Here is a 71,489-nt window from a genome sequence, read left to right as displayed (position 1 = left end):
CAGTTTAATAAAGTAATAAAGTAAAGTTTTTAATAAAGTAAGAAACACAAATGATGAGTGAAACAAAACAAAAAAATCTGTTGAAGCAGATGATTCAAGAGATGTAGGTGCAGAAATGACCTTAAAGACAAATGAAAAGAGTGGGCCGATGAAAACCACACATGCACACAGTTTTGAAACAAACAAGCGTACGCACACATGCACACATATAGACACACTCAGAGGAAAACGCTCCTGTTCATCGATACAAATATTGTCAATCCCGTACACACACACACGCACGCACGCACGCACGCGCGCACGCGCGCGCGCGCGCGCGCGTACTGTCACTGTCAGTGATGGGGCTCAGCTGCTTCACTCACTCAGTCAATTACCTTTGTTTTATGATGGACAGACTTTTCTCCGAGTAAACAATGTAATCTCTCTCCAATCAAATATCGCTGCGGGCCTCGTCGAGAGAAGATACCTCCACACTACTGAGAACTGCTTTGTCCATCCATGATTATTCGCTTTTTGTTTACAACGAATAGAGTTTTTCTCGTCACGTCTACTGCAAACAACATGAAAAAGATTATTTTTCAGCTTTTTCGCCCACTTTTGCGCTGTCATTTTTAACCCTCTAATGCCTACAGGTCCACATAGCTGCAATTCTTTTTCTACCACAGAATATCTAGCTCGGTGAAGCTGCAATATTAAGTACTCTTTGTGAATGTGCCTGTTTGTATTGCGTCTCTCCCGCGTCACATCAGAATGATAAGTTCATCATCCCCCTGCAAAATAACAGTGTAATGGGGGTATGAAATTACGCACAAGGTCCCTGCAATTGAATCCCCCTCTGGTAATAATTCCTTTCCACCACAACGTAGCAGCTATTACGTGCCTGCTGCCGTACATACAGGGTTTGTGTGGCGTTAAAGGACTCCAAATGTTGCAGACAGTTTTTCTCTTATCTCCAGGCAGCAGTCACGTCCCTCTGACTTGTGTGTGGTTTGTTGTTTTCATATTTCTGCAACAAGTTCCCACTTAACCAAACGTTCGCTGGGGAAGAGAGGTCACCAGATGCAAGAGGAGGAGGAGGAGGAGGAGGAGGAGGAGGAGGAGGAGGAGGAGGAGGAGGAGGAGGGAGGGTGAAGATAACATGTAATGACAAGGAAGGAAAGGAAAGTTTGGAGGAAATAAAAGAGAGGATGGAAATGGAAGGGGGAAATGAGAGAAAATTAGAAAATAGCTTGTAAAGAAGAGCAAAGGAAATGAAGGAAAACAAGAAAAGGTGAGGAAAAGAAACACTAAGGATAGGACAGAAAAGGAGAGTAGAAAGAAAAGGAAAGGAAACGGGGAGATGAGAAGTATAGAGGAAACAAGATTTAAGGTGTTTAATACGAGATTGGGACCATTTATAACAGTGCAAAATATGTCGACAGAGCTAACAGTGTTTATCTGAGGGGGAACCACATGTATGAAGAGAACTGGATACAGCCTTGGAGGCAGCGCCCCATTCATTCCTATAAAGTTGATCATTGGCGCATGAAACAGAAAAAGTTGAATGTCCGAGTTTATAATTCAGATTAAAATATTCAGATCTTCCGCATTATGGGCCCCTTTGAGCAAAAGCACCAGTCCTCAGTCCAGCCTTGTTCACTGGCTGAAAAACACTTATTAAATTGTAATTCCACTGAAGGCCTCTAAGTAAAATTGGCCTCAAAGCTCGTCACTTTTCCTGAGCGCTTGGGGAACCGGAGGGTGGGTGTCAGCTGTAACCTGAAGCGGAAAGGAGATGTGAGAATTACAGAAGAGAAGAGAGTTACAGATATGAGGATGAAAGGGAAGAGGACAGGGAGAGGAAAGGGGAGGATGGGAGGAGGAGAGCAGAGCAGAGGAAGAGGACGAGGTCGAGGAGTGGGGGTGGGCAGTTCCAGAAAAAGCTTCGCTGTTTATCGTTTAATTCCACCGGGACGGGTGAAATCCTGTGAGAACTGACTACTGTGGATCCCTGCACATACTCCATGTGGAGAGGGTGGGAGGCAAACACACACACACACACTCACATATGTATATACAAACACACACACACACACACAGCCTGAAGGAGCCAGCCACTATCAAATCTCAGCAGGGCACTAAGTGTTGAGGACTTTTACACAGCGACTTGCCACCTGCTCAGTCAAATCCATTTTGACAGCGGAGATATTGATAGAAATATGCTCAGCGACAGTTTTATCGAGGCGTTAAGGCGTAAGAAATAGATTTGTCAAGCTGTCAGGACGTTAATGATGAATAACAGTGACTGATAGCCAGAATGTAAACATCAACTCGCTGGGCTTGATTGACTTTTCAAGAGCCCGGCGAGATTGTGACATATTTTATGAAACGGGAACAAGGGTTGTGAACTGTTTTCTCATGCATCTGTGGTACGAGGGCATGCATTCTGAGCATTGTATCACATCATTCTTGATTAATGCTCAAGTGTTGAGAGCCCTCCTTTGATGCGTTTCTGTTCCTCCTGCATGTTATGGGAGATTGATGTCTGTCTTTCCATCAGATAACTCCCCAACGGCTTGAGTAATTCCCCCAGAAACAAACAAGGACCCGGAAAACGTGACGAGGACAGAGTAAGAGACCACAGATGTCGTCTTCCCCGAAGCTAGACTCCCAGTGTCTTTTCTTTTTTTTTTCATCCCCTCCACAATGCTGGCTAGCTCTTTCATACACTATCGAAACACAAATGATTATCCCATCAGTATTCACAGCCAGGGCCTCTCCCCGCTGCTGTCTACCTCTCTGTTACCCATGCATAGCCGTCTCTTTCAGTCTCATTTTTCACACTTTTCACATCTTATTTAGCCCACCTCCATCTCCCCTGCTGAAAGGCTGGATACATTAAAGAATGAAAGGATTGGATAAATTTAAAGCTGAAGTTTGAGATGAAATCTGTGTGCCTATGTGTCGGGTATTTTAGACATTCCCTAAATTATATCCACATGGGAAAGGAAGGGAAGGGAAGGGGCCAATGGAGGAGAAGGTGAAAGGGGAAACACAGTGTGGAGCCTTCAGGGCAGGTCTGGAAAGCAGAATCTTTTCTTTTTCTTACCATTAAGATCAAAATGTGAAGTCACATAGAAGTCACACACATGCACGCAGGGAAGAACAAATAGTGCACACACCAAGACACCTTGTATTGATTTATGGTGCAACAATGAACAAACAATGTGGCTCCCCACAGAGAGACATTTTAGGGCTGACCTTTGTTGGGAAAGGGATGCTATGAGGTCATTGGCGAAGTTTAAAATTGTTTTGGGTGAGCACAACCTGAACAGAGGGAACATTTCTCAGATGTGGCTGTGTAAACGGCTCTGTGTGAGCCTAGAAGGCGGTTGTGTCTCCTTTTGAACAAGCACTTCTTAGAGTGAATGTCGGGTTTTTGAAACAATACCTCATGCTCTATTTCACAAGTAATAGCCTTTTATTTACACAGTATAATGCAGTCTAATGTGCTGCAACATGTTATCATTTCATTTGAAGGAACAAAGCCCCCATGGTGGCAAAGTCCAGCTGTAGCCGCCACTTTTCCCTTGATCCAACAAAAGAATATTTGTCTCCCACCAGATTTCTCTTGAGCGATTATGCTTTAGTTCAATATTTACAAATGCACACTCTCAGGGGAGCAATGAACTCAATTTAAGCGCTCTCCGGGAGGAAAAGAGTTTTTCTGTTTTAATTTTGACAAAACAACATGATTTTGCTTTGAAGGAAATGAATGAAGCTAGTTAGTCAATGTGAGAAAGCACAGATTTGCTGGCGCTCTATTATGACACACTACGATATGCTGCTGTTTTTGTAATGACTTTCAATTGTGCACAATGTCCCTGGGTTTCCAAACCAATATTCTCCCAGGCGTACCACTGTTTAATGTACACATGATGATTTGCTGGGAACGTTCCAGAGAGAATACCGGCGGTTTTCTTCCATTTGTGTTTGCCAGCCACATAACCCAATTCACCCATAAATATGGGCCATCATGTCCATTTTCCATGCCTGGGCCTCAGACTAATTTACCACTGGCAATGATATGAAAGATGAGCCTTTTGTCTCAGGGAAATAGGATTATCCTCATTGATGGGCAGAGGCAGAATCACATCATCTTTGACAAAAAGGGGACTGCTACATGGGAAGATGACAGTCAGAATGCAGTTTGGGTAAAGGGTGCAATACATACAGCAATTCGCAGGCCAGAGCTTGTTGAGGTCACAACATCTTGTCATGCAAATAGAGTGAAAGGCTTTAGCATATAGATGAAATGGACTTTGTGTTCCCCGCCAAAGTGGCTTGTGTGCCACTTCACTCTCTCTGAATGTCTCTGTTTCTTTCGCCCACTCTTTCTCAGACACACAACACACACCTGCTGCTCGTGCACCTTTGGCTCTCGCCTCAATTAGCTGTTTCTTTTCACAATATCTAATCAACCCTGGAGTGTACCTGCTAGTCTCTCTCTGCCTTTTACTGTCTTTCTTCGTCCTTATCCAATGTCTCTTGTTATCTCATTATTTCATTTCCACTAACATTTTCATCCATCCACCTCCAATGAAGGAAATGGGATCTATGTCATGATAACACCCACATTTTAAATCTACACCACTTGGATTCATGCCCACTGGTACACCTCTACCAATTTTCCGTGATACTGATAATTACCTATCATGCTTTTCTTTTCTGTGATTTGCCGGCTTCTAGTCACACTTCAAGTTCCTCTGAAAGGTTTACATTTCTGAATTATTCATATTTACCAGGCGCTGACGTGACAGCTATTGTGCTCGTAAAATGAAATTACATGTTGAATTGTACTGTATGTTGATAATTTACATGATTACGTTCTTTTTTCTTTTTTTTGCTGCCTTTAAACGGTAGTGTCACTCAAATTAAGATTAAGAGCTCAGGTACAGCTGCTGACCAGAAAACAGTGAGTCTGCTGTTTGTTAGATGAAAGTAAGAAGAAGAAGAATGAACAAACAAACCACAGAAACATGCCAACTACAAACTTACTGATACCTGAACACAGAAAGTGATTGATCCTCCTTTTTGATGTTTTTTTCTCAGAAAGACGAATAGAACTGTTGTAGAAACACAATGACAGTAGATCGGAGTCTGAGCTGTTTGTTGTTTGAAAAGTTCAAAAGGAAACCATGATTGTTGTCAGTAAAGTGTGTCACACTCACACATTCGAGAACTTTCAGGCCTACCGTCCACACTTTCATTGTGTCCGTCTCTTGTTGATGCTCATCATGTAGCCTTGATAATCACATTCTTAATAATTAACATCTGTGAGTCCTGGTGTGTTACCGAGCCAACGGTCAAAACCTCACCTCAGTGAATCTGCGACGGCATGTCGGGAGTTAGCTCATTGCAATGCTAACATTACACAGACAAATGGCCGCCACTCTCGCCATCCTGCTTTGTGGATTTGAATGGAAATGTCGGTTGTTCTGTCATTCTAATTCTATGGGTTTTTCCTCATCCTGAACGAGGGTCTGAGGGTAAAAGGTGTGCAATTTGTGAGAACTATTCAACACAAATATATGATTCGACTTGACAGCAATATTGTTTTGCAGAGGGCCACAGTATAAATACTCTTTGACTTTGGTAATAAAACCTGATCAGTGGGGCCAGTGGAAATGGAGCCTGTAAATCCATGGTATAAAATGTACAACCTCAGTAGTTCACAATGAACTGGAGACTTACAATGAATGTGGAAAACACATCCTATTGTTCCTATGACAACTTGTTTTCTGCCCAACAGGTTTTGTTTTTCAATGCTTCTTTCAAAGCTTTACAAGGTAGGTTTTGGATCTCTCTCAAACATGTATTACTTTAAGCAATGTTCTCCTACATTAGATAAAAATTTGCTGCCAAAGTTGAAGCACTGTTGGTTATTTCACACGAGAGATTTCCTTGTTGATGGTAGCTTCTCTGCGCTGTTCACACTTGTTTGGAGTCGACGGGCTCAGTGGGTGCAAAGTGATGTCACTACATGCTTGCACCATTCACAGTTTAGCAGTATTTGAATCAGAATCTGATGACATTTTTTATAAATATCACTTCTCTTTAAGTTCAATTTGAATTGCTTATTTATTCAGGAATAGGGAATGTTATAGAGAATACTTAAAGACAGACTAAGCACCCTGTCTTTATCTTGTACGCGTCCCCTTCACATAAAATATGTGACAATAGCTCACAGGTAGTATTATGGAGGACAGAATCACTGGAAAAGGGAACATAACTTCTGCAGCAATAAACACTATGGAAAGGGACCACAATTGGTAGACAGCGTAATAAAGTTACTGTAGATATAATTTACCAAAACAAAAACGTGGGTTTAGTCTCATGCTACCCTTTTTTTGGCAACCAGGGTTTAATGAGCTTTAAAAGTCTGGCTGCAGCAAAACACCACATTTTTGTGATCACCAAAAAGAAGTGTGAAAATTAATGAAAAAACACATTATTTATACAGCAGTGAGTGAGCTGGACATACTAAGAGATCTTAAGCATGAAGCATCTGTTTGGTAGAAAACACCACAGCCTAGTCAGGTTGTATCTGTGTGCAGTTTACTGACAACACCTCACGGGACTTTAGGCGAAATGAAGTTCACATTTGTTATTAGCCTGCCCTTTAGATTCCTAATGTATGAGATTTCCCAGAATGGCTTTGAAATTCAATGACTTTTTCATCGTAAAAGATGTACTTAGAAAATTACCAGCATTGGAATAAAACCCTCTAGAATTGCATATTCTGATCTATGGGCTGATGTTGTGCTGCACAGGAAATTATGCATTTTTTTTATTGAATGAACACAAATGATAAAGAACGATGTTACCATTCCACATGAGATCTATTCAAAGTAACCTGCACGCACCAGACAGAAAGAAGCTTAAAACAAGCTGATAACGTCAATAAACTGCAGTTGTGACCTCTGACCTTTTGTCAAGGGTACCACTATTGTGCTGGGTTCTTCTCACAAAACACAATAAATCAGTCTAGCAATGATCATGTGATTATGGACACTCGTTGCAGCCTAAAAATCACATTTTCAAGTCAGTCACGCATCAGCACACACCAATAAACAAGCATTTCGTACAGTTGTAAACATATGTTTGTTAAACAGTCCATTTGTTCGTTGTGTTTGATATTTGTGTTAGTTGTGTACTGTGAATGTAAAGTCTACATAGTTTGTTTCCTAATCCAATCTACACATGGGCTCAGTGGTAGAGCAGGGACGTCTTTCTATCAGAGGATCGGCGGTTTGATCCCCGGCTCCGCTAGTCCATGTCGATGTGTCCTTGGGCAAGACAATTAACCCCTAATTGCTTCTGCAGTACTTGCGGCGTATGCATGGGTATGAATGTTAGAGTCCTGATTGGCAGGTGGCAGCTTGCATGGTAGCCCCTGCCATCAGTGTATGAATGGGTGTGAATGGGTGAATGGTGACATGTACTTTGAGTGGTCGGAAGACTTGAAAAGCACAATACAAGCACAGTCCATTTACCCTTTACACACTGAAAGAGTCCAACTGGCATAGGAGAAAAAACATTAGAGCTGCAGTATGAAATAATCAAAGATAAACATCAATAACAAACAGTTGGCCAAATTCACGACACAACAAGCTCACTGACCATCTTAGTCACCGTCATTAAGGGCCGCGGCGATGACACATCGGAGTGCTCAGGTATAATCTCCTTCAAACGCCCACCAGCCTGTCCATCAGCACACACTAGACAGTCATTACACACACTACAGCAACCCACTTCAACTGCCCTCTCTGCCTCACACTGACTTTGCTGTTCCCGTGTCACCAAACAGATATTCTTCCCTGCTGTCCGTCACTCGTGGAGAGACAAAGTAGTTGCAGCACAAAGAGCCTGAATAATGGACAGCTCAACTCAGCTTTTATCTGCGATAATTACAGAGCCACGGTGTGCCAGGGGCTGTGAATGTGTTGGTTGTTTTTTTAATCTTCCACCTCGGTTAAACGCTCTCTGGTGATACTCTGATAAATTGAGGGAGTATTACAGGTTAGAGATATACTTCTAAAGATAAATTAACCAATTAAAACCTAATTTCATTATTTATTTTTCTTAGCTCATATTCAAGTTTACATTTTGGATGTATATTGGCAGAAATAGTGTGTGTGTGTGTGTGTGTGTGTGTGTGTGTGTGTGTGTGTGTGTGTGTGTGTGTGTGTGTGTGTGTGTGTGTGTGTGTGTGTGTGTGTGTGTGTGTGTGTGTGTGTGTGTGTGTGTGTGTGTGTGTGTGTGTGTGTGTGTGTGTGTGTGTACAGTTTATGCACATGGGTCTGTAGGAGTACACTTACATACATGCATACATATTTCAGGTAGAAATTAGAGCCCCTGCAGCTCAGGCAGTGGAACGTCAAACCCTGCACTGTGTCCTTTTCTTCAACCACCAGCAAATTACCTCACATTTCTAATAATCACGTTGCGTAATGCCGTGAGGTCTTTGGGAATGATGGGAGCTGATTGCTCTCGATCATAATGAGCTCCTGGAAAATAGATTTGTCTAGACAAATTATTTCCCAGGGAAATATCCACTGGCCAGCATTGTTTTGTGTCTCCAATCAGACCCACGGGCGTGACAGCTAATCAGCCCCGTCGTTAATGAGTCTCCGTTTTAAATGATACCTCTGAAACACTTTTAAGGGTAAGGAGCTGACAGCCAAATATGAGCTGACTGTTAGAAAACATGATCCCACTAAATAATATGTTCCTGCACGGTGTAAAGTATCATTTAGGTGACAAACACAGACCCACTGTGAAATTGCTGCATTGAAGAAAAGCAAATAAAAGTATGGCAAAGCAAGAGTGAGTCATTAGTATTATTCGTAACAATAATGTAACTGTAGCCACCTCGAATAGGCGGATGTCACAGTAAACAAAATAAAAATGAAAAATGATGCACAGGTTGTAGCATGTGGGTGCCTCAGTCAACACTCACCGTCATCAGGACCTCTTCCCCCCCGGCCACCTACAGTACACGTGTACAAAACAGAATCGCCCATCCTCCCACATCTACACACACACACACACACAAACACATCTACACACACATACATGCACAGAAGCAAACGCAGACTGTCATCTCAAATGCGAGGCAGCCAAGTTACATGCAACTTCATCCCCCCACAACGCCCACACCGCCCAACTAAAAATGATTGTTTGTCCTGTATGATTTGTGCAGCTGCTGACATTTTGTCCCCGTCTCTTTGAATGGTAGCTGCTCTTAGCCACCGCGATTAGCCTTCTGAAGACGGATGTGCACTCTAACCTGATGATCCATGCTCCCTATATTCCCAGAGGCTGAGAGTGTGTGTTGAGGGGAAGGAGTCTGCTGACTTCAACAGCTGAATTCTTCAGGCTGTCAGCGAGCACATCTGCCTAATGCTATCACTGCTGCTTGCTGATGTGTGAGGTACGGAGAGGAAAAGGAGTGAAAAATGTCTACTGGCACCCCCCCCACACACACACAAACACTCCCCCCCTGCGCTGCTTCACATTTTTAAAGGTTTGGTACTTTTCTCAAGTCTGCCTTAAAGCAATACCCGCATGCCCATATGTACATGAAAAGAGTTTTTAGTCTGTGAAATTGTTCGTCCAGTCCACACTGACTTCTTAGCTCGATTCAAATGTAAGCGATGGGGCAACAAAATCCACAGTCCTCGTTCTGAGCAGAAATGTATTCAAAAGCCATTCAAAATGAGGCTTCAGCAGTCTTAGTTTGCCGAATCTAGAGACTAGCTTCCATATTTAGTCTCTCATATCCCCATGCCACAGCCAGAGTCAAACTGGGAACAATATTCGGCCTGGGCAATTTTTGTCTGGACCAGTCTCATACCCAATTTACCTCAACAAGATTTACAGCGCACATAGGCCCACACACCATTAACGCCAGCATACAAACTAAGACATTACATTCACCTGAGTCTCAACAGGATTTACAGTGCAGGAGCACTCAAAGCCAAAAGCACAATAACTAGAAATATATTCACCTGTCAAAGGATTTACAGTGCAGGCATGCTACACTAACTTAAAGCCAACCACGCATTAACAAAATACACCGCTCTGAACCACAAATAAGAGATAAGTTTGAGCCACCTGAATGGTACAGCATTGGTGGTACTGCTGCTTACTGGCTGGCTCTGTTAACAGTCACCACATGTGTCACCTGCTGGTCCATAGCAGCAGCCTGATCTTGTCCGTTGCTACTCTTTCCTCCTCCTCTGCATTTGGTGCCGACTGACTGTTAATGCAATTCACTGCCGCAGCTAGCAGGATTTTTCTATGGCATTGTAACAACGTTATTTTTGAAAAATACATTTGTTATCGTAAAACTCTTTAAAATCATGTTGCAGCATCAGCCTCAAAATAATAATAATTCTCCATACAGTAAGTCCACTTATCAGATGTGTAAGAAAGAAGGTCTGGGGCATATTTCAATCAGACACTTTCCCTCTCTATGCAAGCCCCGAAAATGCTGTAAGGTGATTATTATTTTTTTCTATGTTATGCCACAAGATAATTATAAAAGTAAAAAAGTACAGCTCATTTAATTATGATTGTAGACGCTTGTCTTGTCTTTATTTTTCCCCTGACCTTTTCTGCTCAACCTTTTTTGCTTTTCCGCCATTCTTTATTCATTTAATTTGTATTTTCATTTAACTCTGCTCCTTCTGCCTAGATTTCATTTCACTTGAAATCTGAAGCGTTTTCCCCTCGGTGCAGTTTCATTTTGCACAGAGAAAAATCAAGTGAGAGTGTTCAGTCCACTTATTGGTCAGATGTGTCTCGAGTACGAAAGAAAATACAGGAAGAAGGTCTTGTGCATATTTCTGTTAGAAAAACGTTAAAGGCAATTTAACATTTCACTCCATGGTAATAATCGGGGCAAAACTATACCAGCAGAACGCTGAATGCACTTTGAGGCAAGTCCAGTTGAGACCTTGGTTCATTCTCCGGCTAGCTGCTATTTCTACGACACAAACTGCTACAATTTGCGTGCTCTACTGCATTCCAGAAAGCAAAGCACACCTGGCTACAGGAATAGTTTAGGGCAAACTTGCAGACCACACCTGGTAGTTGGGTCGGATCACATTCCCACCACAAACCAGACGCTCCAGAGTCCAGGGTCTCCATGCAGTTGTTTTGGTCAGCATCCGAGTGCTATTTCACACTTGCCCAAACAAATTGCGCAAAGGCCCGAAAATGAACCAGAATCTAATTTAATTGGAATAAAAAGTGCAAATGTGAAAAAACGCTGAAAGGCTTTTACTTCTAAATGAATTTGCTCTTGTTTCCTGACTGAAATGTGATATTTTTTCTATTTTGTGCCACAGGATAATTATAAAAGTACAACTCACGTAATTGTGATAGTTTTTGCGGTTGTAAACAATTTGTAGATGCTTGTCTCGTCTTTAAGGTTTTACATAGGCTTGAACCTCCCACACTGAGTCAGTTAATAATGCAAAAGCATAGTAAACGGAGGGCAATGAGGATAACTACCAGAGGGGACTGTGTTGTACAATACAGATGTAGTACGTTTGGGAAAGCCAGAGCACTAATTACCTATTCTTAAAACAGAAACTAAAGAGATGGCTCAAAGCAAACCAAACCTGTAATCAGGAGTAACATACTCTGAATTGAATCTGCTACTTTTGTAATGTATTTATGTATTTTATTGTATTATTTGCTGAAGCATTCTATCGATAACGCTGTGCCACTCATTTGTAATAACCTGCCCAGGGACTGCAGATTAAAATTAGCTCATGAACGAACACTCAACTATACATATGAATAAATGAATAAATACAAGTTAAATGTTGTGAGCACAAGATAATTAACTTGATGCCAGAAGATACTAGCTTTTGCACACAAGAGAAGAAAAAAAAAAGTGGGGACATTGGGGCTCTGTCAGCTCCTAATGTTTAGAGTAAGTAATCTAGAATGTTTTTTTTTTCCCCTCAAAATCTTCCACAACGCTGAACGTGGAGCATTGGCACAACCGCAAGCTTTTCTGTCCAGTGGGAGCTCTCCCCGTCTGTTTATATGCACTGCAAACACACACGTGCACATTCTCACACACTCTCTCTTTCTCACAGACTCAAACACTTACACATGTTGTGAACATGCTGGGAAACACTGAATACCAGCACGCACCAGGCTCTGTTGGACGAAATGAATGATATACTGAGAGAGAGAGAATCTCCCAGGAGAACCATTTAGCTTTCTGTAGATAGCGCCGTTCACCTGCCTTCCTGACTGTCAAAAAGAATGCATTTACTTACACTCCCTCCGCTGGGAGAAGCTCTATTTTCTATATTCGCCGCACAAATGATAGTCACTCCATTGTTTTATTCACCCATTCTCCTAGACTTGAGCAGAGAGAGAGAGAGAGAGAGAGAGAGAGCAGTCAATCAGGTTCTGGTTTGACAGGCTCCATGTCTTCTTAACGACGCATACCGTGATAACACAAAGCAGCAAATGAACCGTTACTTCACCACTTCCCATGCCTCGCATTGCAACTGTATTTATCATTCACAATTGATTTAGAAACGGCCTCTGAGGGCCTTAGCAAACACTCACTTGTAAGATTCAAAAAGATATAACATGTAATTCAATTTTTGGGAATCTGACATCTCAGAATGAAGACCTCCATCATTAATCTGAGAACCAAAGAACATTTGTACATATTCCATTCAGGGCCCATTATGGTAAGAATTGAGCTCCTTGTTAATCTCTTGCAAAGGTCAGATTCAATCGACCATTTACTGCACAAGAGGACTCATGGGTCCAAAAGTTTTCACACCTTCACATGGATAACAGCAGATTTGCATTTTGGGAACTCTCACCAGCTCACGTTCTGAATGCAAATTCAGACTCAAATGTTTTCGACAACAGATTCTATTTCTGCCTTTCTGCCTTTCCGCATATCTTTGCCTTTAGAGAGAGTGTGTGTGTGTGTGTGTGTGTGTGTGTGTGTGTGTGTGTGTGTGTGTGTGTGTGTGTGTGTGTGTGTGTGTGTGTGTGTGTGTGTGTGTGTGTGTGTGTGTCCGAGTTTTACCTGTATTGTAGGGACATAGTATATCTGTCTACAGAGTCACATTGTGGGGACTCATCTTCCTTGTGGAAGCAAAATGTGCGTCCCCATAACATAAACCATTAACTCTTAGGGTGAAGACTTGGTTTAAGGTCAGGGTAAGGGTTGTGTATATATATATATATATATATATATATATATATGATAAGTCAATTTAATGTCCCCAAAAGTCATGAAAAGACTGTTTTTGTGACTTTTGAGGACGTTACATTACATTGTAACTATGTATGTGTGTAACCATGCAGTCCAACATTAAAATGAGATATTGTCACTAACTTCATGCTTTAAATTGCTGTAGAGCCTTGAGACCAGTTCAGGAAATTGATTTTATTCTTTAAAGAGCCAGCCTTCTTCCCACACTTCATCATATTCATCATCATCATCACCATCATCATCTTCATCATGATGATCATTGTAATCGTCATCATCATCCTAACCCCCGTCGCCATCATTATCGTCATATTACACAAAATGGCAATACTGTATCCATAACAACGAAAGAATAGACGAATATTCAGACAGGTCAATTTGCACAACATACTGTCTTAAAGTACAACACCTAGCATGACTTCACTATGTTTGTTTCATTTATAAAAATAATAATACAATTTAAAATAAAAACATGGTTTCACTGTGGTGTGGTGTTCTGTTATAGACTCTCTGTGAAGGTTGTGGTGGATGCTTTGAAAAGATGCTGCACGTAAAGCTCATCCTGGGAAAACCTTTTCAAGCAGTTACACCGAGAGCGTACAAGCCACTGACCCATGCGCAATGGTCTATGTATTTTATATTGTATGTACAATATAGTAAAAAAAGTATGTACATAAAGATAGAGTCCATCATACATATCTACTACTGTCCCTCTTGCACAGTATCTTTTTGAACGACCTCCTAAAGTCATTGTTGAAGATAGTGTAAATGATGGGGTTCAGCGCACTGTTGCAATAGCCAAACCAGAAGAAGAACTTGAACAGGGTGTCGGGCACCAGGCAGGACTCGCACAGCGTCATCAGCATGTATGTAAAGAAAAAGGGAAACCAGCAGATGACAAACACGCCAATGACCACGGCCAGGACGAAGGTGAAGCGTTTCTCCCGGTTCTGTCGACCCTTCCAGCGGCTGCCCTTGGTGCTTGATGCCCTCTTTTGGATGCCAACATCCCCCGGTTTGATTTGGCTCTGTTTGGTTTTCCCCTTGGCCACTTTCTTTTTGATCGAGCAGGGATTGTTCACTTTGTGGTCAGAGGAGGATGACTCTTCAAGGTCCAGCCCGTTGACCTCGCCCTTCTCCTCATCGGCTCCTCCTTCTCCTCCCACTCCCTCCTTCAGCTCGATGTCCTTCTCGCCATTCAGCTTCTCGTGGCAGAGGCGCTCCTCGGCGTCACCTGCACCCATGCCGTTCTCCTTCTGGTTGGCGGCAGCAACAGTCGCCGTCTTCGGCATCTCCTTCCGCTTCCTGTCTCCCGGCGGCGCCCGCGTCCTCTTCTTGGCGATCTGGTAGATGCGCACGTAAACCAGGACCATGATGACGCAGGGGAGGAAGAAGGAGCCGATGCAGGAGGAGATGACGTACCACTTGTCATTATTGATCTTGCACACAGGCTCCTCCTCGCTGTTTTCTTTCTCCATGGTGATAAGAGGCGGGAAGGAGATGACCGCCGCAATGACCCACACGATGAAGATGATGCACTTGATGCGTCGCGGCGTCCTCTTCAGGTTGTACTCGATGGCCTGTGTGATGGACCAGTAGCGGTCTAAGCTGATGGCACAGAGGTGGGCAATGGAGGCGGTGCAGAAAAGAACATCAAGTGCCAGGTATATCTCACACCACACCTCACCAAAGTACCAGTATCCCATGAGCTCATTGGCCAAGGAAAAAGGCATCACGAGGGTAGCAACCAAAATGTCTGCCGACGCCAAAGACACCAAAAATAAGTTCTGCGGTGCCCTCAGGGCCCGGCTTGTAAACACAGCTATGACCACCAGCACGTTGCCAAACACTGTCAGCGAGATCATGATTCCCACCAGCACAGTGAGCGGCAGTGAGATCCGGAGGCTGTAAGGGGCCACGTCTGGAAGAGTCTGATTGGTCTCGTTGTCAAACCCCATTGGAGTAGATTGGCCCACTTCCTATGTGAGTTCCCCTGAGGTTAACAAATATCATCACCAGGAAGGACCGAGCTAGTAACTCACAGCAGGGCTGTGAAGGGAAGGAACTGAATCACTCCTCTGAGGCTTTCCCGGATTTTTCGCTTTCATCGTGTACAACCTCCTTGAGGGGAAGCTCTTATCATTTATAAGGCTGTCAATTCATCTGAAAATATGAGGCAACAAGAGGAAAAATCAGATAGCTTCAACGCTATTTACACTTTTAAATCAGTTATGAAATACTTTGCATTAATACAACTATAATTAGCTCAAGCAGTATATCAGCTCTTTTCCCTGAATAGCATTTTTTTTTTTTAAATAACATATAAAGTGCGAAATTATATTACCTGAGCAAGAAAGCGGTGGCACAACCTCTCTGGTGCCAGAGACGCACGGGCATGAAAAAAAAAGCTGTCAGTGGGTAACTTCTTTAAACAGATCAATAGGAAGCAAATACGATCCATGAGGCGGATCAAGCGTGAAGTCTTCCCTCCGTGTCTCCTCTCTTTCCCGAAACAATGGTCCCTGTGCTGCATCTAGTGGTGCTCAGTCGCGGACCTAATAGCGCGCTAATCATGTTATCCCGGGCGCTGCCGTGCTGCCGTCTGTGTGCGGGTCCTCTCTTCTCAGTGTCAACCAGTGCGCCACTCCCTCTCTTTATAGCCCGCACGCTGCAAAAAGTGTTCCGCTCACTGTGCGTTCACAGAGTGTCAACATGGACCGACATGTGGGTCTAATAACACCAAACACTAATGCACTTTTATAGCAATGAAGGAATTGCAGGAGGGAAACGCCATCAACAAGGGGAAAAAAGAGTATTACACGTGGACACATATAGGCTACATAACTACAGGTACAGGTGTTGAACACATTAACAGGTATACTACACATGCCACAACATGCCATTGACACATATTCAGGTGAGTGGTCAACTCTGAAGTTTTAGTATTTTTTGTTAAAATGGTCTCCATTAGAGTGTTTCTGTTATTGTGTGTTCCCTATATAAAAGGGCAACTAAGTACATGATCGAGACAAGTTTATTTATGAGGTAAAAAACAATAGAAACCAAACAAAAATAAAACCCCAGTAGAATAAAATGCAAAAACATAAACAAAACAAAGTTACAGTGCAGTAAGATTCTAATAAATAAGGAAATAAAAGTGCATTAAAGGTATTGATCTTTAAAAGAGACAGGAGAAATGCAGGGGTTTGATTTTTGATTTGAGAGAGGATAGAGTAGAGAGACGTGTGTTTACGATAATGAATGATAATTAACACTCTTGCTTTCAATTTCATTTTCCATAACAAGTGTAGTTGTTTGCAAACAACCAAAATGTGCTGGATCCAGTCTTTTGTTGACACTGAGATGTCAGCATCTTCATGATGTGTTTCTTAAACTATTATTATATGGCATTTCTGAAACTGAGCTGAAAACAATAAAACACAAATTCAAAGACTCAAAAAATAGACGATTATTAAAGAGTAAACCACAGGACCTGTTGGGACAGATATTTTTTGCAGTGCAGGTGCTATACTCCGTTGCTAAGCAGCAGCCAGAGCCACACCACGTGGATATAAAGAGAGGCCTTTTATTCCTTTGTCTAAACTTTATTTATTTATTCACCTTTTGACACTTCATATCCAACACAGGAGGGAAACTTCTGCCAGGAGCAGACCTCAGACTGATTCTCAGACCTATAGATGATTTGGCCAATTAAAGGAAACATCTGATCATCAATGCACACATTTAACATTACCTGACACCTCACGTCATTTGCCCAGTGCTGTTTCACTGGATGACGTTTAGCTGTCAAAATGACACGTGTTTTTCATGTCCATGAAAAACAAGATCCATCTTGTTTACTTTCTCTACAGGCTTAAGGCGTTGTAGGTGCAGCAGACATGGAACAGTTCACGTACGTTTACTCTTAAAAACAAGTTCATGGGTTGGTTTTGTTGGTTAATACTTATTTTAGATAAATATGAAATAAACCAGCAGTATGTGAGACGATATGTTGTCATTTTTATTAGTTTTTATAAAACAGAGATGTAAAACTTGCATAAAACTTGTTTAATAGTTACTGCTATTCATAACTGTGTTTAGTATACAATCACCTGAAACCAAGTGTTTTGTTATCGTACAGTGAGCCGTTTATATCTACACAGGGAGCTTGTTCTCTTCACTAAGTCAGCCATGTTACAGTAAAAACGCTGACTCTAGCGAGAGCCTCTCCCTGTCACGCTTGGAAAAGGAAGGGCGAGTGTCGGCGCCCAATCCCTGCACGCTGCTCGATCCATTTTGCGCGTGTGCGGGCGTGTCTACCCAGTATGCCTTGCGGGTAGACCCGCCCCTACTCTACCCTCTGATTGGCTACTGGCTGCTAAATGGTTCAATTAGCCTAGCTATGGTGCTAACAGGCGCCACTTGAGCAGTTCAGCCTCAAGGGAGGCTTACCAGTCTGACTTTTATTTTATATTTTTTACAATTTTCGTATGCTATTGTATCATGAAATTCAGGTACCGACGGTGAGTTGTATGCAATCTGCAACCTCACCGCTAGATGCCACTTGTTCCGACTCACTGTTCCTTTAACTCATGAACGGGTTCCGTTTTATCCCAACTAACATCAGTGTCAGCCATGATAGAAAGCAGTTTTAGTTTTAGTGCGATACCAAAGTTGCTTTGAAATTACAATTGCAAATACTCACACAACCCTGCAAAAAGTAGAGAACATACAAATACTAAAATAAAAGGTCCTTCCCGTCACGTCCGCGAATGTCCACTGATTGTTATTTTGCATCATTTCCGCAAATCAAGAAAAAGAAAACATTTCTTCAGATTTCATCCATCAGGGGATTTATCATTTTCCAAACTCCCAGAGTCTTCCTGGAACTGGAGCCCCTTCTTACCACAAAAAGCTATGACTCTGTCACACAATTCAATGTTTGTGGTAAATTTGAAATCACTCTGGGAGGGCTGCTTGGAGAAGGAAATTCCTGAGTAACTGTGGGAGGCTGTGGTGTCCTTGACATCAGTCTGTCCTGGACATGGTGGACACGACTTAGTGTTGGGTCCACTGGATTAAAGTGCTTTCTAATTTTTTTTGATGATGTTAAATCAATCTAGTGCCGTTGAAATCCTGCTACTTTTACACACATTTCCGTCATGGTCCAACATTATACCTTCTCAAAAAGAACGTTAGGACACTGTTTAAGGCATACCATTTTATTTGTCATGCAATGATATGTTTTAAGGCATTACATTTGTTATGACATGATATTTTTCTGACACTACTAACAGTCTGGCTCTGTTTCCAGAGCCTCTCTGATTTTTTGGGCATTATATCTTCTGAGTTGCCTCCTCATCCTTATCTGCGTTTGGGTCCAAACCTGTTACTTAGGAACAAGTGCCCAGGAAACTAATACAAATGGAGGACTGGACATGGACACAGGCTGAAGGCCCCGGCGGCTGGACAGGGGCGGAGCACGAGACCACCAGGCAGACGGCCCGGGAGCAGGGCAGAACTTCTCTGGAGGGAAACCAGGAGGGAGGGCCCTATGGCCACAGAGACGGGAACATGGACATGTTCACAGGACCACACTAGAACTCGGGCATGGAGACTTGAGGTCACAGGGGGGGCAGTAAGAAACTGATGACCCAGCTGTAGAACGAAGAGCAGAACGGTAGAACTGACGGGCTAACAAACACTTATGACATTTTTAGGGCACGCACAACATTTTTCATGTCTCGGCAGTCGCTAGCTTACAGTGTGTGGAGTTGCTCAACTCCAAAAACTTTAGAGCAAACTATCCATCCATTCCATTATCGTTATCCTCTTATCCTGTTCAGGGATATTATATATATATATTATTGGTTTTAATCAGTATCGTTAAGTACTGTTATATTTTAAGGAGCCGTTTCTGTCAATTATTTTGTGCATTTGTGTTGTAATAGGTTGTTCTAGTCAAGTGCTCGGATTCAACTCTTCACTGTTCACTCTAAATGTGTAGTAAATGAATAGTGCCTTAAATATTGACATTTTGAGTGAACACCCATTTTTCGACATACTATAACTTTTTTGACAGACTATAGAATGACTCATTCATGACTTAATAATTAATGAAAGAAAGGCACTCCATATGAACCATGATGCGTGTGGTAGAGCACTACGAATGAACCCGGGGTTGTGGCCCACGTAATGGGCCTCGGGTTTTCTGCATCTCCAGAGAGGGAGTGACGGGAGAGAGATGCACGGGAGGGGGAGTAGAGAGAGCATGACAGCGCGGTCCACGCAGGCTAATGGAAACCATATCCCTCTTCCTGTTTTCTTGTGCAACAGCAGAGAGGTTTCCCCATCTACCCAGATAGTATGACTCTTTTATGACCCTTTTTGATATGCCATACTATGACTTTTTAAAGATTATTTTTCGACATACTATATTATGACTTTTTGGGGACTTTTCCAACATACTATGACTTTTTTATAAATTGTTTGACATACTATACTAATAATTTGTTATGACCTTTTTCGACATACTATACTATGATTTGTAATGACATTATATAGATATTAAACTTTTTTCGAGATGCTACACTAGTTTTTTTAGACATTTTCGACATACTATACTATTACTTTTTTGCCATACTATATTATGACTTTTTATCTTTTTTGTTCAACATACAATACTATAACTTTTTCATAACTTTTTTCACTTGCAATACTATGTCTTTTTTATGACTTTTTTCAACAAACTATACTCTGAGTTTTTAAAGATTTTCTTCAACATACTATATTATGACTTTTTTAATAATTTTCTTCAACATACTGTACTATGACTTTTTCCTGATTTATTTTCCCGACATATATATAGACTATGACCTTTTTTTGTTGACAAAACTAGACTGTTTTCTTTTCTATTTTAAAAAAATATACTATGATTTTTTTTTTTTTACTTAATTGCTTATGACTCTTAAAATCATTATTTATTTGTTTAAATCAAGCATTACCTCCATTTGTCATACTTTTTAGTGTGAGTGTGGCTTCCCATTGGCTGTGTGAGTAGCCTATGAGTGACTATTCCAAGCGCAATATCAAAGTGCTCATATCAGCCTGATAATCCCGTCTTTCCGTGCTGGTAAAATAACATCGCCCGTTGCAGCCACAGGACTGACTCACTGACTTCTGTTGGGTAAACAGCTGTTTTGTCGTGGCGCTTGTTGATGCATGAGGGTGCACACTAAGCGCAAGGATACAGTGACACCTGTCGTCTCGTGCAAGAGCTTTCCAGTTTTAGGAGGATGACGCCGTGGGAACATGTTTAATTAAAGTGGTCTGACAATTTAGAGGATGAAGAATCTGAGGTCAGAGCGCTCAGGGTCTGTTTTAACGTAACTACTTTGTTTTTTTTACAGGTGATTTCGAGCCCCTTTTTGGCGACAGGGCGCAGACAAACAGGTAGGGAAATTCATCCGCAGCTCCACACATTTCAGCGAAACGAAGCGGGATGTTAGACTTCATTTGCCTGACAGAAGTGACTTTCAGATGGTAGTGTTACAGAAATACAGGCGGCTTTGATCATATTAAGACTTTAATTGACCAGCAGGGGGCGGTGTTGACCTGGAGCAGAGACGCACAGCCTCTGAAATAGAAACACTGGAATACACGCTAATGTTTTTCTAACCAAAATAATGAATCCCAACAATAAATTCAGTTTTTTTCTGTGATTAAAATGTGAGGACAGCGAGCCCTGAATTTCACTGTAGCTTTGAATAATTTCTCTGAGAATTTGGACAAAAAGCTTTGATATTGTCTTCACTCTGTCAGCAATAAGGGATACCAAAGACAAATTCTTAATTGATAAAATCTTGGTTAAAGTTTAAAAAGAAAAGATCTTATTCATTGAATATCAACTTAACTTATTTTAAATCTCTCTCAACATATTATTGGTACTTGTGAACCTTTTGTGTTTTAAAACTACAATAATATTTTCTTTTCAGATAACTTTTTACTGAAACATAGGAGAGTAACACATCATAAATTTGTAAATATGTATCGGTTTATTACAGTTAAAAAGATGTATGTACATACAGAACATCACCACACATGGTCATTTTCACTCATTTGCAAAGTAGTACTCTGCAGCTAGTTGGTGTCAGGGTAACTGTCTTACAATGGGGCGGCATTACGTTTGTCATTTACAACCAAGCACACAAACTGTTTCCTCATTATATTTGCCAAATAATACTTAGTAAAGGCATGTAACCAAAATAAAACGGAAGGATGCGTCATAAAACAAACTGGGGTCGAATTGTTCGTCCAAATCCAAGTTCCTGCTGCCAACACGCAGCTTTGTATGTACACGGGTAGAAACACCTCAGACTGGATCTCGGTCACTGTGGTCAGCAATGAAGACTCATATAGAGGTAGTCATGTCTGCATCTGCTCGTCCAGTCAATAGACGACTGACCCAAACACTTTGCTTTCAACATCTGCTCAATCCGTGGACCCAGACCCCTTTACCGACATTAACGAAAGAAAAGTGATTATCTGTCATAAAGGTTTTGCTTGGTGCGCATAAGGCAGTCAAGTAAATGTACGGAGATACTATAGCAGGGGTGTGTGCGGGAGAGATCCAGGTAGGAGAAAGAGCTGGCAGCTACGCATTAAAAAGGGCCTTTCCACCAAAAGTGATTTGGTCTAATTACGAAAAAGTGGACATTTATGTTGTTCTGTGCTCTGAAGATGAACGTGTGTTCCTACAACATCGACCTGCGCTTTCTAAAAAGTTTGTTTCTGAAAACAGATTCTACATATAGATGTGGTAAAAGTTCAATCTCAGACTATTAAAGTTGATGTCACATCATTTTACTGCCTCTGATGTTGTAATATTATTACTCTAACCTGATATTACTTCTGAAATACATGAAGAAAAACGTAGTTATTTCTACTGAAAAAGCCGTTGCAGAATAAAAATGCAAGTCAGTTTTGGTGGAATTCCCCTTTAATGCCAAAGACAAGTGAGACGCAAGCTAATGCGTAGCAAAATGGCATTATCTTCCATTGCACTGTCTTTATGTAAAACTCTCATCACATTACAGATTTTGTAATACTGAGTTTACCGTAACGTCAGATCACTGTACAGAGTAAAAGGAAAAATAAGACAGAAAGAAACTAGACCCAAATTTACATTGTAACGACCAGTTGCTTGTCATCAAGTACAGTCAGTGGCCATAGACACAAGGAATAGCCAAACAAACACATACAAAAAGATCATTAAGGCTGCTTGTCAATGTAGATTAAGTAGGATAAGCATTGCCACACAATGCTTCGATACTCTTTGCAATATACAAAAAGGGAGCATTTGCAGATACACCAAATAGCCACTAAATCCAAGTCCTCTATGCAAAGAAAACCGCCCAATTCTGACCCAGACAAATCATGTCTAATATGTGTTCAACATGCTTGTTTCCTGTACAAAATAACCAGGCAAGAAAAAGACAAGTTGTATGATCCAGAATAAAAAGCAAAAAAAAAAGGAGCGAAATGACGTCGATTCTGCGATGCTCTCCACTGCCGAAAATCACAGACGATATAAAAATAAACACCAATTATACTCCAATTATTTTTGGATGCACCAGTATGCAATACGTCGTCATCATTTTTGATCCAACAAGTCACACGTTTTGTCTGACCTCGTCAGCCGGTGACCTCCATCTCCCTCCACAGCACATTGAAACTACATTCCAGGATGTGATAAATGCTCTCTGGTCCATGAGCCCCCCAGTCCAGTTTCTGCCCCACCCTCCCATCATCCTTTGCGTTTTTTTTGTTTTTTTTATACATTGGCATTCTCAATCTTGCAAAATGGCACATGAAAAAAAACAACTAAAAACAAGAGAGACCGAATGTAAAAATGGGCCACAGCGCTGTCGCTGCATACCTAATGCACGTCTCACTTTTGAGTACTCGTTGAAGGCATTTTTCACACAATTGTTTACAGCTAAAAGTAAATACACAAAAAAAAAGAAAACTTCCAAAGCTTTTATAGAAAACCCAGGAATGCAATGCCTCCGGTGTGTTTTGTTGAGCGTGAACACAGAAAGCCCTTTTTACAATTCTTTTTTTTTTGTCTTTTTCCGACAGTCTTGTACTGTAACTGCGTTAAGCTCATATATGCACCGTGTTGTGTCGTCTCATCGTTGTGTCCGAACGATTTGATCTGTGAGAAAACCACCGGGCCCGACGCCAAATCGTAAAGGTCAGTGGATTGTTCCCCCCACCCCCCCCCATCTTGTACAGCATATGTTTCAGTCCACAAAAAGCAGCAACAGGTTCTGCTGGTAAATTAGAAGCAGCGTACATCATCGCCCCCCCCCCCAGAGGTAAGCTGTGGCGCTCGAACCACAGCCCACTAGAAACAACCAAGCTGCTGCTGCAAAAAGGTAGACCCACACGTTTCAATACAAAAGAGAATCATGATTGAATATAGAGCTGGGATGCAACACATTTTGAAGAGAGAAAAAAAAGAAAAAAAAAAAAAAAAAAAAAAAAAAAGTTTGGTTTGATTACATTTTGTCGGGATTTTTAATGTACAGTCACTTGAAATAATACTAACTGAATACACATTTCATCATTTAGAAAAAAGAAAACACTTAATGTAAATTGATTTGAAATGAACAGTGCTGATCTGAGCTGCAATAAGCCATTTCACTTGCAAATAAAGAAAGCAGGATTATGGGAACCTTGAGACGTGTCTCAGCCACACAGACCGTCCTACAGCTCACGGTCCTGTTAATTAAGATCGACAGGATGAAACCAAAGAAAGTAACAAGTATATTCTGAGCCTGCTGAACTTAACATTTAGATTTAATTTATTCAAATTTACATGATAAATGTTAACTGATAAAATACTTAATGAAACAAAATGCCCCCATTCAAAATAACCAATGAGAGGCTACGGTGTGTTTTTCTAGAGGATGCCAATGTAAGTTTTTTTTAAAAGTGCATAAGAGCAGCAGCATTGCTGGGACAGTGTGGGACAAATGAAGATATAGATATAGATATAGATATATATATATTTATATATATATATATATCGATATATATTTTAAAAAGTAGGAATCTAAATAAAGGGAACATTTTCCATCATGTAATTAAGATTCTTAGGAAAGCCGGTCAAAAAAAATAAACAAAATACCAACAATTAAGGATATTAAACCAAAAACAGAAGTGTTACCTGTCGATGATTTATTACCAAACCTCACTCGCAGCTCTGATACACTCACCACTTGCTCCAGAGACCCAGATTACGTCTTTTTAAAAAAATGCTTGATATGTTGGTCAATGATCCTTTGAATGACAGCTCTGCAGCCCAACACTGAAGATAATATCAAACCAGTAAACAGAAAGAACGTCGCACTCAAGGCAACCGCCAGGATTCGTATACATATATAAAAACATCTCATTTATCCCATCACCTGTGCAGGTTTGACTGTTTTCAATACCTCTTTGTCACACAAAAGCAATATTGAGGGGGGGGGGGGGGGGTCACTGCACCTCCCGTTTTGGAGAAAAGTGTGATTGGCATTTCTCATATGTATGCATTACTAGCTCTATGTTTACCAACTACTGCTGCTATTTGTTAAAAAGATCTTATTTTACAACTGATATCTCTTGATTTAACGGATTAATGTAACGGCAAAAAAACCCAAAAACACTACAAATAAGAAAAACTTGAGTAAAAACAGCAGTAATAATGAAAAAAAAAAAGAATTTTTGAAATAATTTATATCTTTGTATTCTCATGGACAATTGTGTTTAGAAATGAACCACTGGATCACTCTAAACATAGGCACAGTATTTAAACATAAAAAGGTAAAAAAAGAAAGTATAAACAAGCCATCGTTAGACCTTTGTTCTCTACGGTCAACAAGCAGTGAACAGAAGTTATCTCGAGCAAAGGTGAGGTTAAAAGAAGTGAATATCAAAAGAAACAACAACAAGATGACAAAGTTAAAATTACGCCAGCAGCAGTAAATGTGAAGTTCCAAAGACTTTTTTTTTGTTTGTTTTTGCATACAATTGTATCCTTGCTCACATAATAGATGCTTTTAATTACTGTAAATATATTGGCAATGGGAGTACGGTTTATATGGTTAAAAGACTTGCCACTTAGCTCACAGTTACTCAATATATAGAACTTTATATATCTTCAGTTTTGGCAAAGAGATGGAAATATTTTTTTTTTTTCTCCTGTATGATTCAGAATGAAACATGAGTGGGGGGGTGGCTGGGGTCCTAAAATGACCGTGATAAACTCTGGAGTAACACAGAAGTCAAATCTCCAATGATTCGCCTCCTTTCTATCTAAGGATGGCGAAAGAAATATTTTCCTCCTCCTCCTCCTCCTCCTCCTCCTCGTATTTGCCCCCGACACTGATTGTGGCGAGTCTGTTTTCTTTACAGTGTGTGACACACGTAATGGGGGCGGGCAGGCGAGAGTGTTCAGAGCGAGTGGAGGGTTTGGAGCTGAGCAGGACTGGGGCTGAGCTGCTCTTGGCTCAGACCATGGCACGGTACGGTCCCTGCATCTTGAGGAACTGGATGATGAAGGAGGGGCCTCCCGCGACAATCTGGGGCGGCAGGTGGCTGAGGGGACAGTTCTCGATGCTCATGATGGACAGCTTGCTGCAGAGGGCCAGCTCGAACGGTAGGCTGTGCAGGTTGGGATTGTCGTTGAGGTACAGTTCCTCCAGGTTCTCCAGCGTACCTGAGGAGAGACACCAGCTACTGTTAGTGGAGGCATGCACTGAAGAAGTCAACCAAGGAACCGGGGGAGGAAGTAAAAAGCCTCCGGGCGATACATTAGGATTGGTCGACTGGTTGGTACCGCTCCAGCTGCTGCTGCTGCTGCGCATCTCACGGCGGCGGATATTTAAAAACATTGAGTTTTTTATATTTCTGTCGACCCAAGGTTTTTTTTTTTTAGTTGACTAAAGCCCTATAATATGCCCGGCGCCACTCTTGATGCAATAATTTTATTGTTACAGTGAATCGAGAGAGAGAGACGTACAACCGGTCGTCCAATCCAGACGGACTCCGTCTCCCATAATGCCTTCTGCCCGCCTGTCAGCAGCGGCCTGCTTACCTGCCTTCAACAGGCTGACAGACAGCAGACATTTACTGAACCAAAATAGCTGTTGTGTCGGCTCCAAGAAATCAACAAAGTTTGTATTAATTCATCGATTTCATTTCCACCGAAGCGAGTGAGGAGAATCTGCCTGTAGTGGAACACAGACAGACTTAATGTACCAAATGCATTTACATTCAAAGCTGCTTATTGAGGTTTTGAATTAAGCTTTTAATGCCCGTCGTCTTATTTTTTTATACACATTACATTGTTGGTTCTAATGGCAACCGTAACATCCCAAAGCCACAGGTATAATTCCATTCTGGGTCCAGTCTGAACGCTCTAAAAATACATCCGCCATCAGCTTCTTCTTCCTTAATCTCTGACTCAACTCTTCACCTCACCAGTGCAGCCACGCTGGACCAATCACTCGGAGGAAGGGTCAGAGGTGGGGCGCACTGTTGAGCTCTTAAATCCTAATGCTCAACTTTAGCTTTCATCAAGGAAACAATGTTACACTCTGAATTCAAAAAGCTACAACTCATTTGTAAAAAAATTAAAAAAAGGCACTAACTTCAAATATTTTTGATAACACAAATAATAATAGATTATGGTAGATATTAGAGGTTAGCCAACTTGTGCCCTGTTCTAAAAAACAATTAGATGTATGTACAATGTGCAAGTCACACATCGTCACCACAGAATACTGAGTCGCTTGTTTTTATTATTGTTTTACTCCACTTTTTGTTTAGTTTAATTTAAATATTAATCAGTTTTGACTGAATTTTGCGCCAAAATTCAAGATTGTGTTTTTAGTCAAACAGCCCAGCAGCAAGGATTTCCTTTTTCCACTCGTCTCCTAGAGATACAGTTGACCCAGGATCAGCTCTGGTCCGTCCCCCCCCCTCCATCACTGAAGGACAGTTTGAGTAGTAAAGTAGCCTGAACAGATTAGCTGAGCATGCTACTGATCTTCGTGGCTGCAGGCTTGAGGGCGGTACTTACCGATCTCCTCCGGGAGGTGTTGCAGCAGGTTCTCCCCCAAACCAAGATGAGTCAGGTTGGTGAGGTGGCCGATGCCTCTGGGTAACGTGGTCAGCTGATTATTTGTCAACACCAATTTCTAATGAAAGAGTAAGAACACAGTTTATAATGCGCTCTAAAAGGTTTGTTGATATGAGAAGAGTATTTACAAATCGTATCGTACAATTACAATCAAGCCATTCGTCACCCAGTTTTATCCAACACAGCTGTCCTCTCAGAAAACAACTGTGGGTGATTGTCTAACTGGTGGACAGCATATCACATGTTCCTTTCTTTGTATACAGCCATGGATTGGACTCTTTTTGTTTGCTGTAATGACTTCACATCAGTTTGAGTATCTTTCAACCCACTAACTAGGATTGGGTATTGTTTGAATTGTTTAAATACCAATCCTGATTTAGCTTACTGATTCAGGCTCTCATTGGTTCATCATTCTAATTACTGGTCCGTTGTTCCAGCAACAAAGCAAGCCAAGAGCAAAAATCCATCTTTATCTACAGCAACATTAGAGACGTGCATCGCCATCGCAGGAGGAGGAGCCAAAATCAGCTAGTTTTTTTTATCCACTTACAGGCCTCATCAGCCATGAACTGAAGATGAGCCTTTCCCCATTAGAGCAGAAGAAACACGACAGCATTCTGTGATCTCTAGTACAAAGTGTGAAGGAGAGAACTGCATTTCTGGGAAAACTCACCTGTACATCTTTCAGATAAGCAATTTCATTCGGTAGACATTCCAATTTGTTTTCCTCCAAGTCGAGCTCCCGTAGCTTTCTCAGATTTCCAATACCATGTGGTAACTTCTTGAGGAGATTATTGGACAGTACCAACACCTGTGAAGACAGTGACAGTCTGGCATCATGACACAGCATGAAAACAAACTGCGCTGCTCTACTAATATTCCTGTTTAACAATTAAAACATCTCTTGAAAAAAAGTGTATTATACATTTCAGCCATTTTTGTGGAGCTGTATTTTCAGCCAAATCTTACGACTGCAGGTTTAACACAACATGAGTTAAGAGTCGCTAAATAAACATCTCTATTCCTAAGGACTGGCTGCACAAAAAAAATACAATTTATGTAACAAGCCAAATTCCTGCTATGTGTGAATAAAAGACTCGCCTCCAGAGAGACTAAACCACAGACGTCCTCTGGGATCTTTGTCAGCTGATTGGTTGCCAGGTTAAGCTCCACCATGCTGGTCCATGTGCCAAAGTCCAACGGCAGAGATGTTAACTGGTTGTCCTGAAGAAGACAATGGCAGACATTAGCAGAATCAGTGACAATTCAGAGCCAACACAAGCATAGTGCTGTTCAAGAGTAGACCCGTGCACTACGACAGCTCTTTTACGTGGCACTAGAAATACATGTTTCCAGTGGCAATCCAAACTGCATCCAGCATGGACACAGTATGCGGTTCATGTCTGGCTTCATGCCAATACAAACGTCAACAGAGTCCGCCTTAGTTCTGAACAACGGTTGAGATAACTATGAGCAAATAGGCGGGGTTTTTCTCTACGGTGAGGAATGTAAGTTGACACAACTAGCATTTAACACTTACTATGAGATGCTACTACCTGTGTGTTACATGTAAATGCAGTATTTCGTTTCAGAATGTCCTGCACTACTTCTTCCCACTGTGACTAACAGATTCTCGCTCCACCTTCAAGAATGGCGCTCTAAAAAAAAAAAAAAGGATTGCACAACTTTGCTTCTTTAAAATAATAAAAGATGCGTCACGGTTCTGTTTTAAGTGTATGATGACAAACACCGTTACAGTATCAGCTCAGTTTTCAAGACAATGGATTTAACACCTGACATTTACATTCCTCACTATGTGTTCACTAAGATTTTAAATTATATGTACCTTCATGTTAAGCTTGCTCAACACTTTGGCCCTGGAGAAGATGCCGAAGGGGATCTTGTTGATGCGGTTGTGCTCCATGTTGAGGGAGTAGATGGTTGAGAACTGGGACGGTCCGCCCACAGGGTACGACTGGAAGCAGTTCCTCGCCAGTGTTAGACTAGTCAGGTTGACCAAACTCGACAGTAGGCCCTGGTCAAGCACAGCAAATGGTAAATTAACTTGTATGTTGATATTGACTTTTTCAAAACTAACTTCCTGACTAACCATTGACACCCGATGCACAACGGCCTTTCAGAAGAGCACATTTGTGCGTAAATTATCTTCCTGACCATTTGAACTGCCATTTAGATACCGAAGAGGACTTGATATTGACTGTAAACTAATATCTCATATTCATGGAGTACTTTACTGCCTGTATACAAGCCCAGTACAGTAAAGACATCAAGTATAAAATGTGATATAAATACACAAAGATATTTAAGAACTCCTGTTTCAAAAGCATATCAAAACTAAATGACCGGCTTTGTAAAATCCTCAGACGAGGTAATAGAGCTATTATCAGTCAACTATTTGTGACAGTCAGCGGTATGTTTCCACTCACCTCTGGCAACACCGAAATGTTGTTGTTTTCAAGGTTTAGCTCCTCCAGTTCTCGACATTTGGCTAATGATCTGGGGATGGCTGACAATCTATTGTATCGCAGACCTAAGCGATTTATGCTTGCCAGGTTGCCTAAAATGACAAAAGAAAAATGTATCTAGAGTTATATATTTTTTTTACCTTAACACAAGAACTTTGCTTCTGAGTCCTAAAATATAAATAAATCACCTATAGTCTCTGGGAGGTCCAAGAGCTCATTGTGCTGCAGGTCGAGGTTGGTTATCTGTGTGCAATTCCCAATCTCCTTCGGTAGGTGTTCCAACTGGTTATGGGCAACATCCAGAGTGATGAGGTTGCATAGCTCCCCTGCAGAAAGATGCACAGCAAACTCAGATACTTGGCCAATTCAAGATTAAAGCACTTTCAGTCACCCGCCCTCTGCTGTACTGAAGACATAGCATTCATGTAATTATTCCCTCTTTACAGAATCACAATGGTGCAAAGCGTCAGAAAGGTTTTACAGCTAGAACTCTCTCTTACAGTACAATTAGGCCGCACATAAGATACGACGCAGGGCTCCAGACTGAGAGCAAATATAGTCGCATATGCATCATATTTTGTGAGTGATGGGAGTTTAAATTTCACATTCATGAAAGTGCGTGATCATCATTGGTGTCCTCCGAGTAGAGACGTGTGCCACCATCTATTCCACCGTCTCAAACGTCAAGTTGCTCAGCGAGTGTCGAGCAGTTGCGAGCGTGTAGGCCGGCTCACCACAGCCCCGTGCTCGCAGCACGGCATTTGTTCCTCGAGACGATGCTTTTCCACTCGCTCTGTGTTCATTGCGTGGTTTTTATGTGCGCAACTTGAGACTAATTAAACGGCATGAGCGTAGCGGTGCAACAACAAAAAAAGTGTGATGCGTGTGCACGCGGTGGCAGAAAAATACAAAAAACATCCATTTAACTGTTACCTTGTTACAAAAATGAAGCCGTCTATAGAGGATTATTTTAAAAAGACAAATGAGAGAAGAGGGTGTGTGTGTGTGTGTGTGTGTGTGTGTGTGTGTGTGTGTGTGTGTCAACGAGAGCCACAGATGATTTAAGTGCAGGCCGACTGAGCCAGTGTCATCGATTAATACCTTTGGCAGAAGAAGTACTACGATCTTTTACGATCTTTTAGTAAAAGTACTAATACCACAATAAAAAATAAAAAAAGGTAAAAGTCCTGCAGTCTACATCTTACTTGAACGAAAGTATGCAAGTATATAATTAATTACATGTAGGCCTACTTAAAGTAAAAGTAGGCTGCTCAATATTAGATTATTCATATTACTGATGCAGTAACATGTAAGATGTATTTTAACGTTGTAGCTGGCTGCAATAGATTTTGTGAGACTGATGGGTGGTTTCATTTACTGTAAAACATTGCACTATATTTCACCTGCTCATAAAAAATGTAGTGAAGTAAAAACTATAATATTTCCCTCTGGAATGTAGTGGAATAGAAAGTAAATCTTTACTAGTACCATGCTGTACCAAACAGGTCTCAATACAGAGGGTTTTGCTCACCTATCTCCGCGGGCAGCTGTTTAATCTTGTTCTCGCGAATGCTGAGCATAGTAAGCTTGGATAGGTTCCGGATGTCCTTCTCCACTGTTGTGATGCGGTTGAAGCGCAGGTACAGCGTGGTGAGAGATATCAGCCGGTACACAACAGCCGGTATCTCCCTCAGCTTGTTGTGCCGGAGGTCGAGCATTCGAAGCTTCTTAAGAGAGTCCAGGGAGTCGGGCAAACTGGTCAGGGAGTTCTCGCTCAGGGCCAAAGTGACCAGGCCCGATAGGCAGCCCACCTCGGCTGGCAGACTCTGCAGCTTGTTGCTGTATAAGTAGAGTTCGGCCAGCTGCGTCAGCTCCTTAATGGAGGTGGGCAAGATGTGAATGGACCGTTTGGATAGGTCCAGTCTCATTGAGTTCTCCTCCCGGCACTTGTTGAGCTCTTTGATCACCTCGGCGTTGCTGGACTTCTTGCGCGTACCTGCTGCCGGGTTTGGCCGCTTTATCGTGTTATCAACGGAGAAGGCCACACCCGGTGTTGAGCTGCTGGTGTCCTTCTTTCCCTCTTTGGCATCTTTCCCTTTGGTCTTCGTTTCTTTGCCACCATCCTTGACTAAGCCGGCTAGAGCCCTGGCCTCCTTTTCCCTTTCTTTCCCCGCTGGACCACCTTTGGGGTCCTTTTCTTTCGAATCTTTTTCTTTGCCTAAAGTACTACTCATGTCGACGTTATCGAGCCTCCTGCAGAGTTGCTCATGGGAGTCTCTCTTGTCAGGTTACTTATTCAGGAAAACAGGGACACAGTCAGCCAAGGAGGCTTTTAAAGAAAACATCCCCGTACAGGCCCACACATTTATGATTATCCTGGAAATAAAGGCCTTGTGATCCAACGCTTTTTTGAGATACTTTAGATACTTTGTTCCTTTGTTAAAATGCCATGGGAGAAAAAAATCCTTTGAAGTAGCTGGACTGTGGCACCCATGGGCCACATGCTTTAGTGTTTGAACTGCATACGATCCCAGGACCTTCGGATACAAGTTATTTCAGGGAGCAAAGGGCATCAAGGTTGTTGTTTTTAAATCCCTCGAAGATTTGCTGTTGGGGAAAAGAAGAATAAATTTAGTTTGCGTTTACAATTTCATTTTCACCTTTAATAAACATCCTCAGCTTTTTGAATTTCAACAGTTGAGAGGTCTGTTTGTGGTCTACGTATTTGTCACCATTTCTATAATTTCAGACCATTGATACCATGTTCCTTCAGCTCATCCTTTATTATTTTCTGCCAATTTCCAGAGAGAAATAAACTGATCACTTCCAAAAGGGAACAAAAAGGAACTGAACACATTTTCTTCTTGATTTTCTGTCCTCATGCATCCAAAACGTATTATGATTCTCACTAAAAGACACTGCTCACCACAGTTTATAGTAAACAGGGTGTGCTTGTAGGGAACACAGATCAAAATAAGCTTCCACTGTTGGAAAATGAAAATGAAATTAAGAAAAACAATGCAAATCAGCTGCCTGTACTGCATCAGATACCCCCATATAAACACGGGCAATAGTAATAAAAAACAATACGTCCCGTGTATTCCACAATATATCACTTTATTTTTGTCATACTCAACTAGGAAATAGAAGAAATTTGTGATTAATTTATATCATTTTAAATTACAATGAGAGTCAAAGCGCTTAAATGCACAAACATTTTAACATTTAGGTGGAAATTGCATAGATTTGACACTGTTGAAAATGTTTGGTGAATAAAGCAACCGTCATCACGTCATCATCACAGCTAGTGTTGAGATGGTATGATAAACATCTCAGGAAATGTCTCGGGGTTCACACGATCATGATTATTGTTGTTGTTATGATCAGTTGCAATGATCCTGAAATGTTAGCAGCAGTGGCATGTTAAATTAACAACAAAAGAAAATGAAAAATAACATAAAAACTATGATGATTAACATACTGTAAGTGTGCGACAGAGCAGCTTGACTGCTCCTACCTGGATTTTAAAATAACAACTCACTTATGTTCAAAACCATAAGTAAACAAATGCTCTGGATATGCTAACCATCAATGTGTCTTTACTGGGATACCAGTCAAAAACAAAGAACTTAACAACATTGTCTACTGAATCGGAATCGCTCCAAACATGTTTTGATGGAATAGTTTTTAAGCCCAATTCTTTTACGATCTGATGAGCGTTTGCTCTGGTAGGCAGCATTCAAAAATTCCCCACTTCACTTTGTTTAAAAAAACAAAACTGCACAGCAAAGACAACGAGTGTGGGAACTCAAACAGCTTCAAGCTGTTTCAAATACTTAAGACTGACACAGTGCAGCAGTAAGTGATGCGTGCAGAGACACATCGTAGGCAAGTTCCTCGTTTTTGTCTATTTCAGCAGCGTTTTGCAGGTGAACCACAACTTGTTAGAGCTGTGGAGCTCTAACAAGTTGTGGTTCACAAAAATGTTTTCATGCTGGAGAAAAAAAGAAGTGTGAACAAAAGAGCCCGTCCAAGCTTTTCCGCCACAACAAATTCACACCGACTTTCCTCCTACGAAATATCACAAATATATTTGAATAAACAATCATTTCAACCTGGGCCTGTTGTGGGCTATAAGCTGCATTATGTAGAAAATAACAAAAGGAGCCCTAATACCCTGATAATATTCTTCCTTGTTCATGAAAAAGAGCAAAAACACTTCAACAGGTTTGGTGGGTTGTCAGTCCGTATCACAATGTGCCGGTCCAAGCAAATCTGTTCAATGTACTGCGCATAGCCTCACACCACCTTACCCCTACTAAACAAACACGGCCCAGCGGGTGTTGACATTACCGTTAGCCTACAGCCCCACCTTAACATGCATTTAGCTATTTAGCCATCCCTTATAAAGCCTGTAAAACAACAATCACATTGAATATTTATGTCTCAAAGACATCCAGACTAAAAACTCTTTGGATCTTTATGTGACAATCTGAGCCAGAATGGCATTGTTTAGTCTCTGTGGCTGTTTCAAAGCTTCCCATGCACTAGTACAAGCTAAGCTGTGGCAGAAAGAGAGGCAGGTTTGGCTCAGGATCACAGCTAAGTGAAAAGGTTAGGACTGCTGAGAGTAATCTTTAGAAGTGGCCTTCAAAGCATGAAGTCCCCACAACAACAGGTCATATGACCTTTTGGGTAAAAGAAATGTTGGGTCAATAGCAGCACCCCTAACATGACAGACTGCCCGACAGTGTGTTCTGTAAATAAAAAGGCTAGCCACTGCTCTTTCACACCATCATAAATAAGAAGGTTAACACGAAACACTGACTGTAATGGGCATACCGGTGTACAACATGAGTATTAACATACAATGAGAATAACCAGGCCAGTCCAACTGCTGGAGCTCTGTAAACCAAACTGCAAGTAACTTCCTTTTACGGTTGTACTCTCCAAGTTCCTGCCCTGCTGCTACATCATATTGTTTATAACAAGCTGCATGTGAGCATTATCTGTGTGGATTTATTTCTTTATTTAAAAAAAATACATGTCTAATACTTTCTGCATAAACCTACGAAAATAAACAAGAGCAGAAGAAACGGTCAAAATAAATTGAGCAACATCATTGCCTAGTTAATTTTTACTAGTTGACATTTATGACCATCATATCAATATTCAAAGTTTAGTTCTTGGTCATTGAACCTAATATTTGCCAAACTAAAGCATCTTTGAAATGTATGCAGGGGTTTCTGCAAAACAACACATAAACCATTGGACATTGTAAATTAAACAGACAAGTGCTAGGGCCAAACTTGCACACATTTAAAGAGTTGTATTAAGTTAATACTAATAATTTATTAGATTCGAATATGAGGTTCAACTCATACAGCTTCGGAGAAAAGCTAATGCATGTGCATCGTCAACACTAACACAACCATAAAGTGCTGCTACACACTTCATGGCACTTGCAACCCACATGAAAAACTGACTAAGTTTTGTCATATTCTACAACAGTTTCCATTAAAGATACTTTGGCCCTTCTGACAATGCTAGTGCATGTAAACCTGAGCATAAATCTCTGTTGTCCTGCTTCTGTTTGTCCATTACAATGGATTCAATAAGAAATGCACCACTGTGAGCCTGTCAAACCTTACAACACCAACGTTAGCTAACGCTAACTAATGGTCGTTAGCCAACTCACGTAGGCTGAAAATGTCTAATGTTAGCTCAAATAGCCTTGGAAGTGACTCGGAGAACAAATGTAATGTTACAGTACACATCTCAAGCGACCAATCCTCAAAAAAGGGAGAAAGCACACTGGCTAAGCCAACTAAAACAACTGACAACAAGGCAGGAAATAAAAGCAGCTTAGCTAAACGTCAACAGCGAAGCAAAACGTCAGTGATGGCAGACGGCTAACCTGCTAACGTCAGCTAGCGAGCAAGTTAGCCCGCAAGCTAACAGCATTGTAACCAGCGATAGAACGATTCAAACGAGGAAAAGTAACGGTTAATATGACACGATAAAACAAACGGTTATTGTCACTCGTAGTTAACATTGCTAATGGTCTCGAGACATTCCCTGACATATTTACCAGCTGTTAGCTTTGAGCAGAGCTAACGGTGGTTAGCACAGAGCTAACTGTGTGAAGGCCCGAGCAGAGCGGCTGTCCGCCGTGAGTTGGACCGAGAGGGGAGATCTCTGCTGCAGCCAGCTGAACGCAACCGGGTAGCAGACACCCAGAGAGAACAGAGCCGGTGGATGCGTTTTAATAGCCCAGCTTAGCGGCCACGTCAGGCACACACGGTGCGAACTAACTGTGACACAACACACAAGCCCCGTTGCCGTATTGAATATTAGCCGAGGAAAAAAAAGAAAACACTCTGAAAAACAGCGGCCATTCCGAAGCTGAACAAAAGAGTGCGTTCGTACTCACCACCGCAACATGACAATGAAACGTGACACCCTCCGTAACAAGAGGCTGGAGAGTGTGTTGTCTCTGGAGAGGTGCGTAAAGGCGCTATGGGGGTAAAACGTCCACTGTTAATGTGATAATAATATCACTGTTTTACCTTCAGAGGTGTGCCTCCGCCATCCTTGCTGCTGCTTCCTCCTCTTTTCCTCTTTTCCTTCACTACTGCTCTGCTCCCTCCCTCCTCTGCCACCAAACTGCGTCATTCGCACGCCTAACCAATGTTATCACGAGACTTTGAAATACAAGCAAATATTCGTGGATAAACATTGGCTTCATTTACATAATATATTTTACACAAGGAAATGACTTGTTTTGTGTCAGGTTTGTATTAAATAATAACAATACGAAGAATAACAATACAAGAAAAAGTCCTATTATAAGATGTTATCGAAAGACCCCTGCAGACATAAACAAATACTTTGCTTGGGATAATAATATGTTTATGATTTCCCCCAAGAAATGTCACTTATCATGTTACAAATTCTTACATCTACCTTTCCCTCATTGAAAAATCCAGATATATGAATATGCAAACAGTTTAAATTTGAAAAGTGGAACTCGTATTTTATGATGTGATTATTCATATTTTGTTCCGCTAAAAAGATATTCTGTAAAGTAATTCGTAAATGTAGCTGTACAATAAATATACGAGTAAACAGCACGAAACTGTCTTCTGAAATGCAGTGTAATATAAGAATAAAGTAGCGTAAACTGGTAAAGTGCATACATTGTATATAACTACATGCACTTAAACAAACGTATTACAAACAAATAAATATGCAAAACTCTTAATTTAAACAGATGAATAGTGGAAAAAAACAAACATCATGGTCATGATTTTGAGTTATGTTGTTCTGTGAGCGGCCTGTGGATGACAGTAAAGCACCGTGGCTGAGAAATACAGCGAAGGAAAAGGGATCTAGTATGAAGATGGCACAGTAATGATCTAGATCCACAAGGTGGCAGCAACGCAATATAACGGAAACCGACTGCCGTAAAACACCAACGAAGAAAAAGATAAAGCGCAGGAAAAGGTCACGTGATTCTCGTTGTATTGACAACAGTTTAAATCTCTTCCTGGTGCTAAAGGTGGGATTATTTCTTTAACTGTCTCTGGGACTGTTTTTAACATGGATTTAACGTGTTCACACACGACAACGGACATATATAGCAGTGTATTGTCAATTAACTGTATTTTACTGGTAGTTTGACAAAAGAAACGTACCGTTACTTAAACTGTCGCGTTACGTGTTAAAGTTAGCTGGCTTTGGGTTGAGCTAACAGCTAACACCTAGCTATTATGTTGTAAAATATGGGGTGCAAATATTAGTCCCAATCTTTAAATTTACGTTAGCTCAACGTGCCAGTCAGTCACACAGCCCTAACGTTAAAGGTAATATAATGTCCGATAAAACATGTTTAATGTAGTAAACTAATGTGTTTACTGTACCTTTTCAGCAATCACTCAGAGGACACAATGCCAGAAGTCAAGTCAATATTCAGAGAAGTTCTGCCTAAACAAGGTTGGTACCGCAGCAGTAGTTGCAAACAAAAGGCCGTTTGTGGTGCTCGATACAACATGTGAACCGTTTAGAAATGTGCAAAAGCTTGCAAAATGAGTCAGTGGGTGCTCTGTGCTCGCTCTTTACCGTCTCTTTTACGGTTCAACACCATAGACATTGTTGCTGTGTAAACGGTTATATAATATGGCTCAGCACTAGAGCTGGATGTAGTTCTGGTGTTAAGTGTAATGCTTTCTAATGGACACAAGCTGTTCAGGGGCCAGAGCAACAGATGTGTGAAATGTCCAGATGTTGCATGCAGAGAGAGAGAGAGAGAGAGTGATTGTTAAAAAACAGACCATCAGTGCAACAAAAATTAAAGACATTGGCAAGCAACTGCGTAACGAGTCACAAATGAGAGCCTACAGATGCAACAATGGTCCCAAGCCACTCGAATGACACCATTTTAACTGCAGACGCTCTCCCAGCAGTACTTTATTTAAACGTTTGTAGGTAGATCGAACATTTCTCACCAATATGTGTTTTTTCTCATTTCGCAACATCCACAGGGCAACTTTCCATGGAAGATGTACCGACCATGGTTCTGTGTAAGCCGAAGCTCCTCCCACTCAAATCAGTCACTCTAGAGAAACTGGAGAAGATGCAGATGGAGGCTCAAGAGGCTGTCAAGCAGCAGGAACTGGCACTGAAGGAGCAGTTGCAGTAGACGCCCAGTGAACTATTCAAAACAGCAGGAATGGTCAAATTGGCAGAAAATGCCTTCAGATGGTTGGCGAAGATCCAGAGTTTTCACGCACCGATATTTCCGTGGATAGTCACGTGCAATTTGAAGAAGTGACCGGCTTCATAGAGCAGATAAGATAGGAGGGCAGCAGTCACCTGAGCTTAACCAAGAGTTGAGGAGTTACAGCTATCGTTAGCTAGCTTTTCCAGCGTGGCCGGCTAATGAGACCTGTGTACTTCTTCTCTACTCTCTATTTGTATTATTGCATCTGTAATTTGGCATTAATGCATACAAAATTCAACAGTGTGAATAGAGGGCGGAGCAATTAATGTGTCGGATCAAAGAAGTCGTAAGATGTAGTTTGTGTTGATCGTGTGACATTCACAAAGACAGTCTTGGATTATTTAATAGTGATTGAATGAACAAGCGAGGAGCAATACATGGTACATTTTACACACACTAGTATTCCCCAGATATAAAAATAAACATTCTAAAAACACCATTTTGTGAAGTTATCCAACTGGTATTTGTTTTTGCACTTTACTCATGTCTTCATACCTTCAATAATGACATCTTTGTGAAATTTAAAGGGGAAAAAAAAAGCCAGCACAGCGTAGAAACAGCAGCTAGTTAGGGGGCCAGTATTGCAATTAACCAACGCGCTCCCCTTTCTTTCTTTTTTATTTGTACCCCTTTATAAAGCTTTTGACACAAGCCAGTCATCTCTTTACAAACACTGCTTTCTACAAAACACAAGAGGAGTGGCAGTGAAATCAAGAGAATACCATACAAAACAACATGAAATGACTGACACGGCATGGCGTGGCACTTTAAGGGTTAGCTTATGTAAGAGTTTATATTGAAACACCTTGAAGAAAGTGATCCACTTCAGTTTCAAGCAAAAGTGCAGTTGTTTTTTTACCCGATTTCAGTTTCAGAAATGGACATTCTTTTGACTGTTAAAAGGGAAACATGTACCCGACTTTCTTTGAAAAATATACAAGTAAAAAAAAGTAGCTTTATCGTTTTCTTTTCAGGAAATGTGGCACATAAAAATGTCTCCTCAGTAACTTTCAACTTTGACAACACCACCATCTCCCTCGCTGACGAATCTCTTCCGGCCTCTGACAACAGACGGAACATATCAACACATAGTTTAAAAAAAACAAACATGGAAACAAGAGTGTAAGGTGTGGATCTGAGAAAGCCAGCGGCGTGCACTTACCGACAGGGACAAAGATCTCTTAACTTCACATCAATGATTCCCGTACTGAAGCTCTTATCAACAACTTGCTCCAGGATGAAGTATGCCCGAGGGACATCAATGTTGATTTCAGCAATGTCCATATAAACTCTTTCATAGCCCTATGAAAGAGAAGAAGGCGCTGTCTATCAAGGCCGTAGGTTTGCATAAGGACCAATATTTTGGGGGAGGACAGAATTGTCGCTCCTAATATTTGAGCAAACCTCTCGTATAACGTTCGCACAGAGAGTCTGAGGAGCAGAATCGCTTTTTTTGACCGGCGCGGAGAAATGCTGAGACGGTACGGATGAAATATCGAGTTTTCATCATATTGAGGAATTTCTATTTACGGTTTGAGTCGGTTTATAACTTTTACAAATGTAGTTACTAGTTACAACTTGGTGTCGTTATGGCTCACTAGTACAAATAAAACTGCTGGTTTGAATGTTCATGATGAAGTGGATCTAGCCTGCACGTTATCAGAGGTGGTGAATTTACAATTGTGTGGACAATAAGACACACGGTGTCAAACGTGTTTTCTGTTAGTATCAGTGTTACAGGGCAAATATTACTTTATTCTCTAATATTACAAACAAATATTACAATGTTTTTCTCAAAATATTTAAACAATTTCCCGACTTCCCAGTGAACACAGAAATGTGGGATATGTTTTGAATTTCAAGCTTTTAAATTCCACAGCTTTATAAATGAATTAAAATGAATTTAATATAGCATTGAGGTGAATAGGTGCCACATGCACATTTAAAGAGGAGGGAAGATAACAGAAAGAATGCCTACAGGTGTGTTGACTCAGCAGAGATAACATTAAATGAGAAAAGTTGATCTACAGAAGAAGAAATATTTGAAAGCAATACAGAATGCCTGAGAGCCTTACAGCATTACGCTCCATTGTATTGTTATATTTTGAATTGTCACCTGATGCCCGTTTCCCCGTTACATAAATAAAGATTTGTCTCCATTAACGGATGCAAACAAATTCACCAGAATGCAGGAAATCAAGTGTTTGATGTGTAAAATGTCCCCCGGACCCCCCTGCTTAATGTGCGTCCCTGTGTTGACACAAAACCTACGTCCTTGCTCGGTTTCTTAGTGAAATAATAATGTGCAGTGCTTAATTCAAACACCGGGTGGCGCCTTACCCTTCTCATTTGGTCCAGAGTGATGACGGAGGATGCAGAGAGCGACTTGAGGAGCTGCAGAACCAGTTTCAATGTTTTCTCTCCTTTGGACTCCAACACCATCACGATCGCCTGAGGGGAACACAAATATTTACAAGAAGCCCTCACTGCAGTGCATAGTTTTTCATCTGCATATTAAATGATGAAAGAATAAACCTCCTGTCTCCGTTTAAGGAGGTTTTTCTCATGTTTGTCCTCTGACACACGGGTTGTGTGAAGCTGTTCTGCTTCAAACTAATACAAAGCCTTTACCTCGTAGACAAACTCGTGGTGGAAATGAGGAACTTCCAGATCTCTCAGGCACCTCTCAGCCTCCTTGTTGTCTCCAGATAGGATGTACTCCTTCAGCAGCAGGTTCATCTGACAATACAGAGGATAGGAAATGACAGTTATTAACCTGCAGCAGTTATTCTTAACAGCTAGAAAAAGTTGTACAAAAAGAGCATCAATCAGTTGTAACTGTAGAGAACATCAAAATGTCTATCATGACTATGTTGCCTTTTTCATGCTGGTGAATTCACCGGACCGGACACTAGACGAGTGGTAATAAAGAACAGGTCTTCTCCGGCCTGCCTTGTGTAATCTACCTCTTTGATGAGCTGTGTGACGGGTCTCTGTCCGCCGCCTGTCCCCCACTGGTTGTCTATGCGTAGGCCTTCCATACTCATCTTCAGCAGCACTGCCGCCCGGTCCAGTGACACTCTGCAGGATCAAAAACAGGCAAAGTTGTCACACCGTCTTTCATCACTGCTTTCTTTACGGTCTCTCTCTCTCTCTCTCTCTCTCTCTCTCTCTCTCTCTCTCTCTCTCTCTCTCTCTCTCTCTCTCTCTCTCTCTCTCTCTCTTACCTGCACGTGATCAAACTGTCTCCTCTTGATCAAACTGTCTCCTCTGATGTACACAAATGATGTGTTTTGCTTGTGTTGTATGAGAAACCTTTGTTTATCACAGTGTTGTACTTACTGCAAAACACTTTGGTGAGGACTTAGATTCCTCTATGTGATCTATGATACTCATAAGATATGTTTCCTCTACCTTTAATACTTTTCAACTCTCGTTTACATGAATGAATGCACACTTCAGAGAAAGGTCCTAGGTTCTCCTGCACTCTTGATGCTATATCTAATGACAGGACTATTATATGTACACACTATCTATATGATATTACTGACTGAGTGCTCTTTTATCTTTAGGGATTCACTATAACCTCTGAGGTGATAATAATAATAATAATAATAATAATAATAATAATAATAATAATAATAATAATAATAATAATAATAATAATAATAATAATACAGGAAACTAAAATCACAGCAGCAGCAGAGCTCAGCCGACCATACAGTACCTTGTGTATTGACAGTCAACTCTGCCTTTGTAGGCCTCGATGTAGCTCTCGGACAATATTTGGTCGCTCACAGCTCGTGCAATGAACTGGCCCACCAACTGGAAAATGAACACGGACGGCAAAAAAAAAAGTGTAAACAAACAAAATATTGAAAGATGGCACAGTTTAATAGAGGTTTGTGTTGCTGCCGTTTAAATCCCTTATGATCAAAAAGTGCACGACAGGAATGTACTCAGTCATGCGTTTGTTGCGTTACAACTGAATTCCGTTGTCCATCCATGTGTTGCATAATGAAAATAAATGATCCCCCCTTTTTTTTTAATCTGGGAATTAATTTGTATTTCCTATATAAAAAAAATACAAATTAATTTAGTTTCTATATATCGAAAAACAAAAAGACAAAGCCACATTTAAAACCAACAATGTAAATGACTTCAAGGATCAGTGCCCTGTCCTCAGTAAATAGCAGTTAATAAAATACAGTTGTGTTGATTTAGGGAAACGAAAGAGCTGGCTTCGCTCTTCTGGCCTGGACAAAGCCTGCGCTGATCACTGATCATTGTCCCTGTTCAGACAAGAGGCAGCTCCCATTTGACCCGTGGGGCTGTGGCTAGACTCGCAGGCACATGAGGAGAAAGAGAGGAGAGTGCAGTGTGTGTGAGAAACTGAAAAAGAGAAGAGTGAAAGGGGGTAAAAGGGAAGGACTCGGCAGAGTCATAATACCCATTTAAACCCTCAGAGAACAGCGAGAGTGGGACAGAAATGACTAGTGAGCCCCAATGAAACCGTGACAGGAGGGGTGTGTGTGTGTATGGGGGACGGGGGGACGGGACCAATAACCCTTTGAGCGTCCTTTGCTGAGCTTGCATTTTGTGAGCACAGACAGACAATGGACAGAGATCTCATGTCTGTGCAGGCTGAAAAGGAGAGAACACACACACACACACACACACACTAGTTCTCTCACACACAGAAACACATCAACCCACAGTGTTGTTCCCCTCCGCTCCACCACAGACTGTGTAGATAACACACAACGCCTCAAACAGAGGCGTACTTTCAGCAAACCACGAGTCTCGTGTTTACTGTAATGGGACTGACGTCAGTTTGATAAGATGTCCTGGTAACATGGTGGAATGTTAGATTGTTAGTCAATATCAGTTCTTTCAGTTTGGATCTCTCAGTTAATACCCATGCTGAATTGACAACAATTGAAGGTAATTTAACACATTTATACCCCGCATAAAGCACATAAAATAAGTTGCACAATTGAGCTTGGGGTGTACACACACACACACACACGTACGTATCCCCAGACCCTCGGGGGGAGGGGGGGGTGGGGGGGGGGGGGGGGGCTCACCTGCGGGGCTCCAGGTGTATCCAGGACGAGATCGGGCAGCTCTAGGAGCAGTTTGTCAAAGGAGCTTTCCATGTCGCTGCGGGACAGCACCGGCCCACACAGGTCAGCCAGCAGCCTGGAGGTGAGCTCCCGGTGGCTGGCTTTGGCCTCCAGGGCCAGTGACACGGCCAGCGAGGGAACCTCGCTCCGCATGGGACCCAGGTTCAGTTCTGCAAGCAGCTCCTGGATGAAGAGACGGGCGTTAACTAGCGCACGTGCTTGATGGTCCTGTTCATGTCATTTTTTTTTCTATGTAGAGTTCTTCTGCTGCTACGCGTGAGAACGTGTTTACTGACGGGTGGTTTCCTGCACACTTACCGCTACTTCATTTGTGTCTCCGTGTTCAAAGTACTCTTGCACTATCGGGGTGACTGTATTCTCAAAGTCCCTCTCATCCAGCGGAGGAACCACAGTCTCATACACACAGTTTTCCTGGTGTTAGAGAGATGAAAGAAGGAGGAGCATGATGGGAATTGTATCAGACATTAACATGATGACACAGATGAATTCCACATTTGTTATTTTATCCGCTGTACAGTCAAATCATTTACAAACTAAAAACGTACAATATGATGCAAGTTAGAACAGCAACGCACAAACCAAACCTACAAAACAACAAATGACACATTATAAGCTCCGCATATTGTCTGTAAATTGCAGGGCTGTGTATTGGATTGCATTAGAGTACACGAGTGATCGCGCTGATCCAAACACTACGTGCGTAGTGAAGTACCTGAGCTCCGTCATAGTTGGGGTCTTTCTGATCGACCGCCTCCTTTTCATAAACTTCACCAGATCGGCCCCACACACCTTTCCCTCCAGCCCCACCTGCAGACAAAGGTCAGTGACGATGTTAGACCGTCTGACTACATCACAATCGTCTATTTTAAAAAGGCAATGTGGCAAAGTCCACGAGCAAGTGTCCTTTTCAGAAGGTTTAGTGGCACACATATATATATATATATATCCCTGAAAATATAACTCCTGAAAAACAACGTTGAAGCCTTTTCAAAGTGAAACCATTCGTTAAAATATTGAGACACTGAAACAGAAAGGCCATGCTGATCTCTGGGCCGTTTCAACGGAATTGCGTTGTAGAAGCAACAGCTACCGAGTCCCTGTTGACTTCCTGTCAGCTGGTGTCATTTACATACACGTACACTGCAACAGGAAATAAACTGGGACACATTTGGAACGTTTGGAACCGTGAAATGGTCGACAGCAGGGACACATCTTCAAACCTTGTTAGATTGAATCTTATGAGCAATTTAGGGTCAAACACACACTTGTATGGCGCTACTTTTAAGATAAGTCTTTAGAATGCGCTCATTAAGAGCCTGACTTTCATTACAGGCCTTGTTGTGTTGAGTCTCTCGTATTCGTTTTGTAGGTACAGCTCTAACGTCAAGAAGGAAACAACAGTAATAAAAATGAGATGCATTCAACCAGTAGGCCTTGAACTTAAGTATGCAGGCAGTTACTCAGCGGTTTAGTCAGAACCACACAATATATTTTAAACATTATTGTGTGATCTCTGTACCCAATAAAAACTTTCCACGACTCTCTTTCAGACTTCCTGATCTCACACAGCGCATCTCTCAGCACGAGTTAGACTTCGTGAAGGTCTTGTTCCGTGGTCAAAACAAGTACAACCATAGTTATAATAATATTGCTGAAGTTATATGGATCATAATCTGTATGCGTAATCTGTACTAATACCCACAGTTTTTAACCAAAGGACCAAATGTGCTGCGATATAATCCCTCTATCTGGGGTGGGGACGTCTTTGTAAGTGTTACACAAACAAACATCTGCTGGCTCTGAGGTAAGCACTAACACGTTGAAGACAGCTTAAGAAGCCCGATACCAAGCAGCTTGTGGGACATGCTGCTTGGCTATATGTGGCATAAATGTGGCTATATGTGGCATATAGCACATGCCACTATATTTAGCACAGCCCACACGGCTCGTGCAAAACGTCAGCATCTAAAACATGGTGGACGCTAGTTGACTCAGGCCACAGATTCTGCACATCCACCGTATTTGTATTGCAAATACTGCAATACATGGACGTTTAATGCAGGCGAGCTCACAGCTCAAATAGCAGCGCTCCGCTGGTGCGACGGTTCTGTTACGCAACCAAGAAAAAACAAAACAGACATTGTGCCAAGAAAAGCTCTACTTGCTCCAGTTCAACCGCCCACGGGAGCAAAGTGACTGAAGTGTACAGCAGTCTAATGGGACATACAAGAAGGCATTGCGTACTTGCATTTCTGAATAAGGACCCATCGTGAGAGACAGCAGGACAGAATCATGTTGACACGTGCTAAATTCTGATCTACGTATACGTGTGTGATGTGTCAGTGTTCATTTTGAATTACAGTGAGGGGCAAGGAGAAGGCATTCGGTTTGATGTTTAAATTGGACAAAGAAAGAAAACCGTTATGCAACATCAGCTGAATGCCTAATGCTGTCACCAAAAATAGAGATCTCTAGCTATTTTAGTGACTCTGAAACAGATAACAAACCTCATACACGGGACAAACTAATGCTCCATACACCTTAATAAAGTCAATTTATACTCAATTTCCCTTCAAACCACAGCCAGCTGTTTTTATAGGCTCAGTCCAAACAACCTTCACATCACATCCAATTGATTGAAAGATGATCACTATCGAAAAGCTTCTGGTACACTAAAAACACATAAGATTATTGTTGAACCGCTCATGGAAATGTCCAGAAAAGCTTGGCTGAGCATATGCTGAGAAAAGAACAGCGTGCGCTCAGATGGGAGTGACCTGCTGAGGATCACCTCGCCATTTGTGTACACGCTAAGTGGTTTACGGCTGCTAGGAGGAGGGCCGCCCGGTGACGACAAGTAGGTCCCACAATGATGAAGGCCACTGAAACACGGAGGCTCTCCTAACTTTTACTCGCCCGTGGTGACGACCAGCCAAAAGGTTATCCATTGAACATCAGGGAAACGGAGACATTTGATCTATTTAGTGTTCCATTGTGACAATGATTGTTACATTATTATTACGTGGAATCTTCCTACCCTTCTTTGGTAGACCTCTTCCCTTGCCCAGGCGGGACTTTCTGTCCAGCAGCTTGCTCTTCGGGCTGGCGGGTGCCACCGAGGTTCCCCTGACCGCGTCCCCGGTGTCGCTGAGCGAGTCCCCCCGGCCCGAGTCCCTGGACGAGGTCTTTCTCAGCCTCCGCTTGGCCTTCGCCTTGAGTCGTGCTTCATGGATGCTGTTGCTAGACAAGGACAACCAGTTGCCATTGATCTCATTTTTGATGTTTTTGTTGACAACCGATCTCGTATCGTCTTCCTCTTCAGATACCAAGGAGTCACTCAGGTCCTCGGCCTCTGTTGGATTTCAAGACAACGTTGGGGGATGAGTTTCAGTGTTGACAAACTGTGAATAAAGTAGCTTGTATGTGCAGAACAGATAAGAGACTAGAGCTGCTACATGCATTTTTCTTTGTTATCTTTATTGCAGCAGGGGCCCCATGTGCAAATACAATAAACTCAGGAAAGATGTCAGACTGGCTTACATACTAAAGAATGATACCAGTGCCATAATCAACATCACAAAACCTGCAAGCAGCGCAAGAAAATATGCAAACAACCACATCCGCATAGAAAAGCCCCAAAGCCCCACATCAGACTCAGCGAACGAGGCAACAGTTGACACACTTACCAACGGGGTTTGCGTTCAGCCAAGCTGCGCAGTCAGTTGCCATGTTTCACAAAAGAAAAGTGATTTTGCAGCCGGAACAAAAAAAATAATAATGTCAAATGATACCTGCAAAGAGGAAACAGACGTTTTATATGCAGACAAGAGTTCATAACATGCCCAGACATGATGCTGCAGCGCTACATCCTCCCCTCCCCCCCATTCATTCAAAGGCACTCTGTTGATAAACAATGGCTAGCGTTGCGTTAGCTTCAATGCTAACTGTCAAAATGAAGAGCTGCGTCAAAACACCAAACTCCAGATTATCTCAATGCACATATAAAACGAGAACTACGCAGACACGCTGTCTAAATCTGCAGTTTGCAGTGTATTGACCGTTGTCATATATCGCTGACTCGCCATGTATCTGTTGTTGAAGACGTCAGAGTCGTGAAAAGATTAATAACTAACTGCTAGCTGGCTCCGCGTGCATCGATAACACCGTTAAATCCTAAACACCACAAACATGTAAAAAGTGCGTGTCTAACTCTTTTGTGTCGATTAAATAACTCACAATAAATAAAATCACTGACCGTCGGTCGCGTCCAAGCTTCAAACTCTGACTCGAGTCCTGTTGTTTTTGTTTTATCTACCCAGCAACGTAGTCTGCGTTTGCTTTTCTGATTGGCTGGAGTTCCGTCGCGTTTCGTTTTTTTAACAAAGAACCAATAAAAATGCAACACGGACTTTTCTTCTCGCATGTTCCGGTTAGTTAATGTTGTTTACAAGTGCTGCCCCCTATCGGTGGTGCTGCAGAGCTGCTCTTTCTATTTTGGGACGTTATCACATCGACTACAACTTTCTGGCTAATTAATGATGACGACGATGGTGATATTGATGATAATGACTGATTGTCTAAATGATAATGATTTGTTCTTCTGGCCAAAGCACGTTCACCATCCTGATCAGTTCACTTAAAAATGATATGTTGTGTAAACCTTCTGTGTGAGTAAGCCGACTAAATGTATGATAGTGTCATTTTTAATAAAAGTACAATCATTTTGGACAGGCTCATTGATAAATGTCCAAACAAACTAGAACATCACAACAACAATTTAGTTTTAGCACCCAGATATGTCTTTATGCCTCAACACTTGGGGGAGCTCTTTTACAACACTCCCACTCAAGTCCTACCATAAACTGGTCAATTACAGAACATGGATGGATGAACAGTGTACTGTACACTGCGTGTGTCATGGCTGTATTGCCACTATATAGCATACAGAATATGTTAGACTATACACAAAGTTCATTACTAAAAGACTAAAAAATACAAGTTTGAAAATGTTTATTTACGTTTTTTGCATCAAAAATCATATGAAAAGCTTGTCAAAGAAAACAACACTATCATTGATGTCACAGCATCAATATTCACAGTATACAAAAACAGAATTTGGCTTGATAATCCCTCCGAACAAATCACTGTAACAGGAAACATTGCTTGTTTAGCTGATAAATTAAACACATGGTCCAGTTTAAGGTCTTCAATATTTAAGGCATTACATATGTCGGCAAATATGACTGGGATTGCTTTATGAATTCAATCCAACATGAAACTTCAAAAAATTAATATTTTTTGGCATAGTTGCATCATTATCAATCCAAATGACTTACATTTCTACCTGATAGACATAAATCATCGATGACAAGAGGACAGAAAAACAGCAAGAGCCTTTAAATCCCCACATATAAATAAAAATATAATGTTGTGTACTAAGCTATACATCCATTAAACACATACAACAAACCTGAGAATCATATTTTTAACTGAGTGAAAACATTCCGTGGCACATATTTCAAGTCATTTTGCAACCAGTTTGTATCATTGTTGGTAAAATTGATTTAAAATCTATAAATGGACTAACATAAGCCCATGCTGTAAAAATGTGTCTTCTCAGTAATTACACATCATTGCAAATAGATTTCCATTCCAAAAAATAACAAATACATTTCATCACACACAATCCAATAAAATAAACTGTAAGAAAATTGATAAACCAAAAAAAAAAGCAATTAAATACTGTAGCCCCAGGTATTTACAAAGTTGAGATATCTATGGTTGTCAGTGCCAATCAAGCCGTCCAAACATTCCTTCTCCCAAAATATCAAAACCAGTGCAATTGTCCTCATAGTCTAGCTTTCACGTGTCACATTTGTAGTTGTCCATAACCTGGCACCGACAGCACACACACATACACAACTCTTTCCTTTGCTGTTCGCTGTACAAGGCGTGAGAAGTCAAGTGGATGTCACTGTGCAGCTGAGGTTTCAGCAAGAACCCCCGACAGACTCTCCTCTGCCAGCTGGGACAGGTATTTCTGTGGACAAGTGGAAGAAATGAAAAATGGTTTAATCCCATATATATATCTTATATATATATATATTCAAGAAAGGTCAGGACAAGAAAGCTGCATCTTGATAAATGTCAGCATTGTGGTCAAACAACCAGCTGGCAAGTCGTCTCCACCAGCAGCATGCTGAATTGTACTAATCGCTCAGAGGCCATTTTCTTTTCTTTTTCTTCTTTTTGTGCAGCCATTAAATACTTTGGTGAAAAGCTGCATCTGATGCTGAACCAGATGAACTGAATTGATAATCATGTAAGCAATAATTAACTATTATCTGAATGTGTATGTACTACATGACAGACAGCACAACTGTTTAAAACTGTTGTTTTTTTTCCCTCTCGGAATGTAAATCCGTCAAAAGTTTGAATTGCTGCTCCTCCGGCTCGCCTCAGCTGTGCAGCCGGGGACGAGAGAAATGCAAGATGACTCGGTGCTGAGTGGCCAATATTAAGAAACCTAATACAGTTTCAAGTTTACATGCAATGTGAATGTTCGTTATGTGTTTGTGCTCGTTTGTGTGTCCATCTGCACACATTTTCTTTTTGATTAATGTGTTGAGTATTTTTTTCAATTAACCGTTTACGCCATAAAATGTCAGTAAGAAAGTCTTTAAAATCCTTTGTTTGTCCAACAAATAGTAGAAAGCACAAAGTTTAAAGTCATATTATCTTCAATTTTGAGAAATTATTTTCAGATAAGTTTTGGCATTAGACAGTTTATCAATTATCAAAACTAATATTATTAGTATGAGTGTATATTAACTGTCTTTTTTGCAATCTTGTTTAGAAAACATCATATTTGATGTAAGATTTAAAGTAAGATTTATCCCCAAAATAAGACATACTTAAGAAGAAAGGTGAAGAAACTTAATATAACACGAATGTGCTGAATGTTTATAAAGCGATAACTCAGCAACAGGTGGTGATCTCGTGAATCTTGCTACCAGACCACACTGACTGTGGACCACAACAGCTGTGCCCACAGTACAGTGGAGTATACAGATTTTAATTTTTGATGTTATATTTGGCAGTAAAAAAGACAGCACATGCAGATATGTTGTATAGAACATACAGCGTGTCTGCACTAACATATTTAGCCTCCTCATATAATTCAGGGACGAAAGAATGAATCCAATGTGGAATTAAAATCCAGATTATCATGTCATTCCTTCTCATCATCATCACCATCATCATCATCATCCCCTGAAGGACCGGAGTGTCACCGATCCGTGTGTACCTGTAGGTTCCTGTAGTGCACGGTGCTGCGGCAGTGAGTGGTCTTTGCAGTCTCCTCACTGTTGTAGAACAGGCCGCAGAGTTTACAGTAGAAGCCCGTCCTCGGCACTATGAACTCCACTCCTATTAGACAGCAAACACAACTATTACAATTCAATTCCCAGAAATCAGCACCTGACAGATGAGGGTCCTCACAAAGGGTATTTACCGGGATAGCACTTAGCAATACAGTTTCTACACTTTGTGTTAGTTTTAGAAATAAAATTGTTTTATTTTCACTCTATCCAAATTTTGAAAGTGAAATTTTCCTGCTTATTTTATTCGCTAAACAACTTTTGTGTCATTCTCAGTTATTCAAATCAACAGAGAAACGAAAGCATGCCTCTGTCAATGAGGGCTCTCTTGGTGAACCCCTAACTACACATCTTGCTTCTGCACTCCAACTACAATATACTCGGGCCTATTTCATTGATTCTAGTCAACATGAAACATTTTTTAAATACAACTTTTCATTCAATTAGAATGAAAAAGGACAACATGTCACCGGAAAAGATTAAACCAAAATGAAAACCTTTTATGTCACACAGATATGAAATAAATGATGTAAACTGCACATGAAAAATCTTCGATAAAAACAGCACAATTGTATTTTCTCCTTTGATGAATGAATTAAAGAGGAAGGGACTTACTACACAACATTCAGGGCATTAATATCGCGGCAAACAACTATTTGCTATCTAAAGATATAGTGGAGTAACGTCTATCTGAGAATGAATTCACTCTTCCTCTGTCTGTGTTGTAATCCAAGCTTCTCTAGCCCGGTCGGCCATGCATGTGTGTGTGTGTGTGTGTGTGTGTGTGTGTGTGTGTGTGTGCCCCACTGGCTAGCTCTGCACTGCTCTCACACAGCGGTTACAGCTGTAAACGCCGTCCTGACTGACAGCGTCTTATGCTCTTAATTTGGAATTTAGATATTTTTGTTAACCTTTAACAGTTTATGCTGATAAGATGAATACCCTTTTACAAAAAAAATATATCACACGTATATTAGTATGTCTGTTATTTTAGTCCTTTAAAACAGATGAGTATCAAGGTACATTTAAACAACACAAATCTGGCTGTGACCATGCTATCAGTTGGACACAGTTTGCTCTGGACACACACACACATTCCCAGGGCATCATACAACAGGAATAACCAAACTCATGTGTCTGTACTGTGGGCTATTGTTGTTACACTGCACAAGGACTTATGTAAGTCTCCATGCAGCAGGCCCAACATTAGCCATGTGCTTGGCCGTGTCATTCTAGCCCTAATGATAATATAAATACTCATCTCTCATGGGTGCATTTCACAACCTGCTCACGGAAATATCAACAAGTGGCCAAGCAATTCCAGTCAATTAGAGTGCTAATGCAACAGGTTGTCAGTGCACTTATTAATGGTGTACATGACAACATTATATCTTTAGGACTAAAACCACAAGCTCAAGACTCAATGAACTTATCTCTGTGACAACCATTAAATGTAGACCAATTCAAAGACTGTTGGACTGGGTTTAATTCAGCCAGAGAAATCTGATACAGTTTTATCATTATTTTTTATGAATCATTTTTACATAACCTGAAATTTGCTGTCAGAATAAAAAATTGAGGATCTCATATATATAGTGCGTAGAGTTCTCAATTTCAATGTATTTTCAAACATTCTGGTTCAGAGTGATAATGAAACGTATGCTTACCCAAAGGGATGCTGTGTTCACTGACAGCTTTGTCTTGCTCACGAGATGGCGAAGGGGCCTCGATCTCTGTAAAAGGCATGTAAGTTATAAGATAGGCAGGATGCACAATACAAATCGTGCTTTTTTTTAATCCATGATAGGAGATAAATCACAGTATACGCCACACTTTTTAACCACGAACTCACCACAATGTATTTACTTCTACATTAGTTTTGGGACATTACATGACAGAGTTGCAGGGAATATCTGAAACTATTCCCTTAGGGAAGAAACAAAATACATAGCTGTTTGAAACAATCATTACTGCAGGAAATGCATGTAGTTTATAGTTGTAATGTGAAACTCCTAACTTATTTTCTCCTTTAGAATGCCCTTTTTGGACAAAACGTAAATACTTGTCCTTATACTATATAATAAACCTATCCTTTAACATGCTCTCTCATGGTTTTCCTTTAAACATTTGACTTCTCTTTTGAAATGTACCTTTTTGATGAATGTCATCCCTGTGTTGAACCCCGTAATTGATTGTTTCCGTGACCTGTTGTACTTCCAGGGTTTTGCTGTCCTCTGAAACGCAAATGTGATTTTCCATTGGCTCCTCTGATGGCCCACTTTCGATTACTTTATCCTCTAAACATGTATCCTCCAGCGCAGCCTTGAACTCCTCACTGGGGAAGTCAATAATGTTGGGGATTGGTAGCTCAGGAGTCACTGGACTGAGTGTCTGGTCTTCAGGACTGGCTGCAGTTAAAACACTCCTCGGTTTCTCCTTTACAAATATTTCTGCCGGGTCTCCATCATTCTCACAGAACTTTTCTTGATTCGACTTCTCATTAGATGTCTCCTGCACCTCACAGGAAGAGGACGAGGAGGAGGAGGAGGAGGAGGAAGAGGAGGTACGTGGTAGTATATGCTCCTCCACTGCCTCTTCCTCTGCAGGCTCTTTGGGGCAGGATACATACTCTTCCAGCTCGGGAAGGTCTGGCTCAATTATGGAATCATCTTCTCCTCCCACTTCATCTACAGTGACCAGTTCCTCCATGTTCTTAGGATACCAACACTCTTCATCAGTGTCATCTCCACTTTCCCGCTCCTTCACCTTAGAAAATGCATTGAGAAAGTAGCCGTTAATACTCTACTCTGCAGTAGTAGTAACCTGGAGCTTTAAAGAGGATGTTTACAGTTCCCCTGACAGGAGTTTGAATGTGTAATTAAGATCTTAATGCTTACTTACAGTGTCTCTTTCTTTGCTACATTCAGTTGACTCTTTTGGCATATTGGTTTGCTGAGGTGAAACTGATTTTTCTTTTGACTTGCGATCCTGGAAAAAGAAATGCCTTAACAGCTGGAAGGATGTGCCACGCAAAGTATACAACAACAAATGATATTACAAAAGTTACTCACAGTATTTTCCGTAGTGTTTTCTTTCTCATGTTTTTCCGCAGTGATGCACCTCCTGCTTGTCTTCTTGCTCCTGTCCTTGCCTGGTGAACCTTGCCTCTTGTCTTCTAGTGTTCTGCGAAGGGGCTCCTCAGTTATCTCAAACTCCGAATGCTTCGATCTGCTGTGGTAGTCACCACCATCCCTCCTCTTTGACTTGGTATCATGCCTCTGGTATGGAGGTCTGGGCGGCTTGTCTGACTTGTACATTTGTTCCTTCGTGTAGAACTCGCCCTCCATATTCCTATGAGAGCTGAAGGACATGCCTTGAGGGCTGCCTCGTGGGTGCCAGTCTCTGTTGCCCCTTATCCCTTCACCTCCACCTCCACCTCCTCCTCCTCCTCCTCCTCCTCCTCCACCCTCTCGCTCATCTGCAGATCTCGAGCTGATATGATCCAAAGGCTTCTGATAAGCCCTCCGACGGTCAGCTGCCCGTCCATTTGGCCGATCGTCTTCCACACTGCCCCCATTCCTCCATGGGTCGTCCCTCTCCCTTTCGTCCTCACCCCTTCTTAAGTGTGAGGACCAATCCCAAGAGCCCCGGCGGGGGCCCAGGCCATTGCTGTTTCTCTCCGGACCCCTGCATGGTCCTCCCTGGGGGCTGTGGGCTGAGCTGCATGATGTAAAACTGGGGCTGTGGGAATGAGGACTCAGTGAGCGGCTGATTGGGCTGCGGGAGCGTGCTCTCTCTGGCATGTAGCTGGAAAGAGATGATGGTCAGATTACATGGAGAAATGCTCTAAAACTGCACTTTGTGTTCTAATTCTGGAGATCAGAAATATTACACAGGCTTAAGTAATCATCTACAACATGTTTACCTTAATGGATTTCCATTTTGCTTTCCTCAATTAGTGACTCAAAGAACTTGGCTACACACACAAAAAAGGAGCCTGATAAAGTAGAAAAGTTGCCTTACTGTTCAAGTTCTTGCATCTCGTCCTTTCCCCGCTGAGAGGTGATGTCCTGGATGATGGACTGAAGATCTTTACCTGGTTTCTATACAGAAAGTAAATTCCAGTTAATTAATGAGCCAACGCAGCATTTAACCGAATGTTTACTTTGTTGTTCAGCCTTACCTTGAGTTGCAGCTCCTTGTACCTCTTAGACATTCGTATAAGAAGTTTCTGATTGTCAATCACGGCTGGAGTGAGCTGGTAGTATTGAGTCATGGCCTGAGCGGCTTCAACATACGCCATCTCCAGAAATGCCTAATGGGAGAACAGAAAATTAATATCAACAATAATCCCCCTCTGACAGTTATATGGTTTCTCTTGCATCTGCACAATAATGTTTCACATTTCACATGTCAGATTTAAGATAATTTTTGAAAATCATCATCTCAAGGTATCACATTTCATTACTGTAACAAACCACCATAACAGTTGCTTTAGTCCCTTAAACTAATACCACAATTTTAGTATGAATGCTTTAAATTTGATAGGCGTGATATTAATGGTGTAGTTCAGTCCTGATAACTGAAACCTGAGTGAGTTGTACTGGTAGTTAAACAGCCAGTATGTTATGACAAGGTACGTGATATCACATAACAGAGGCAGCAGGAAAAAAAGCTGTTGATAGAACAGAAGAAAGAAAATGTGCACAGACAATTCCATTTCCATTTTTTTTCCCCAACATAGTTGCAGGATCAACACCTGTCTTTGAACCCGTCAGGACAGAAATCTCTGCAAACAGAAATATTTATAGATATACCTGTATAAAAAAGAATCAAACAATAATATGCTTGTACCTGATGAGTAGAGCGCATGAGGATGTAATTGGTGACTTTGCCAAAGGGTAGTCCCAGGTTGATGACATCATTCTCTGTGCAGCTGCCCTCAGGGAGGTTGCAGATGTGGACGACTCGCCCAGTTGTGGCCTCTCTGAGTGGAAATGGCTGCAAATAATAAAAACAATTACAACCATGAATACTGTTTTAAGTATCAGACAGACCAGCATAATAAAATCCAGTATATCAATATATATATATATATATATATCAACATCCTGCTTACAATAATATTAACACCATGAAAAGTATATACCGGGCTAGTCGTCTGGTTTTGTTCAGTTGTTAACTTTAGTGTGCAAACCTGCCAACCCTATATGAGGACAGGACTTCTGGGATCCTGCGTGCAATGAACCCATGTATTGTATGGTCAAGGAATCTAGCTGCAATGCTGCAATCCTTTTCTATTTCTTCATGGGTAATTATAAACGATATAAAATGTAACTACGACAGTTACGGGGATTTTAAACTTGTTATTTTTTTTTCACTTATGACACCGCCAGGTTAGCAGTTTCCCTCCTGCTTCCAGTGAATCTATAAAGATAGGCTGAACTCTCACCTGGATACACAGAAATAAAACAGAGATTAAATCAATATTGATCCTCTCATCTAACTGTGGGCTTGATGACAAAAAAATAAAAACTTCCAAAATGTCAGTGTGCTCTTTGAATAATCTTTATAACACATCCGAGTCAATCATACTGTAGGAAACTAGTCTGTCTAACATCAGTGTAACACTATCACACAGGATGTCATGTCAGTTTCCCTCCTTAATACAACCCACCTCATTCCATCTATTAATAGTTCCTTGGCAGTAGTGCAGCAGTGATAATGAAAGTGTACTTGTTTGTATGTAGAGACTTGTCAGCTGACTGGCGCGAGACATTTCACACGAATCCCTCTGGGCTGCCAACTATAGCGACTTGCATTGCTTGAAAGTGGTTAAATGAGCAGTCAATTATATTTTTCTTCATGGAGACACAGAAGGCTGCATAGAGACAGTACAGAGATGGTGAAACTAATTTAATCTGCTTTAGTTTTTAGATATTGCATTATTATTGCTTCTGACAATCCATTGCTTTATTGTTATCGTATTTACTTTTATAGATTTGTTTTTAAAGCAGATAATGTTAACAGTGTTAACAACCACCACATTTGTCACCCTCCATCTCTGTCCAAAGCAGAATTTAGAGAACAGCCATGCTAAGACAGAACAACTTACTTGCTACATTTATAACTTAAAAAATGCAAAGGCAAGTACCACTGACTGATTTAATCTGTTTATTCAGCATCAAACTATGCTGGACATACCGTTGGACACCTCATGTTCCCCTAACATCATTTCAGAAAGTGGTTGTAAATTCAGAGCGTCATATCTTGGAGTCTTATTTCTGCAACCATTTTGCTGCCACTGCAAGTTTTCCAGCGCCCCTTCTCCTCCTCCTCCTGCTTTGCTGGCTGACCTGACAGACAGTTACATGTGCGGGACAGACTGGGGACTTAATACCATCTTGGACCAGCAGCTAGGGTCTCTGCTTTTGCAGGGAATTTGTTCAGGGAAAACACCAACACTAACATACACTTCACACTGGGTCTAACAGCATGAGGTGTAGAATGTATAAGGAGGAGGAGGAGGAAACTTTTACAATCTCAAAATCACTTTACTATGCACGTTGAAACATGATCAGAGCCAAGTTTATCAGTGTTGATAACATACATGAAGCACTGATCACAAATAGTCCATAAATTACATGTGATCCGATGCCACAACTGAATGGTTTCTGTCCAGCAGTTGATAAGAGCAATAATTCTATCAACAGCTCAGTGCCATCACCAGGACACACAAAGGTCAGAGCCGGTCGGGTTCATTAAACTGATCCAGGAATAGGCTGTTTATGACCTTGTGATATTAGAGAGAACAGGAGTCTTGCTCACTGCACTCACTAATGTCTGACCTGCAAAATGTTGTCTGTGTCTGGAATCTCAGACAGTTCGACCACAGCATTGATGTCACAGTCAAGGTTGGCTCAAGCTTTAAACAGTAGCTGTTTCTGTTAACCGCAAACCAGAGGCACAGAGATATGCCATGTCAATGCCACTCACAGGGAGGCACCACACGGCCGGGTTATCCTTAAATGGTCTATTACGAGGCTTTAAATATATGGAACTACAAAAACAAAACTTTTGTGGAAAGAAAATCACATTTTTCCATTGAAGCAACACCGTAGCTAAACAATGTCATGGTTTTATGCTTTAAATCACCCACACAAAACAGGTTATGCACTCACATTCACTACAGTTTGATTCTAAGAATTAAGACCAATTAACCTGGTCAGCTCCAAAAAAATTATTTGATTAAATTGGAAATTAATTATGAAAGAAAACTACCTTGTGTAATTAACGATTCTCTGTAACGTTTGCTTCATCACATCTTAATTTAGCTTTTATTTCAATTAATCAATCAATCAAAAAAAACACAATTTCTTGTCTTAAATGCACTTTTCCATAAATCTACCAATCAGACAATTTGCACCCTACACTACAGTCAACAGTGGTAATGTCTTTACCTGCCAGAGTGTATTCAGCCATATGTTCTGTGGCTGAAACACTCAACACTATGACCTGCTGAACTTAGGGCCAAATGACGTAAAGGACAACAACCATTTCACACTGAGTGCTTTCCTGTGTTCACTGACAGCGTGCTGACTATCATTAGCTGGAATCTCTCCACAGGACAAGCCTGCTTATTTGTACAAAGCAGGATCCATGTTGGAGGATCGAGGGAGATAGTGAGTCTGGTTTCACAGTTTCTCCCCACGTTCCTTCACACGCCTATCCCTCAGATCGCTTTACCGGTCTCTCACCAGTGTGAAACGTTACACCAGTGCCGTTGGGGTGTGACCAGGGGGTCTTAAGGTCTGTGCTCTTCACAGCAGTTAGCTGTAATCCTGTGTTTATGTCTGTTTGAGTTGCCTTATCACATAAAGCTACTGTTTTACTTCCAGCTGGGCTGAGGAAAAATGCAGTCCAAACTAAAGACTGCTTTGTATGTGCAAGCATGCAAAATATTATGCTTGTATGCATGTGCTAATGCACGTGTGTGTGAGCTTCTCCGTACAGGTTGTGCTAATTATTTCAACTTTCATAGCCGAAAATAAAACTTAAGACATTCAAAATAAATTCACAAATTATCATTGCATGCGGTTGTGCGTGTGCATTTGAGTGAGCGCTCTCGGTTCAACACAGGGCTTAAAAACCAGTAAAACTCCACCTGTTCTACTTCGACAGGTGTGTGTTAATAGCAACCAACATTAGCTCATGTAGCACAGCCTCTAAATATTTTCCCACTGCTACAATAAAACTCTTTGTCAATAACCGACCAATGAAGCGCATGACTTTCATGTTACTGAGTTCAGGCTCCTGTTAAATTGGCTCCCCTGGCAATGAAGAAAAAAAAACAAATGGCTGATTCAAAACAGCCGAGTCACGCATGTTTGTTGAAACGGAAGAAGTGGTTTTACAGTGGAAGGAATGTAAGTTAAACAACATGGCCTCACTCTGCATCAGCCCACGTCAACCATATTCTTATTTTCATATAATTATATATATATATATATTTAACGTATATATATATATACATATATAACTTTGGAATGAGCCATTTATATTTACTGAAGGAGCGGGTCCTCTTCACTGAGCCAACTGTCATGTTTCTACAGTAGCCTTGAGCTAGATAGGGCCTTTCTCTTTTTTCGTGTTTTTCGCATTGGCTGGTGAAACCTTTTTGGTTTTCTTTTGTTATATTATATCGAATCAATATCAATATCAAATATTAGTCATGCAAATTAAATACTGCATCCACCATTTTTTTATAATAGTGTGAATAGTGTGTATACTGTATAATGTGGCTTAATTAAGGAGCTTTTGGGCAGGGCCTGAACATTCTCTGTAAAGGTTGGTATGGTATGTTTCAAGAAGTGCAACTAAATACACAATGGACAGTGTGTACAGTATATATCTGTGTGCAGGTATGTGTATAACATAATGCCCGCTGGCTGTTGAAAGCTGTGTGCCGGGCACGAGACATGGCTTTCCACGGGTTTGCTGGGGCTAATTTTCACCTCACTCATCATCTGCTGCATTTTGCTTTTCAGGACACCTGCCTTCGTGATGGATGCCTATCAACAGCTGCTGTTTTTCAACCGCAGTCAGGGGCCAAACATTTTGGACAGGCCAACCGACTGTGGGGCAGCAAGCAGTGACAAATCTTTTCCGAACAATATTTAATTTAAAATTTAACTCATTTAACTCAAATTTAATTGTAGCCAAAGGCAAAGTGAGCTTTTCTTCATTATTGGTACCCTGACACATTCCTACAATGTACTATATTTGGAACCCCACTATAATCAAAGTTTTAAATTTGAGTAAGTTAACATACTGTGTGGCTTAGCACTAAAATAAATATTCATAAAAATGAATAGTCTTATAATTGTTAAATAACTTCTGTCTGTGCAAGATGGATAAAACATTCTGGACTAATGCTCATTTTAATTTTCTTTTCTTTTTACGTCGTCATGCCATGTAAGTGTCAGCCAGCAGCTGTCAACAAGAGGATCTGGGTCTATTCATTAGGCAAACACCTTCTGGCTCCATTCATCACACACTTTGCACACTTTTTCCTGCTGCTGAGCAACAAATTATTTTAAGAAACACAGAAGAAATGCAGTATATAGGAGATATGCAGTATTAAACGTAATTAGAGATAAAATATAATAACATATCATCTTACGCTGCACCAAAGAACACAAATGAAAGCTGGCCATTGTCTTCTGAGTCTATTAATGCAACAGTCATTATTGGAGTCAAATATTATTCATTAATCACCATCAATCGATTTCCATGAAACAAGATATGATCAAGGTATAGCCGTGTTCATGTTCAAGGATGACAGCTGGTCCTTTTCACTGGCATTCTTCAAAGCCGGTCACAAAATTAGATTTATATGTCAAGGGAAAACTATTAACCCTGAGAAAAAGAAAATACATTTGTCCAACCTTTGACTCTGCCTGGTGTGAGACAAATCCTGTATCTGAAGTGGGATAAGTCTTCATGGCTGCAACTGGCAAGTATGATGCATTGGCTCCTGTAGATACATCTGTGGAAACAATTTGAAATTTTGATTTAATAATCTCTGCATACTGTCGACCGAGTGTGGGATAAAGTTATTTGTTGACATGCATTGTTATAAATATTACTTACAAAGGGAATAATTCAAATCATTATTAGTTATTTTTCTTATTATTATTTTTTTGTTTGTGTATAATTATGGAATATTAAAACATGCATCAGTGCTAAAACTGACATCTGGGAAGTACGGTGACACTGTCAATATCCTCACAGTTTGAAACTCCTTCTATAATATAAATACAAATGTTAAATCAAGGCTTATTTCAAAATTTTAAAGACATTATTTTTTTAAACTAGTTGAATGTGCTGTACTTATAATGATATGGCTTGATTTCTCACCATTGGCCCATGGTGCTGGCTTACTACAACAGTTGTGTCCTGGGTAGCTCAAAACAAGACCTAAATTTTCCTTCTTATTTACAGCTATTGTTCCCCAACCGTTCCAAACACTGAACTAAAAGAAGAATCAACAAAACAACAAAAGGCAACATGTGTACCAGTAAACAACGGTTCTCTGAGTGAAGAGACAATCTCTCCAACTTAAGGCTGCTCAAAGAGTTACGTGCAAAGGCTCATTCAAGCTGCCTGCGGCTAACCACAGGTGGTTTGCCTTTAAGGAATTATACATGAGTGATAAGTGATATAGAAAGAGATATAGACATAGGGTGGACAGATACTGTCGATATGGTAGAAAACTGGTGCTCAATTTGTTTCTGTGTAGAAAAGCATTGGACAAGTGACATCAGCTTTATGGATTTGCAGTTATAATATGTGCAACAACAACTGCATATTAAGGTTTGGCTTAGTGTTGTGGTCCACCATATTTTGGATGCTCATTCAACATACATCAATGTATTAAAATACCCTGTGTCAAGTTATAAAAACATGATGCCTCATGCCCTCACGTAATTCTAAAAATACTGCCAGACCTTCATCTATCGCGCTGTTTCACATATTCCAGCAATCAGATAAACATCACTCTGACATTGCTAACAAACAGAGGCAGCTGTGGAGACACATGGGTTACCTTACCTTGACTTGCAGCAGAGTAGACCATGGAGTTCGTCCCTGCGGGGTTCAGACCTCCATCAGAAGACCTACCGACAGCGTAGTGAACAGCTCCAGCCGATACCACAGAGGAGCTGCAACAATCAGAGAAGGCTGATTTTAGCTGCCTCTCCCCTGCCTTGCTCGCTCATATCTAGTGACAGAGCTCATGTTCATAGAAACATCAAGACAGCCGTATATAGAGCAAGGAAAAGCTAAATAAAATGCTTCAAACACTCGAGAGATATTGCTCTGAACTGATCAGCATAGTGCTAAAACTAAAACAAACTTACTGTAACACAGCTGGTAAGCGAGAGGGGAAATTATCCAACTATGGTCAAGGTTAATTATGAAAGTAACATTTTTTAGCTATTATTGTTTGAAAATGAACTAAAAACAAATTGTCCCGTGTGCGGCCACTAGCTTTGTGAACATCTCAAATCGTCAGTCAGTAGTAAAACAACATGGTAGAGAGCATTTTGCAATCACGACCTACGTTCAACTCCTGTTCAATACATTTTGGAGCAGCAAATAACTCACCCTTCGTTTGTGTACACGGTACGGTTCTGCAGGTGTAGTTTTCCCTTCACGTGCTGGTCCCAGTCCTAAAACACACACGCACACCATCCAAACATAGTCTCAGACAGCTTTGAAACACTGGAAGCTCACTGCTTGCCCTCCCATGGTAGGTCTTACATACCCCGTGTATAAGCTCATGGCTGACAGCAGTTAAAGAGACAACATCTTGGATTGGTTAGTCAGTGGCTGCCCCTTAAATCAAAACATTTAACTATAGGCTATATTAGCTATTTTCAGGCTGAAATGCCAATTTTCTCATCCAAAGCCAGGACATTAACCCATTTTAGTGATTGAATAACATCACATGACTTCTTGCTTAATTTGAAGGCAAACTTGCCCATTAGTTCAACTCTCCATTGTCTAATTTAAATTAAGATGTAAGCTGAAAAATGTAAAACTTGCAGGTGAATCATTCTGTATAGTTTCAGGCATTACAGTTACGTGTATGCTTACAAAACAAGCAACTCCTCATACATTTACATGCACGCATTTATATTTTGAGTGATCGGTTCACTCACCTTAAGGTTGTAGACCTTCTTCTCACAGATGCTACACTGGTGTGGCAGTTGATTGGGTGTGACAGCATGGTAATCATTGACTTGGTAGGGCTGAAGTGTCCTGGTACCTGAAGATACGGTTTCCTCATTTCCATGCAGGGGCTGGTAGCCCCCAAACCCCTGCGAGCCACTTGAAGCAAAAGAGGAAATCCCACTACTGGGATTGAACTTGGGGTCAGGGGTTGGCTCCTCTGGGTTATACAGTTCCGTTCTGGACCGGATTGGCTGCCCAGCTGCTGTCCACACATTGGCAGCATTAGAAACCCTATCCACCCCTCCAGTGTGACTCAAGTTAGCGGGGCCTTTCCATTGCTCCTTATGCCCAGTGGAGTTATACATATTCATGTTCTGCTCATTGACACTAAACCCAGATTGTTGTCCCAGCACATCACGCCCATAGAAATCTCTCTGAAAACCAACATTGTTCATGTTTTTTGCCTGAGTGTTCATCATTGTGTACTGTCCATCACCAGCTGTGGCTGACGCTCCAGATGTCCCACCAGCTAAGCTGTACTGAGCACGCCTGTCAGTATCAGAAGGGTAAGTTGACGCTGATGTTTTACCATACTCCACACTCTGTTGGCCCACTGCCCCCCCTCCACCAGGGTGGTTCACTCTCACATTCCCTGGGTTTTGGTTGAACCCCCCCCCAGCCAAGGCCCCCAACGCTGAATTTGAAGAGGAAAAACCTAGCACTCCCGTGGGGAAGGCACCCTGAGGGTTCCCAACCATAGTGGTCCGTAGCTGATTGAACAGGGGTTGGGACATGGCGACATTGGAAAGAACCTGATTGAGAACAGCGGCAGCAGTGGCTGAATTGCCACCCTGAGCCAGTTTCAGGCGATGGAGGGTAAGCTGGGCCTGGAGCTGGGCGAGCTGGATGCTGGCTGGGCTCAGGAGGAACTGCTGGTTCTGCTGCTGAGGCCCCGCCTGCACACCACCTGCGCCTACCTGGAGGCACTTCTTATCGGCGCTGTCCAAAGGCACCGTACTGATGCTATGGGGGAACAAAAAATAAACATCACATATCTCAAAGGACAAATCCACTCACCTTGTTAGATCTCACAGAATAGCTGAGAAGGTAACTGCTAATGTTTGTGTATATGATCACAAGCATGCCCCTGAAGGGTGAATTCGATCCTGTTGTCAGCAGGAGCCAATAGGATTGAGGTATTTTGGTGCCAGCAACAAAAGTCATGCACGTGTTTCACGGAACTCAGAAAATAATATCAAAGACATTTGTTTTTCAAGATAACTACTACTTGAACAGGATGTGAAAGTATGGGTGGTTGAATTGAGAAGGCACTGTCTATTAGACATTTTAAATGCAAATTAGATACACTTAATACTATCTGGAAGTGAAGTAGTGGAGGTTGTTTTTCAATATTCAGTTACTAGGTGAGAAATCCAGCATGAAAGAGCAGTGGATAGTCATTGTTGTGAATAATATGTCAATTTCAAATGTTACTGCTATCTAAAGCAGCACATTTTGTCCTAATATCAACACAGTTAAGTTCACACTGTCTTCAATCATCACACCACTTCACTGCCATTATTGACTGCTAATGTCACAACTGTGGCTAGTGATTATGCTTCATGCAGATAGTGTACACTATTACAAAACTACCAAACAAGGACCACTTTTGCGCAGTTTTGATCATAGAACTACAAAATGACATTTAGCTATTAGTCCACCGCTTTCCTTTTTGTTATTGGCATTAACTGTTAGAAAGTTTCAGTTCCCATTATTCACACAATTGTGTTCCCCACAACTAATAAGGCGAATCAACCAGCAGACGGGAAGAAGTTGCACAGCCAACAGCTGGCTGTCAGTGTGGCTGGGTTTAGGATAAACCAAAGGAAATAATCAGTGCCAAGAGGTATTACACAGGCGGTTGCTGTTCTCTCTCCTAGCAAAGGTATTTTCTTCACATTGTGTGGCAGACGACTGTAGCTAGGAAAGATGGTTATGTCAGCTGGGGTGCAGAACAATGTGCCCAGAATATCTCATATTTTATAATTCCATAGTCTTTTCTGTACTCATGAACTGGTAAGTTTTCATCAACCAAAATTTGTAAATCTTAGGATTCTCAACCTCTGTCTGTCTCCTGGTTTCAGATTTGATTGTCCAGATTACTGACGAGTAAAATCCCCTACGAGGTACGTGAACTCCGAAAGAGACGATTCCTCCTGAAGTTCTTCTCTAAGACCGTAGAGATAAGTAGACAGCAGCCTCCTTCGACCAATTACATTTGCATTGCAAACAAAGCAATGTAAACGCAAGCAGGATATAACTTTCATGTTGCAATCAACAGCTCTTGCTACTTTCAGTGTGCGTTTTCATCACTTCAACAAACATAGTTCATACATTGTTTCAATGAATTCTAACCAACATATGGAAAATGATGGATTTCACCTTCCACAGAGAGGTCACAGCACATCTACCATGGACCGGGTGTTGCAACATAATTTAAATTTCACGGATAAAGAGCGAGTTAGTTGAAGTAGAAGAGGGACAGCTGTATAAAGCACGGTTCAGATATCAATAGGTTAGCTGCTGAAGCGCCCATTTTCCTACAGCTACACTGCTCCGTACACCAGGTTCTTACAACCCAAACTGTTAATAGCACCACGTAGAACCACATCACCAACTGGTGCTGTGACCATGTTTGACTGGCCTGTCCTTTTCTGATTAATGTTCTCACGCGCTGTCTAAACTTAGTCTACTTAACTATTCATCACATCATCTATGTTAAGCACCTGACAGTGCCCTATCTATCTAGAAAGTGCTCCTACCAACCCGGCTAAAAGGTGACAAGCCAGTGAGATTAGAAATGGTGAAATCTCAAATTGTTCGAGAAAAAGATTTGTCAGCCACAAAGTTCGCATGCAGAGACGCTGCTGCACTGCATTATGGTTATTTGTGATCACGTTTCCACAGATTCTTCTTAGACGGTTGTACTGCACATGACGAGAGAAGGATTGTAATAAAACGGGTTGTGGTTGTCCTTTTTAAATATGGGGCAGAAGAAGAGACATTTTAAAATATGAATTTATGCAACTGAATCTTGCAGAGGATTATCGTCTTCCTACTGGCTTATGTAGTTGTTATGTGGTTTTGCGATTACATTTCCAGTTCATAAACTCATATAACAGCCATAGTTTATACTCTAGTCTATACTGAGCTATAAAGTACCCCGCTGGCGACATATGGTCTTGAAATCAAAGCTCTGGTATTGAAAATGAAAACTCAATAAAACTCGTAACTAACGGGACAAAATAAAAAAATATAAAAATCTTATATTGTATATATATATTTTTTTTTTTAAATTATTAAACCATTCAATCACATTCATTATTGTTGCTCCACCAATTTCACACATGGTAGATTACATAATGAGCAACAGTAATGAATGTGATTAAATGGTTTAAAAATATATAACAATACACATTTTATGAAAAACTTAATTTAGAGCAGCTTCAGTCACTAAAAGTGTTCCTGATATAAAAGCTGAATGCTAAAAAATACATTCAAATGCTATTTCAAGTACTAACGTTGCTGTTTTCGAACAAAAATCTTCCAGACAATTGTTAGACTAAAAATCTGATTGCTAAATTTGCATTTCTTCCTGTTAAGCATTTTGTCTTTGTCCATAAAACTTTTAAACAACAAAACGTTGGATTATTATTTAATATGTGAAAGTGCATTAAAGTGCATGAAGTTAAAGGACCACATGAGTGCTTTTTTCGAGTTTAAGTTGTATGTATTTGCGATACATACAACAACAAAAACATAAAACAGACCTATATTAAAATAACATACCACAGTCTAAGGAGTGACACGTGTAATCATGATAACTGACTCACTTTTTGACAGTTGACAGTGATTAGTTTCACTGCTGATTGTACACACTCTTAAGAGAGCAAGCATGCTGATGGAGAGATATACTTACGCCATTCCAGCTTATGACTCAGAGCTATAATTACTGGAGCTGCCCCCCTGACACACACTGTCCTTAATAGACTAATATGGACTCCTGGGCTACCGGCACAATGTGCTAGATAGACACTTTAGACCAATGTTGTGATGAAGACAATAGGTGTCAAGGTGGATGGCCAGAGAGAACAACTTGTAAATACAACAGTATCACAGTGTTACTGTGATTTAATGATCTTATTTTGCCATAGTGGACACAGCCGCACCACCTCGACACATTCCTACTACAACTCCCGTGGAATATCTACCTTTTGTTATTTGCATTCATTTATAATAAAATGTAAAGAAATATCATAATGTTAAAAAGAGTGATAATGCATTATTAGAATATTTGAAATCAAAGAGTACCAGAGGGATTAGGTAAATATGTGTAGTACCTCTAATGTATATAATAATAATAAATTAGATGCTTTTTCTGGTTAATGACACATTGCTAAACTCACGTGATTCAGAAATTGGGCAAAACTTAATAAAATCTGCTAAATCAAGAGCATTGTTTGGTCTCTGTATTTGGGCAGATGTTGTGTATGGATTATCTCTTTTTATCATAAACTTAAACTAGGAACACAAATGGCTTAAGAAAACATAACACATGTTGAGCAACCCAGACAGTTTACTTTCAAGAATATTTGCTAATTTATCTATAGCTGAGGACCAGAGCTGACATTAAGCTTTCAGTCGCAGAAAAAAAAATGTATTGAAGAATGAAATCTATCTGTAGTGATGAAGTCAGTTTTATGAGGAAGAAAACACATTTCAGAGATATAAACTACATAAAATACATCTTAAAAGTATTTTTAGAAATGCTTTAATGTAAGTGTGCACAACTGTATTGTTACTGACAACGGTGGCCACATTTTCATAACATTATGTATGAGATCAGAATATAATATACCGATCTCATTATTGGCTGTGATTTCTTGACCCTTCTATGTTTTATATATTTTTTAAATAACCCCCCAGTCTGTTCGTTCTCCATGTGTTACTGCTGCTCTTCGGGAATGAACCCCTGACAGCCGAAAAAGCCTCTCGCAGTCAAAGCCATGTCCTAGCAGAGCTTATTAGCTCAGTCTTAGGAATAGCTTCATGTGGTTATTTAAATACTCCTGCACATAAACACATTTCTGTTTTGTTTCACAATTGTAAAAGCAAGAAAGTACACAATGCCTTAGGAACAGCATCAGCTTAAAAAAATATGCAATATCTGCATCATTGTAGTGAATGTGCGACAGTACATGATAAAGTACGGAGTAGCATCATTTGTGGTGTACATTCTCAGCTCACAATGCTTTAACCTACATGAGGCTTATACAGATAAACACTATAAGTTAAATCAAGTGAACTTATCTATAGATATATCTATCTTTTCTGGCCATTTGACCTGAGTGAAATTGTATTCTTTCTGGTTCGTCCCATTTTATTTACCCATTCTGGTACTTCTGCCTGTCCAGACTTTGTTTTCTAACTTTGACCAAGTATCCACGACATGAACATGGAGAAGTGTACCTATTGCACTGAATTAAAGTGATAATGCGTAGGCTTCCCATCCAGTGCAAGTCTACTGATAAATTTGTTAAAAACAAACCTAGGAATTTATTTTCAATTTAAGCAAATAATCAAATATCGTGCAGAAATGGCCGCTATATTTGAAATGACTTTTAACGCCTGTCTGCTCTTGAGGCCAGACTCAAGGTAACTATTAAATGTGAACATTTATCGGCAACAATTTACTGGTAATTTACTACAGACGTGACCCACTGCTGCATCATTCAGTTTGCAAAAAAGGAAATGATCTGAATTAAAGACAGCTGACATCAATATCAACTTTAAAACTAAACATGCTTAAAATATTGCAAAACATTTCAACTAATCTGAAAGGTTAACATCTCTCTCTGCACCTCTCAACAAATGTTTGCCCAGCCGCCTACCAACACAATATAAGTTAAGATGAGCCAACTGCATTAAATATGTATATTTTATCAGAACAACTTTGAAAAACAAATCTACTCTGTTTTGAAAGTCTAATTCTAAGCCACAATGTCCTCGCAAAGTAAAAGAAAAGACACACACACATGCACTTTCACAAAGAACAGAGGCAGCTCCGTAGTCATAACAAAACGCCACATGGGCCCAATCCGTTCACAGAGCCTCATTGGAGGAAGTAACAAATTAGAAGAAGGATTCAAGCCCAGTCCAGCTACAGAACAGCCCTCAACCGAGTCCACTGAAACATCCAACAAAAATATTCCACGATGTCCAAACATACCGCAGCTCTAAAGACAGCTATAAATCGTGGCAGCTGACATGACTTACCACCTCATACACTATACTATAACAGGCTTATACTGAAAAGACACCTGGACGTATTGCAGAAACACACCAACCTTGACAAGCAGCGGGCGTCCAAGCTACACCTCTGACACCAAACTCTGCACTGCTTGTCTGCCGCCTGACCTCTGTCTGAGACTGACGTATAAGTCTCTACCCTCTAACATGACGACTGTGCTGGCACATGTACATTAGCATAGCATCACATCCAGTGGTCTTCACCCTATGTGAGTGACGAGGCTCCCCTGTGTTGCTGACCACTGGACAGGGAGCAGGAGACGTATGTGATGAAAAGTCACAAGTGGTCAGAATGTGTGTGTGTGTGTGTGTGTGTCTGTGTGTGTGTGTGCGTGTGTCTGTGTGTGTGTGTGCGTGTGTCTGTGCATGTGAGTGAGTGAGGACGGGGGGTAGACCAACACAGAAAGTATTTACGGAGGAGGCCTTGCTGTGCAACCATGAAGCTGCTGCTTCCACGGCGGCAGCAGTTTGGTCCACATAAAGTTTAATTTAGAGGCGTCAGTCTGGTTCAAAGTAGCAGAAAACACTAACACCAAAATGACTATTAATACACTAACACATCCAATTTTTTCTCGTAACATATTAAATAAAATCCCTCCTCTCAAAGCTGTATGAATTGCATTTTCTTTAAAGAACACCAAACAATATGCCGCTAACAAATATAGCCCATTTAGTTTGTGAGGTAATTTGCAAAGACTTTAATTTTTTCTGCAGGTGCCTGGTGGTCGACGGGCAAAGAACATAACGTTATGTCCACACTCACACAGCGAACTAGATAACAACAAGGCTTCCATCAGTGGATTGTGTAGCTCTGTAAAAGTGTTTAATTGTACAAGTGGCTTCTTCTATACTTTGTAAAAAACAGATCACCAACTATTCCAAAAGGGAAAATGTAAAGTAGAAGAGACCCCAGATAAATGAATTCATCAAGACATACTGGCATTACTCTTTGTAGGTTTAAACAACTACAATAAAAAGAAAGTGTGAAATGTATTAACTTGAAGAACATGAAATGAGAGATGTAATGTGAGCTACCACTTCTCAAGTTAACCCGTGCACCTCAGACCTTCCTGTGCTTGTAAAATCAAACTCAATCGAGTATCAAGAAGCTGCCCTTCATTTAACTGTAAGCAGAAGTTATTTGTCCTTTGAACATTTAACACATTTTAAAATAGAAAAACTGTTTGTTTCATATACAAGAAATTATGCAAATACAAAAAAGGGTTTATTTTAAGCATATTTTTAAAATGATTTACAGTAAAGTAGATCCATAAGACAACAGTTGACTCTTCCATATGAATGACTAAACAAGATATGTATTATTTTTATGTTCACAGAAATGTTTTTCCTTCAACAGGTACATTATTTTAAATATAAAATACTACACATTTAGCCGATGCTATAAAATAGTCAGGAAGATAAAGTATGACATTGGCATTCAAATATTTTTGTACCACCACATTTCTAACGACCGTGCAATGAAATGAATATATGCCGAGTCGGTTTGGCTTGACTGAAAGACGTCTTCCCTAATTTCAGCTTTCTCTGCAGGGAACAACAAGCAGAGTAGCTGCTATTCTAAACCGTTCCGT

The 71,489-nt window shown here is 40.9% G+C and overlaps 5 protein-coding genes across 7 annotated transcripts; 1 reads left to right on the top strand and 4 right to left on the bottom strand.

Annotated features, from left to right (window-relative positions):
• Positions 1-13,502: 13,502 nt before the first annotated feature.
• Positions 13,503-15,765, bottom strand: adra2a (adrenoceptor alpha 2A). Its single transcript, XM_079158911.1, has 2 exons — positions 15,651-15,765; positions 13,503-15,469 (listed from the first exon to the last, which is right to left on the bottom strand). Exon 2 carries the CDS (start codon positions 15,262-15,264, stop codon positions 13,996-13,998), a length of 1,269 nt encoding a protein of 422 aa, XP_079015037.1. The 5' UTR covers positions 15,265-15,469; positions 15,651-15,765; the 3' UTR covers positions 13,503-13,995.
• An 8,034-nt stretch (positions 15,766-23,799) lies between these two features.
• Positions 23,800-36,637, bottom strand: shoc2 (SHOC2 leucine rich repeat scaffold protein). Of its 3 annotated transcripts, none has more exons than XM_079160219.1 (9): positions 36,553-36,637; positions 31,515-32,590; positions 30,172-30,309; positions 29,945-30,075; positions 29,344-29,532; positions 28,599-28,721; positions 28,171-28,308; positions 27,438-27,555; positions 23,800-26,072 (listed from the first exon to the last, which is right to left on the bottom strand). In XM_079160219.1, exons 2-9 carry the CDS (start codon positions 32,215-32,217, stop codon positions 25,864-25,866), a joined length of 1,749 nt encoding a protein of 582 aa, XP_079016345.1. In that variant the 5' UTR covers positions 32,218-32,590; positions 36,553-36,637; the 3' UTR covers positions 23,800-25,863. The 3 variants fall into 3 exon arrangements, with proteins under 3 accessions (XP_079016345.1, XP_079016346.1, XP_079016347.1); XM_079160220.1 differs by having other exon boundaries at positions 36,417-36,581; XM_079160221.1 differs by lacking the exon at positions 36,553-36,637 and adding an exon at positions 36,075-36,177.
• An 856-nt stretch (positions 36,638-37,493) lies between these two features.
• bbip1 (BBSome interacting protein 1) lies at positions 37,494-38,950 on the top strand. The gene is made up of 3 exons (XM_079159511.1): positions 37,494-37,544; positions 37,914-37,978; positions 38,527-38,950. Exons 2-3 carry the CDS (start codon positions 37,933-37,935, stop codon positions 38,682-38,684), a joined length of 204 nt encoding a protein of 67 aa, XP_079015637.1. The 5' UTR covers positions 37,494-37,544; positions 37,914-37,932; the 3' UTR covers positions 38,685-38,950.
• A 140-nt stretch (positions 38,951-39,090) lies between these two features.
• On the bottom strand, positions 39,091-48,217 carry pdcd4b (programmed cell death 4b). The gene is made up of 12 exons (XM_079159510.1): positions 48,168-48,217; positions 47,599-47,703; positions 46,950-47,264; positions 44,625-44,719; positions 44,210-44,323; positions 43,853-44,074; positions 42,493-42,590; positions 41,732-41,846; positions 41,397-41,504; positions 41,106-41,216; positions 39,928-40,067; positions 39,091-39,826 (listed from the first exon to the last, which is right to left on the bottom strand). The coding sequence occupies exons 2-12, from the start codon at positions 47,639-47,641 to the stop codon at positions 39,766-39,768; spliced, it is 1,422 nt and encodes a 473-aa protein (XP_079015636.1). The 5' UTR covers positions 47,642-47,703; positions 48,168-48,217; the 3' UTR covers positions 39,091-39,765.
• A 786-nt stretch (positions 48,218-49,003) lies between these two features.
• On the bottom strand, positions 49,004-69,966 carry rbm20 (RNA binding motif protein 20). The gene is made up of 14 exons (XM_079160217.1): positions 69,936-69,966; positions 63,516-64,551; positions 62,959-63,023; positions 62,404-62,513; positions 61,239-61,339; positions 56,146-56,292; positions 55,475-55,606; positions 55,315-55,394; positions 54,363-55,098; positions 54,193-54,279; positions 53,442-54,057; positions 52,959-53,024; positions 51,219-51,340; positions 49,004-49,952 (listed from the first exon to the last, which is right to left on the bottom strand). Exons 2-14 carry the CDS (start codon positions 64,320-64,322, stop codon positions 49,884-49,886), a joined length of 3,138 nt encoding a protein of 1,045 aa, XP_079016343.1. The 5' UTR covers positions 64,323-64,551; positions 69,936-69,966; the 3' UTR covers positions 49,004-49,883.
• Between the last annotated feature and the right edge of the window lie 1,523 nt (positions 69,967-71,489).

The sequence above is a fragment of the Pholis gunnellus genome (genome assembly GCF_910591455.1).
Source record: "Pholis gunnellus genome assembly, chromosome: 5".
Classification (NCBI taxonomy): Eukaryota; Metazoa; Chordata; class Actinopteri; order Perciformes; family Pholidae; genus Pholis; species Pholis gunnellus.
The sequence above is the reverse complement of the archived record's forward strand: the minus strand, read 5'-3'. Positions and strand labels throughout refer to the sequence as shown.

Bases quoted from the DNA above. Each gene is read 5' to 3' on its own strand.
- bbip1 (XM_079159511.1), top strand. From the start codon at position 37,933: ATGCCAGAAGTCAAGTCAATATTCAGAGAAGTTCTGCCTAAACAAG. The intron at 37,979-38,526 runs GTTGGTACCGCA...CAACATCCACAG, and splicing joins AGAAGTTCTGCCTAAACAAG to GGCAACTTTCCATGGAAGAT.
- rbm20 (XM_079160217.1), bottom strand. From the start codon at position 64,322: ATGTCCCAACCCCTGTTCAATCAGCTACGGACCACTATGGTTGGGAAC. The intron at 53,025-53,441 runs GTACATTTCAAA...TGCCTTTTACAG, and splicing joins GGATGACATTCATCAAAAAG to AGATCGAGGCCCCTTCGCCA. The intron at 49,953-51,218 runs GTACACACGGAT...ACTTGTCCACAG, and splicing joins TGCACTACAGGAACCTACAG to AAATACCTGTCCCAGCTGGC.
- pdcd4b (XM_079159510.1), bottom strand. From the start codon at position 47,641: ATGGCAACTGACTGCGCAGCTTGGCTGAACGCAAACCCCGTTG. The intron at 44,720-46,949 runs GTAGGAAGATTC...CTTTGTCTGCAG, and splicing joins AAGAGGTCTACCAAAGAAGG to GTGGGGCTGGAGGGAAAGGT. The intron at 40,068-41,105 runs GTAAGGCGCCAC...TCTCTTTCATAG, and splicing joins CTCTGGACCAAATGAGAAGG to GGCTATGAAAGAGTTTATAT.
- shoc2 (XM_079160219.1), bottom strand. From the start codon at position 32,217: ATGAGTAGTACTTTAGGCAAAGAAAAAGATTCGAAAGAAAAGGACCCC. The intron at 28,722-29,343 runs GTACATATAATT...TGTCTTCTTCAG, and splicing joins TGAGCAAGCTTAACATGAAG to GACAACCAGTTAACATCTCT. The intron at 26,073-27,437 runs GTAAGTACCGCC...GTCTCTCCTCAG, and splicing joins ACACCTCCCGGAGGAGATCG to GTACGCTGGAGAACCTGGAG.
- adra2a (XM_079158911.1), bottom strand. From the start codon at position 15,264: ATGGGGTTTGACAACGAGACCAATCAGACTCTTCCAGACGTGGCCCCT.